The following is a 72089-nucleotide window of genomic DNA, read 5'->3' as shown; positions in this document are numbered from 1 at the left end:
GAAGTCTGCGTTAGAAATGTCCCCTTAGAAAAATTAAGAATGATAGTGCTGGAAAAACTCTTACGATATTTTATGCAGAAACAGCTGAGGAAAACTCAACGTACTCAGACAGTTTTCTCTTTACTTATTCTGATCATCACTAAACTGACACACAATATTTTTAGCGCAATGCAATCTGACTTTCAGTAATCCCTACAAAATAATGGTCCTGACTAACAATAACCTATACCTTTCATGAATTACTCACTTCACAAAAATCTTCGTTCCTCGAACTTCTGCAATACAGCGAGCGCCAATACTGCCAGCTAAATAAAGGAGTCTAACTACTGAAGGCACTAACTACTGATAGCCATAGTTAGCAAATGAAAGATTTTGATAGAGAACAAACAATGTATTTACCTTAATAGCGTTCAAACGTCATAATATATGTATATAATTTTGTTACATCGAATTAAACAAATTTCCTTTTTCTGACGGATATACGCCCAGATCGTCCGCTCTCAAAACTCTGGCCTCTCTCTCCCCACATGCACCGCTGCTGGCGGCTCACCTCCAACTGCACAACACTACGCGCTGTTCACATCCAACTGACCAACACTAAATAAGCGAATATTCCATCAATGAGTCCAACCAGACACAGACTGCACACAGCGCAGTCAGCGATTTTCATACAGAGCACTACGTGGCGTTACCAACATAAAACCCTTAACAGTCTATTTACACGTTAAAAGAAGCAAGATTTCAGTCTGCGGAAGCAGTGAGAGAAAAAGTGTCACCCCCCATCGAGGACCTCACAGCAGGAGATTGCAGCACTGTTTCCATCAATGGAAAATTCACATGGAGAGCTGTAGAGATAGGAGAGGGGAGTATATTTAGAGTGACAGTAACTGAATAGGCACGTTTTTGAAATAAAATGTCTTACACAATTATTAGTGCCGTTATTTTATGGCCACGTTTCGTACATCGTTCCGTGGTAATCATGTTTCCATTCGCCGGCGATGAGAAAGTAGTCAATGTGATGAGTCGTGTTTCCGGTTGTTCCGCCGCTTATGGGGCTGGGGCGCAGTGAAGCGGTCTGAGCCGTGCCTGGACCCCAAAGCTGGAGTTAGGAGAGGGCCGGGCGCCGCCGCTTCCTCGAGGACGCGCCCTCCCGTCTCCGGAGGAAGCGAGGCGAGGCGGGGAGCCAGCAGGATCCTGTTTCCTCCTTCCGTCTCCTTCCCCTGGGAACTTTGTTGTTTACGGCCACTTTGCGTTTCGCTACTTTATCTCCTGCTCCAAATGCGACATTCCCACGCCTGTAACACTTCCTTCTCGTCCTGTGTTTGCCTGATTGTTTATCTTCATGTGCAGTCTCCGGGAAGAATGGGAATCATATTTACTTCCATACAGAACGATCTTTCACTCTGTAGCTGGGTGTACGCTGAGTTGAAATTTACTGGCAGAATAAATCTGTATTCTGGAGTGGGTTCCGTACTTGCTTTTAATCTGCCAGTAAGTTTCATATTCATTTGGTAGCTTGCACCCATTAAACGTACGGTTTTCCTCGACCAAAATTGAACAATGTCGCGCTGTGCTGTACATTCAAGTGTTTCCTTCGAATCGTACCGCTTTAACTGAGTTCTTAGGCGTCATCACTCGTCGCCTATATACCAGTTAGAAACTAAACTGTTACAGATAGATCTGCCGAAAGATTCTAAGAAGCTGTGCTCTTTGAAGTCAGTAAACGGATGACAGTCAACCAAAATCGCACAGTGGTAATACTGGAAGATGGCAGAAAGAATCTTGAAGTATTGAGTCCGGTCTTCTGGCATATTTCACTAAGGTACATCGTAATACGGTTCCTCCTGCTAATCATCGCACAGCTCCGAAATGAAACACGCTGAAATCTCTCAACAGAGCCAAGGCAAATGAACCCCCTGATGATATACATGAACGACTGTGCACACATTATGCGAAAGAACTTCCTCCCCTTCTAGCACCAGTTTATCGTAGGCTGCTAGAGCAACGAAGCGTTCCAAGCGATTGGAGACGGGGGTACATCATTTCCGTTTTCCCGTTTTCAATGAGGGTCGTCGCGCTGATGCACTACGTACAGCCTTATATAGCCGACGTCAGTTTACTAGAGAGATTATGGATCGGGTTTTATGAGTGCGTATTACAGTTTGTTTTGTTTGAGAACAAAAAGCTCTACTGTAAGAATCAATACAGATTCCTCAAACATTAGTCTTGTGAAGTGTCTCTTTCCGTTCGTCCCTGAGACCGGCGACCAAGAAGATGCATCGTTCCTTGACTTGGGAAGGAATTCGATACAGTTCTGTGCTGTCGCGTACTAAAAAGAAAATGTAAGTTTATCACATATCGTAATAGCTTAGTGATTGGAGCCAGGACTTGTTAGCAGGCAGAACTAATCAAGTCGTCTTAATGTGTAGATATTCTCATGTATAAAAGTTACTTTGTGTGCTTCCCATTGATTTTATAAGGCCATTACAGTTTTCAGTATGTATAAATGAGTTGGTGGAGCTCTTCATGGGTAGCTCTATGGGAAAAAGGAAAGTCGCAAAGTTAAGAGAGAAAAAAAAGGTGTGACATGCAGGAAGTCCTGAAGAGAATCCACGCTAGGTCCAGGGACTAGAAACTAACGCTCAAGATAATTAAGATAATAGACTCTGAGGAAATAGGTAGTAAGACCTATTACTGTCTAATTACGCAACTGACTATTAACCATTGGAATCAGAACAAATCGTAAAATATGCCACACTGCGTTTAATTCAGAGAATCATAAGGAAATGTTATTCACCCATCAAAGACACACAGTGTGTACCAAAAAGAATCATCAGATTTTAAAAAATCATAACCATTATGTTATTTGAGATATGTGCGTGAGCAACGTATTGTTGGAAAGAGCAAACCTTAGAGTTTTACATGGTTCCCGATAGGTAGCAGCAGTGAGCGCCCACTTCAGTTCTAGTAAAAATGGTGTCGGGACAACAGAAAGCGTTTTGTGTTCTACGTTTAGCAATAACTGTTTAGTGTGACTTTCGTACTGGGTGTGGTGTCGATCCTCCTACAGGACAGAGCATTAGACGATGGCACTAACTATTCCGAGAAACAGGTTGTTTGTGTAAAGGCAAATCGCCGGACCGTCTTAGAGTGTGTGACACAGACGTTCAACGCATCCCCCGCAGTTCCACAAGGAGTACGTAGAAGTCCGTTCGCTCGACAGCTCAACGTAGTAGTAGTAGTTGTAGTAGTAGTAGTAGTAGTAGTAGTATCTTTATTCATCCGAGATCTCTTTTTACGAGGATATAGGACATGTCAAATTATTTACAAGTTTACACCAACTTAAAATAAGCTAATTCGTACACACATACATTTACAGACTTCTAGTTAGACGCAATCAAAAGATTTACTCCTGGTATACAATCCTTTTTTGACAAATAACTTATTAAATGTGTGTAATGCCACACTGTTCACTCATATCTCACTATCAGTCACTGCACACACTATACACACAGTGTTTCATAACACTTCACTCACTACACACACACACACACACACACACACACACACACTGGTGATCTCTGGGCCATTATCTGTACCGCAACTTCCCATTTGCTATCGTGAAAAACTGAGTCACCATCCCTCTATGATGAGAGATGTTGAGCTCAGAAAGAGGAAGAGGTCTTAGTATTGTGGTATGCATAGTTTGGGAGTAAGTATTTCTAGAAAGTCAAAAAAGAAGGAAAAAACGTAATGTGAATATGTTATGTGGAATGTTGGATTTTTTATAATCATTATTGTTATTTGTTTGTATAACATTTTTTATCAAACTCCCACTCTGTTTTATCTAAGTAATCCTTCACTGTATAAAATGTATTGCATAACAGGTACTTTTTAGCTGCCTTTTTAATAAGAGTATTTTTGCAGTTTCTTTAATCTCTTTTGGCAATTTATTGTGCAGTTTTATTCCTTGGTAGAAAATGCTGTTTTGAGTCTTACGTTTATTTTTTCTTGGTAAATGTAAGTTGAGTCTATCTCTTGTCGCATGGTCATGGACAGAGCTGTTTGTGCAGAAATTACCAACGTTATTTCTGATGTGCACAACTGACTGGTAAATGTATTCATGGAGCAGTTAAAATCCCCAGTGTTTTGAACAGATCTTTACGATGAGCTCGACTAGTATTTTTGGTTATTATTCTTATGGCTCTTTTCTGGAGCTTGACAATCGTGTTCATTTTTCGTGCACTTGTTCCCCAAAAAAGAATGCCATAGCTAAAAATTGAGTGTACACACGAATAATATGTAACTAAAAGACACTGCATGTTACACACTGGTGACGGGATTCTAAGGGCATAACATGCTGATGACATTCTGTTTGCAAGTACTTTTGTGTGTTCACACCAGTTCTACTGAGAATCAGTATTCATTCCTAGAAATTTTGCATTTGTTACACATCTATAAATGTGTCATCTACATTTAATTTAACTTTGTCATTTTTCCTTTTCAAACCGAAATTCATGTCATTAGTCTTTTTTATATTCAGTGTCACTTTATTGCTTATTGACCAGTCGTAAACTTCCTTGAGAGTTTCATTTGCTTTCTCAGCAAGGAGTTCTCTTGTTTTCTCAGTGACTATAGTATTGCTGTCATTAGTGAAGAGAATTTTTTCACCATGAGTAACATTACTGGGAAAGTCATTGATTTACAGCAAGAATAGTATTGGTCCTAATATGCTACCTTGAACAGCTATATTAATGTATTTTTGTTCTGGTAAGTGTTTTACTAATTGTTGAGAACTATTTGAAGTATATGTTATCTCCACTCTTTGTACGCTGTCTGCTAGGTATGATCGAAACCAGTCATTAGCTACCCCTCTTATTCCTAATGCTTCTTATTTATTTAACGGAATCTTGTAGTCGACTGTATCAAAGACCTTGGAAAGATCTAAAATTATACCTGTGACATACTCATCTTTATCGAGAGCATCAAGTACAACTTTTGTGAATTCTACTGTGGCTGACTCTGTATTTTTGCCACTTCGGAAACCAAACTGTGATTCGCCTAAAAGATTGTATTTATTCAAGCAATTCGTTAATCTGTCTTTCAAAATTGCTTCTATTATTTTTGAGAATGCTGACAGCAGGGAAATGGGCTGGTAATTTTCTATGTCTTCTGCATTAGCTTTTTGAGCAAAGGTACAACTCTTGCCTGTTTTAATTGCTCTGGAAATGTCCCTGATGCGAAGGATTCATTTATTATATTTGTTAAGGGGCCTTGTATAATCCCTCTGCATTGTTTCTCTACACACATTGGTACCTCATATAAACCTAGTGACTTTTTATATTTTAGTGGTTGAACAGTTTCATTGATTTAATTCTCTGTGGTTGGAAAAAACATCATTGTATTTGGTGCAACATTATTTACAGGTGTTATATTTGTTTTGGGGAATTTGTGTTGTAACTTCTCTGCAATACTTGAGAAATGCTCGTTTACATAGTTTTCTAAGTGTTGTAGTTCATTTATTACCTTATCTCCCTCGCTTAGCAGTATGTTATTCTGAGTTTGTTTGCCTCTTCCCGTTTCCTTTTTTAAAACATCACAGACTGCTTTGCTTTTATTCTCTGCATTCTATATTATTTTGTCATTAAGTGACTTTTTTGCAGTAATCAGCACCTTCCTATAGATCTTTTTGTTTTTATGATAGAAATTCAAGAATTCTGGATCATTGCGAATCTTTTTCATGGAACTGAGGTGTTTAAGTGTTGGGATTACTTCTTAATACCTGCTGTTATCCATCTGTTTTTCTGAGATGTTGATACAGACATGCAAACTTTTTGAAATGCCTTTTCAAAGTTCAATTTGAACAATGTGGAGAATTTAGAGAATTTCATATTAACATTTGTTTCCTTATACACTTCATCCCAGCTTTGTTTTGCTAGTTCTTTTGAAAAAATATTTGATTTCTGATAGATTCGTTGCCAGATTTTACTGTTGTTATTTGACAGAGATGGTCTGATAGTACGAGATCTTTTATAGCTACCTCACTTTTTCCCTGTACATATTTGTGGCCACATGATCAATTACTAATGCAGTCATTGTAGTAACCCTTGTTGCACTATTGACCAATAGGGACATGCCAAAACTTTGAAGGACATTTGTGAAAGTGCTGCTGGATTCATTCATGATATTAGTGTTGATGTTCATGTCCACACACAGAATTATGTTGACCTTTGTACTTGAGACTTTATCTAGAACTTCTGTTAATTTATTGAAAAAAGTATCCGCACTACCACTAGGAGATCTGTACACACACAAAATGATTAATTTCTTGGTGATATCCAGCCCCCAATGTCAGTCTGGCTTGTGTAACGTCGACGTTTACAGCTACTACAAGCTCTTCGTGAAGGTAACAAACAACAACGAGTGGAATTCTGTAATTTATTTCATGGCAAGATTTTCCAAAATCTTATAAATCGTGATGGCGGTTTTCAACTGGACAAGGCTTGGGACCCGGTGATCTCTCTAATTTCCTCTGAGAGAAGACATTTTATTCATAATGACACGTCTGGTGACATCTGACGCCTGTTTTTAGCTACGCGGGCGCGCATTCCGACAGAGGGCGGACATGTAGTTTTCACCTTTGCGCATGCGCCTGCTCGCCACAGACAGAACAGTAGCACCAGAGGGCGCGGATTTCGATAGAGGACGTTCCTGTAACGGGGGCCAATGCGCATGCGTTTTCACGCCAATTTTTTTGCTATAAAGTTGACTCCGGGAACTTCCAGTCTCCAGTTACGGACATTCACCTGAAGATGGCTGGACGATTGCCAGCCGAAATATCGTGGCAATAATTCAACATGATCCAGCTGCAATCCCGAAATCTCATCGAACATTCAATACGCCGGGAAAACTTCAAGAATCACAACAATGGGGAAGTTAATCACACGTTCATTTCTTCATGTACGACGAGTCCACAGTCTTAATGGTTGCCTGAACTGCAACGGCGGCGGCCGAGTCGAGACGACGCGCAGTAGAGCAGCAGCAGCTCTTGCCTGATAAACTGTAAATTAATTTAGTCTTTGTTTTGTTGACGTGCTTCTGCAAAGAAGTGAACTATACGTGCATGTTTTACTGTGTAGACTAGTGGTTAGAAAATTAATCGTAGTTTTTGTTTTTGGGTGAGTCTTGTGAATATCCTTGTGTACGGCGGCTTCCTAGTGTAAATTTTCCCGTCGCCAGAAACTCCGTCGTGCCAGTAAGTTTTAATTTTGATGTAGTAGACAGCATACGGGTTTACATCAGTGCATTCTAGTTTGAATATGTATCTCACGCAGTAACTTTTCGGTAAGCAAGGTTTCTAATAATGGGTATCTGTAGATGCATCAACTTCAGTAGAGAAATTTTTTTCCGTTTAATAGGTTGCGCTCTCAGAGTACAGTGAGAAATCTGCACACCAAAACACTTTTTTCTCCTCTGACATGTTTTCAAACTCAGCAGTGCGATTTGAGACGTTGTTGTTGTTGTTGCTGTGGTCTTCAGTCCTGAGACTGGTTTGATGCAGCTTTCCATGCTACTCTATCTGTGCAAGCTTCTTCATCTCCCAGTACCTAAGGCAACCTACATCCTTCTGAATCTGCTTAGTGTATTAATCTCTTAGTCTCCCCCTACGATTTTTACCCTCCACGCTGCCCTCCAATACTAAATTGGTGATCCCTTGATGCCTCAGAACATGTCCTACCAACCGATCCCTTCTTCTGGTCAAGTTGTGCCACAAACTTCTCCCCAATCCTATTAAATATTTCCTCATTAGTTATGTGATCTACCCATCTAATCTTCAGCATTCTTCTGTAGCACCACATTTCGAAAGCTTCTATTCTCTTCTTGTCCAAACTAGTTATCGTTCATGTTTCACTTCCATACATGGCTACACTCCATACAAATACTTTCAGAAACGACTTCCTGACACTTAAATCTATACTCAATGTTAACAAATTCCTCTTCTTGAGAAACGCTTTCCTTGCCATTGCCAGTCTACATTTTATATCCTCTCTACTTCGACCATCATCAGTTATTTTGCTCCCCAAATAGCAAAACTCCTTTACTACTTTAAGTGTCTCATTTCCTAATCTAATACCTTCTTCATCACCCGACTTAATTCGACTACATTCCATTATCCTCGTTTTGCTTTTGTTGATGTTCATCTTATATCCTCCCTTCAAGACACCATCCATTCCGTTCAACTGCTCTTCCAAGTCCTTTGCTGTCTCTGACAGAATTACAATGTCATCGGCGAACCTCAGTTGAGACCTTATAATTATATATTTTATACACAGTACGATATGGCTAGGGACTGTGCTTGTTGTGAGTGGACACAAGGAGAGTTGGCTGCTGTCCGTAAACAGCTGGAAGCTGTGTTGGATACCGTCGACAAGCTTCTAGCTAATGCCCGAAGTTGCGGTGACGTCGCGGCGCCAGTGACGAGACCCTCGACACCTTTGGTGCCGCTGGAATCCCCTGGTGTCCCGAACGTCACTGCGGCTTCTGATCGCGACATCTAACCGGTCCGTCCTCACTCCAGAGTGGGTGGCAGACAGTGGTGGGTTCACGTGTCACTGGGTGGAAGGCGACAGAGGGAGCATGCGGTGCAGCTGGCTCCCTACTTCTTAGCAACAGGTACGAGGTGCTTCCCAGCGTTGATGATAACTCTGAGCCAGCACGGGATGGCTCTCCAATTGGGACAGCGGTCGATTTTTGTGCCCAGGCCGGACAAGTACAGAGGGTGGGTATGCTAGTCATTGGGAGCTCCAATGTTAGGCGGGTGATGGAGCCCCTCAGGGCGATTGAAAGCAAGGTGGGAAAGAATTCCTGTGTGCATTCGGTACGTTTGTCGGGAGGTCTCATCCGTGGCGTGGAGGCGGCCCTGCCGGCGGCTATCTAGCGCACTGTGTGCAACCGGCTGCATGCAGTGGCACATGTCGGCACGAATGACGCCTGCCGCCTGGGTTCTGAGGCCATCCTCGGCTCCTTTCGGCGGCTGGCTGATTTGGTGGAGGCAAGCAGCAACGCACGCGGGGTGCGGGTTAAGCTGTCTGTTTGTAGCATCGTACCAAGGGTTGATCGCGATCCTCTGGTTTGGAGCAGAGTGGAAGGTCTCAACCAGAGACTCAGACGGCTATGTGACGGTATAGGATGCGAATTTCTTTACCTCCGCTATCGGATGCAGAATTGTAGGTTTCCCCTTAATAAGCTGGGCGTGCACTACACGCAGGAAGTGGATACTAGGGTAGCGGAGTACGTGTAGCGTGCACACGGGGCTTTTTTAGGCTAGAGGACCCCTCCCTTGGGAGGGAGTCCTCTCAGAGAATCATAGTCCCCGCAGATAGAGATAGAAAAGATTAATTTGATTTTAGTAAACTGCAGGAGCATCCAAGGAAAGGTCCCAGAATTAGTATCGCTTACTGAAGGTTATAATGCACAGATAGTATCAGTAACAGAAAGCTGGTTGAAGTCAGACGTCAATAACAATGAAAGTTCTGACAGGAATGTTTCTCGTAAGGATAGGTTAGTCGTCAATGGTGGCGGCGTGTTTATTGCAGTAAAAAATTCAATAAAATCTAGCGAGGTTATCACAGATTCCGAATGTGAATTAATATGGGTGAAATTGAATATCAAAGGACGGTCAAAAATAGTGATCGGATGCTTTTATAGACAATCTGAGTCAGGATCTGTAGTTGTAGAGCTCTTCAGACAAAACTTGCAGAATATCATTAGTAATTTTCCTGATCACGCCATTGTAATAGGGGGTGACTTCAACTTGCCATGTATAGATTGAGAGTGTTATGCCATCAAAACTGGTACCGGAGACAGGGACTCGTGTGGCAACTTGTCCGAAAATTGCATTGAGCAAATAGTTAGGGAAACAACTCGTAAGGGTAACGTTTTAGACCTCCTGGCAACAAACAGACCTGAACTTAACGAATCAGTTAACGTAGAGGAAGGTATCAGTGATCATAAGGCTGTGACAGCATCTACGACGACGAGTCCTACAAGGAATGTTAAGAAAGATAGGAAGATAAATTTGCTCAGCGAGGGTGAGAGGGTACAAATTTCAGAATATCTCAGAAGTCAGCATCAGATATTCGATGACAAGGACGAAGATGTGGAGAACAAATGGAAAAAAATTCAAAGGCATCGTTCAATATGACCTAGACAAGTGTGTTCCGAGTAAAGTTTTAAGGGATGGGAAAGATCCACCATGGTTAAATAGCAGTACTAGAAAAACGCAACGTAAACAAAGAGCACGTTATCTCAGATTCAAGAGATGTAAAAACCTAGCTGACAAACAAAAGCTGAACGAAGCGGAAATGAACGTAAGGACAACAATGAGAGAAGCGTTCAATGATTTTGAAAGTAAGACGTCGTTAACCGACATGAGTAAAAACCCTAAGTGATTTTGGTCGCATGGAAAATCAATAAGTGGGTCAAAATAATCTATTCATTCTCTCAGCGACCACACCGGCACCGAAACTGAAGACAACAGAGAGGAGGCCGAATTTGCTCTTCCGAAGTTGTTTCTCCGCGGAAAATCCTAACACTGTCCCTCCTTTCAGTCGTCGTACGAACATCGAAATTGCAGATATTGACATAACGGATAGCGGAATTGAAAAGCAGCTACAATCTCTTAGCAGTGGAAAGGTGTCAGGACGAGATAAGATACCTATAAGATCCTATAAAGATTATGCGAATGAACTTGCTTCCCTTCAAGCAGTTATTTATCGTAGATCGTTTGAGGAACGAAAAGTACCTAACGATTAGAAAAAAGCGCAGGTCATTCCCGTTTTTAACAAAGGCCGTAAGACAGATCCACACAATTGTAGACCTATATCGTTGACGTCAATCTGTTGTAAAATTATGGAACATGCTTTATGCTCAAGAATTATGACGTTTGTGGAAAATGAACATCTCTTCAAACATCAACATGGATTCCTCAAACAGAGATCCTGCGAAACTCAGCTCGCTCTGTTCCTCCAGAAGATCCACAGCGCAGTGGACAATGGCGCTCAGGCTGATGCCGCGTTCCTTGGTTTCAGTATGGCATTTGACACCCTCCCGCATTGCTGTTTAATAATAATAATAAAAAAATACGAACTTACGGAGTATCGGAGCAGATCTGAGATTGGATCCAAGACTTTCTTGCAGATAGAACTCAACACGTCGCTCTTAACATATCAATATCTACAGATGTAAAGGTAATATACAGAGTACCACAGGGAACTGTGATGGACCGTTGCTGTTTACAATACACATAAATGATCTAGTAGAAAGCGTCGGATGCTCTTTAAGGCTATTCGCAGATGATGCAGTTGTCTATACCAAAGTAGCAACGCCAGAAGATAATAATTTGTAGAACGACCTGCATGGAAATGATGAATGGTGTACGCTGTGGCAGCTGACCCTGAACGTAAATAAATGTGACATATTGCGCATACGTAGGAAAATAAATCAATTATTGTACAGCTACACTATTGATGACAAACAGATGGAGACAGCGTCTGCCGTAAAATATCCAGGCGTAACTATCCAGAGCGACCTAAAGTGGAATGACCACATAAAACAGAGAGTGGGGAAAGCAGATGCCAGACTCAGATTCATCGGAATAATCTTAAGAAAATGTAACTCATCCACGAAGAAGTGGCTTATAAGGCGCTCGTTCGGCCAATTGTTGAGTATTGTTCAACTATCTGGGATCTCTATCAGGTAAGACTGATGGAGGAGATAGAGAAGATCCAACCAAGAGCGGCGCGTTTCGCCACGTGATCATTTAACTGGCGAGAGAGCGTTACGGAGATGCTAAACGAACTCCACTGGAAGACGTTACAAGAGAGACGTTGTACATCACGGAGAGATTTACTATTGAAATTTCGGGACAGCACTTTTCAAAAGGAGTCAGACAACATATTACTTCCCCCCACATACATCTCGCGCATTGACCACGAGAAGAAAATTCGAGAAATTAAGAGCCAATACGGAGGCTTACCGACAATCTTTCTTCCCACGCACTATTCGCGAGTGGAACAAGGTTGGAGGGATCCGACAGTGGTACCGACAGTACTCTCCGCCTCACACCATTAGGTGGCTTGTATAGTATGATGTAGATGTAAATGATCGAAACATTTTAAATGCCGTAGGCGTCATTCGAGAGTAGAACGGTAGAGATGTAGCTTAAAGGTCAGTCACTTAATTGTGAATTACAAAGTAATCATGTAAATGTAGGCTATTTAGACGATAAATCAGACATGTGCTACTCAAAGGAACGACCCCCAAATTTGCCTTTTACTGTTTAGGGAACGGTGGATCATCCAAGTCTGCATGGTTAGACGGAGATCCGAACCATCCACCTCCCAAATGCGAATCTATTATTTCACCAACTGCGCCACCTTGCTCTGTGAATCATTGACATCGGAACAACGGGTCTGCTGAAGAGGAATTTTGGTGCAATTGAATTGGTAGGCGAGAACGTCTGGAGAACCTCATACGTCGACCGAAAATTGTCTCGAGAAGTGTATCAAATTTTATAATGATGTAAGGTCGTAGTGGCTTGAAAAGTTGTATTTAAGCTAGAGACTTTTAACATACTAAACAAGAACACATTTAATGTTGTTTTATTCAGAACTGTTACTTTTCAGCAACTGTAGGATATATTTCAGAATGAAATTCAGTTGTCAGCTGCAAATATACTCGTATTTTTATTTCGCTTTACCGGTATCGCGGTTTTAGGGCGCACGACTTCAACGGTCATTAGCGATTTACCGGTATCGTCAGATTAACTTGTTATTTTCAAAAGCCTACATAATTAGGGGAGTTAAAAATCTTTAGGCCTGGGCTATACATTTAAATAAAATGTAAGAAGTGTGTTACAGGAACTTACTTAGCATTGGTTTAGAAGACTTGAACATCTTTCTCATAGATGTATAATGCCATGATATGTTCATAAATGCTCATTTTGTATTTTATTGTTGTAAACACAGATAGATGGATTGATAATTTACAGTAACTGAAATACTTCTATGTACATCTTAAGCTGTTGTGCCAGCAGCAACGAACATATATAAAAGTAAATAAAAAGTGTAACTAAGGTATGTAAGGAAGTTATATACAATGCGTTCGAAAAAACATGATACTTAGTTCTAATATATAAAAAGAATGGGCTAATTCCCACTTTTTATAAGAGACGCTAGCAGCGCGGAGTAGCCGCATGGTCTGAGGCGCTATGTCACGGATTGCGCGGCCCCTCACGCCGGTGGTTCGAGTCCTCCCTCGGGCATAGATGTGTGTGTTGTTCTTAGCATATGTTAGTTTAAGTAGTGTGTAAGTCTAGGGACCGATGACCTCAGCAGTTTGGTCCGTTAGGAATTTACACACACACACATTTGAACAAAAGAAAAGCTAAGCAAACAAAATAGTGTATCTTTAATGCAAACAGATCATTCAACAAATATTTTGAATTTAGGTGGGAATGTTTAATATTTCAAATTCTAAATGATTCATTTTGTAGCCCTGGCGAACTACAAGCAAAATTTTAGAAACTACGTTCAGTAGACGGTAAAATTAACTTTGACAGTTGCAGAAAACCCACCACAACAGATAACATTATTCATGTCTCTTCTCGTCACTCCTTCAGTCACAAATTGGCGTTCTTTCACGTTATGATCGACCGCACTATCGAGGTGCCCCTAACGCCTCCTCCCCACTGCTATTGCCACTGACACTGACTGAGCTTAATGACTTAAAGTGTATAGCGGTCAAAAATGGATGTTAAGCGAGCCTTGTTCAAAAGCTTTATAAAAATATAACCAACAAAAACATAAATTTCTCTTCATGCAACAAAAATGGCCTTATTGTGAAAGAAATTAGTAAATTCCTATTTCTAGGAGATATTTCATATCAAACAGATAATATGTTTAAAAAAAATTGCATCACTGTGTCCTTTACGAGCAATAACGTCACCAAGTTGCTCTTTATTCTTAATTAGAAACCTTCAACTGACAAATTTAGCGAGTCTGGGATATATACAGGTAAAATACCTACCTACATGCCCGAAGGAAGAGACATTGCGGCGACTACAGCAATCAAATTCATGAACTGTATTCGTAGTTGCGAATAAGGACAACATCAGCTGTGTAATCGAATGATGACAATGAAAATCTGTACCGGATCGGGAGTCGAACCCGGATTCCCCGTTTTACGCGAGTGGTCGCTTAACGGCTTTGGCTACCATTGCACGACTCAAGCCCACGCCCAAACTTCCATATGTATGTCGTTCATACGTCACAACCTGCATCTGTAATTGCCGTCGGTTGAGAAGAAATTGTAATCGAAAGCTTCTGCGTGGTATAAGCGGATAAATATGTTATGCAGTGCCCATGTTGTTAAATACTATAATACAGTGTTCCTTGGCTCAAACTGACCAATGCTGAATGTTTTAATTACGGAGAATCGACTCGCGGCAGAGCGTCAACCCCTGTCTCTACTGCCTAACTCTAGAAATTAGCATCGTTATGACTTTGAATTGCCCTTCGCGTAGTTTTGTTAGCTTTCACGGGTGATCGGCTTGCAGTACGATCCCCACTTACGACTATAAAATGTTTCCGTAAGAGCGTGCGAAAATTTAACAGGACGTAGAGGATGCTCCACTGAACAATTTGAGGATGGAACTTGGGGACGGAGAACCCAGCTTAAGGAACTAATAGGTGACACACACACACACACACACACACACACACACACACACTGGTTACGGTTACTACAAGCCACACAACAAGTTGGGAAACAGGGCCAAATTTCTAGTAGTTTACTGTCGAGTTGAGATTTTCACAAATGTTTTATTCGTATCTTACAGAAACTAGCAGTACGGCAATAAACAGCCTTTTAACACGCCGCTAACGGCAATCAAGTAATTTATAGCAATACAACAATCAAAAAAATTTTTTTTAAAAAAACACAGAAGCTAGCAGTACGGCAATAAACAACCTTTTAAAACACGCCGCTAACGGCAATCAAGTAATTTATAGCAATACAACAATTTTAAAAAATTTAAAGAACATTAGTAAACAGGCTACTAAAGTAAATACAGAACTTTGTTAATAAGGTTCGGTGAGGTAGTGAAGCTACCAACACCGCCATTAAAAAAATTAAACAGGTCTCAGCAAACACACGATTAATGGCAATAAAAGGAATTTACAAACTTGGAAGAATTTTAAAAAATGTTAAACAAAAGTGGCCTGGAATATCATTAGAACATAACAGATATGACGGACCCGTGTAAGGCGGTCACAAATCACCCACTCAGGGATGCTCAGGCTAGACAGAATACTGACCAATTTAAATATGCCCGTAAACACAATTGCCACTCTAAGGCTGGTCACTGCATCGATTTTTAGCCAGCGAAAACTTGTTATAAGATGGCTTAACTTGCTGAAAGAATTAGAGCTAACCTCGTGCAAGGAAACAACACACATCACAGTCCTGAATGAGCGACCACATGATCAACCAACAAGAAGCATGAATTTACCCATAACCCATGACAGAATAGCGAAACAATTAAACTGCCAAAACTACACCTCCCATCGGACAGTAACGAGAGGAGGAGGAGGAAAGATCACTGTCTTCAATTACACCGGTGCCAGGGACAGGAAACCCGGTCGCCGGAGGCCACAACGCAGAAGAGACGCTGGTTACACAAAACTTGAAAGGTCTCTGTTGGATTCCTTTCATGTTTAAATTCTTAAATCTGTTGCCATTTATGGAATAAATTCCTCTTCTAAATGTACTGTGGCGTTTCTGACTATCTGGGAGGAGACTGAGCAGTGGAACGTGTTACTTTTACACATAAACAAGAACGATCTGTAACACTACTACACTTTAAAGCACAGTTTATATGTAATTCATGTCACACAGTCTCATACGGAACCTACATCCGCTTTCTTTTATATACTGTATATGATAAGATACTGTCATCCCCCTTCCCTTTTGTGTGAGAGGATGAATGAGTATAAGTATTTCTAGTTGCATGCTTGAGGGTAGCAGACAAGCCTGTCTGCTAGAGAACAGTAGGACCAACGTCGGAACAGGTAGCTACGCTTCCTAAAAGCAAGGAGGTTTCTATCCTTAGTATGGTCCTGTCCGTCCGTTGTCATGTTGGTATAGGAAGCTGCCCCTCTGGCCACTTCCGTTGGTCTTTGTGAGCCTCCCTCAGGAAGCACGCTCGGCAGTAGGGCGGTTGCTGTGTGGCCGTGGCGAGCGTCTGAAGTGGTAAGATCTCCGGCTAAGCGCGTGTCTGTTAAGTCCGTAGGACAATGGATTTCTTAAGTTCAGCCTAACTGAAAATTTAATCACCTTGATTTCAGGTTTAGCTCTAAAATATCTAATGCTATCTTAAAGTGCAGCGGAGTGTAATTCTCGTGTTAAATTCAGATTATTTTGCGGTAGTTGCTTTGTTACTACTTTGTGAGTAAAGTGGAACCACGTGTTGATCAGTAACTCTAACTAAGTTCATCAATCTTAAATGCGAATGTTGGTGTGATTATAACGTCTCGTCTTGACTATATTTTCAATATAGCAACTTTTCTTTATGTTCAGCTCACGTGGGGTGTACTTTGCGAGACCACTACCACGTGCTTATATAACTGTTTGACCCATCAGGTTAATAGTAAGACGTTAGTAACCAGTTCAAGGTTTTTCTTTTGTCAATTGCTTTTCGATCTAATTTATTTTAATTATCAAAATTATTGTGGAGTTGTACGCTTTGTGTAAACCAAGTTGACCACGTGAAGCAATCATCAAAGTAGCCCTCAGCTATTCTTTTTGCGAAGACTTCACACAAAGAGTTAATATGAATTTAGTATACCAGTGTGTGGTAATTACATGACGGACAGGATTGTGGTATGAACGTAATTTCTTTGGGTAAAAACTGAATCTGTTGGTTGTGGTTAATTTCTTCTTGCTTATGTTTCAATGTTCTTCGTGTGTTATTTTATGAATGGAGTGTTGTATGCAGTTTTCCAAATCTTGGCTCCATATTTTATGTGTTCCGTAAGATTACAATCTCACATTCTTTTCAATCGTAAATAAGGCACCAGCTCAGTTATAACTCACGTATAATATGCTGAAATTTCAATGAACAATCTTAAAATAAATTTCCAAATATAAACTGATTTCTTTCTTTTTATTTAAATTCTCCTTTTTATATATATATATTTTACCGGTTTTGTATGACTATTAAAAGATTATCATTAATGTTAGTCTACTTGGTAAACCTAGACTAAATATCTGATGAAACAGTTGCCCAGTAATCCACGGTTAACCTCCCCAGACAGATCACGGCTTTTAACTCACTTTCATTGTCTATTAGCTACGATTTCAGTATACCAAAATTAGAGTAACAACATTACACTTCAGCTAAGAAAATTAAAGTTACAATATTACACATGGCGACCCTGTTCTGTGATTCCGCTAGACTCTGGAATCTCTGAAATGTTAGATTGCGAGCGTGTTATAATCTTAATTTTTTTTCCCTACAGCGCTCAAACAACTTCTGCGTTGTTTCCGAGCAGACTTTCAAAAGATTCACGGCGTTGTTGATCGGCGTTGCGTTGTTTGTCTTGTTTTGTTTTTTATATTTGTGTGTTTTATATGTCTGTGTGTTTTTTTTTCTTCTCGCTTGTAAATTCTACTGTTTCGATCAAAGATAAAAATTTGTTTTGCGTGTGAAAAAGTGTGTACTAGGTTGGGTATCTTTCGTGTGACTGTCGTAATTTTTGGGGGACACATTTATTGTGATTAGTGTGTTGCGTACTGAGTATAAATTGCACTAATGCAAACACGTAACCAAGCTAAAAGTAAGCGGTCCAACAACTTAAGCAACATGGACCAAGGGGATAATTTGATTTCGAATATTAATGCGTCGGACAGTTCCGAAAATACAATGGGAAATACTTCAGACGAAATGCAAAACAGCACGAACGGGCTCACATCAGAGCCAGAAATTAATTTGCCTCTAACTAACCAAATTGATGTAGCAGAACTTATGAAAGCCTTATTGCAACAAACTAAAGAAAACGGAGAGAAATCAGAAAAATCGTTCCGAGAACAAAAAGAATCATCCGAAAAATCGATCCGCGAGCTAGGAGAACAAATGACGCAGAAATCTGAAAAATCGATCCGGGAGCTAGGGGAACAAATAGACGAAAAACTAATCCAGCAGACCAATAAAGTCGACAAGTCGATGCAGAGAGTGTCCGATGATATCTTACAAAGAATAAACAATCTGGCAAGTGAGATAAAAAGTGATATTATGAAAGAATTAGGCCGTACATTTGAGCAAATCGATGATCGTCTGCAAGCCTTAGAACAGAGCAAGCGAAGGGGCGATGCCGAATCTAAAGAAAGCGAAGAACGGCTGCTTAGGAATTTCCAAGAGCTGAGGGAAGAATGCCAAAGGGAACACCAGCAGGTAATCTCGATGGTCCAAGAGGCGGAAACGCATTGTCCCACGTCCGTTAGCAACACAATAGCGGACAACAGTTTAGCGATCCACGCGTTGGAACAGCAAATTGAACAATTGAAGCAGACTGGGGCGGAGGACAAGAGACAAATTGATGATAAGATTGCAGCATTAGCGGACACTGTAGGCACGATGAAGCTGACGGAAAGCGAGAACAATACTACACCGGTAGCGGCCGCAGAGACCGAAGAAGTGCGTTCGCTTCTTAGATTTCAGAAGGGACAGTTTGAAGTGAACAGACAACACAAAGCTGTAACAGGCGAATTACAAAAACGCGTGGCGCATCTGGAAAACCGCATGGCGTGTGATTCCGAACTCGCCAATAGCACTAAAAATAGCCGTACGAACAGTGCAGAGAGGGACTCCGGCCACCAGGGAGATTTTGACGACAGGGAAGAATGTAATTTGAGGGGCAGACTTGAGAATAATAGAAACATTCAAGGGCCTCGCCAGGAGGAAATGCGGGGATTTGATTTCAAACATTTCCTTACTGTGAGAAAGTTTGAGATATTCCGAAATTCGCAAAAAGGAATACATCCACGAGCATGGCTCGAGCAATTTGAGTTCTGTCTTCCTCCCGACTGGGCAAGTTCACATAAGATAGAATATATGTGTGGCTATTTGGAAGGCGAACCGGCGATTCGCATGAGGTCGGCAGCGCGTCACTGCAACTCCACTCGGGAATTTCGACAAGCCTTTCTGTCCGCCTATTGGTCGGAAGCGGCACAAGATAGAGTCAAACATGGCATAATTATGCTGCCAAATTTGAACCAGTCTGGTTTCGGCAGCCCTGCACGTCTATTCGACCACATGCTGCAGGCAAATCAATTTTTATACGACCCATACGGGCCTGCGGAACTAATTAGGATATGCATCACCAAATTGCCGATGCACTTGCGGCACGTCATTCTTGCGGGACGATGCAAAGAGGACGTGGAAACGTTTAAAACACTTCTCCAAGATTTGGAATATAATACAGCAGAATGCCCGCCTAATCAGGCACAAAGTTATTACGGGGCACAGCAGCGCGATCGCAGTCGTGGCCGTAGTACTAATCAACGGCGTGACTGGTCGTCGCGACGCGAACGGAACAATAATCGGGACCGGCCGTATAGAAACTGGGGTGACAGTCGCGAACACAGGTGGAACAACAGAAATGATCGAGGACGTAGACAGGATCGTGAACGCTACAGGTACGGCAACCAGAATCGACACTATGATGAATACGGTGGGAATAGGACTGTAGGCGGAGCACCTCATGATGTTGAAATTCGGCCGGCTAACCCTAGACATAATCCAGCAAATGGAAATGAACGAAACCGGCAATGACAAACGATCAGCGTAGAAGGCGCCCAATCGGAACAAATGAGCGACATGGCAAATGAGTAGAAAGGACAGTGAGAAGTAGAGAGGACGGTGAGGAGAAAGAATTGATTAGTTTAAATTTGTGACGTATGCATTTTGAATAATATGTTGATAAAAATTAATGATAAAGATGTTTCTATGTGATGGATTGAAGTGATGTTTTAATTTTTTTCTCTCCTTGTGCAATTAGGATTTAGTTTGATTCAAACGTGAAGATAAAAGGTTTCTTTGTGAACGAGTAAAATGCTGTTTATGTTTTTTTGTGTGTAAATTGAAAAGAGTCGCTCCTGAGAGAAGCAAGATCGTTGCTGAATTAGTGCATAAACTCAGGGGAATATCCGATCGGTGGGTATTATGGGTCTGGCAAACCCAGGTCCCCAGCTGTTAGTAGCCTTGTTTCCGATTTTCTGCTTTCAGTGCTACTATCTATCTATTACTATTCTATATCTGTCAGTATAAATGAGGATCTCTTACTATAGTATGCGTGCTGTATGAATATTTTAAGATAGGAAAACTCAGGGGAATATCCGATCTGTGGGTATTATGGGTCTGGCAAACCCAGGTCCCCAGCTGTTAGTAGCCTTGTTTCCGATTTTCTGCTTTCAGTGCTAATATCTATCTATTACTATTCTATATCTGTCAGTATAAATGAGGATCTCTTACTATAGTATGCGTGCTGTATGAATATTTTAAGGTAGGAGAACTCTGAGAAAGGAATGAGTAAGTTTGGAATCTTGAAAACAGGATGCGATAATACGATTGTTGAACCATTGGCTTCCAATATGCGATGATATGTTAATATTGATGATATATGTCTTTTTTGTTCTTTATAGCTGAGTACGTAAAGTGCTGTCTGTGGATTTCGTAAGTATATTGATTCCCTTCAAGGTGAAAGAAGAATTGTGGTTTGTGTAATTTACGTGGCTCTGAAATATTATTGTGGTAGTCAAATACGAGCAGCTTTTCAGCAAATGGAGAATGGAACGGAAATATGGATCCTTTTTGTAGTCTTGATTGATGTTGAGCCAAAGCCTAAAAAAAATTATTCTGCGTTAATACTTGTCCTAGAAAAGCGACGTTTATGTGTTTTGCTGATGCTGTGAGCATTACAGCTTACTGTTTTCGCTGGTGCGGGATGCACTGCAGCCTATATGATTTGTACTGAGGAAATTTCCCTCTTGAAGGTAGAGGATGATTAAATAATTTTGATTATGTGAACGAAGGAAAGCTTGGTTTAAGGTAATAAGGATAAAGCAAAACATTTGTCATTTAAAATACAGGAGGATTCGGATCTTTTGTGTCTGTTGTAAGTTCAATATGTTAAGATGATACTGTTTTACAGAATAGAGGTGACCACAATTTTGCCATTCATGAGAAATGAATCCAGAATAACCACCACAGGCGAAATAACTGATTTGGAAGCGAAAGGTAACGTAAAGAAGGAACAAAATCGCAGCAAAATGGGTAAGAAAATGTAAGATAACCTGTATAATGCAAATATTTTTAACCTTCTCAGAGTCATCTGCGTGATTAATTGTTGTGATAACGTAATTTTAGGTGAAATTTTCTTACTGTTTTATGTGTGAATATATGAGTATGATAAATGTATAATTGCGAGTCTCTTTTCAGGTGTGCGAACTGGTGTAAATGTTTTGGCGTGTAAATAACCATTGTTCTTTTTAATGTGTATGTTTAAGGAAAGTTCTCCATATTTATCATGTGACAAGACGTATGACGCTAGCGTCAAGAAGAGGACGAATTAGAACAATGTTGTAGTGGTATATACACGGTGTTGAAATAGCATTGAAGTAGCTTATTGGCTTAACTAGTAGTGGATAGAAGTAGAATATTGAGTAATGCATGTTTATGGGTAGTTAGTTTGTAGAATAGACAACAGGTGTGCATGTATGTGTGTGTAAATAACATGTGAACCCTATGCTGTCCTGACCTATACTTGCGCAAGGCATAATCCTATTCATTTTAGTGAATTAATAAATAGCATTTGATTTATTAAAACGTAAGTGAACCACATTAGTGATGTGGATTTAAATATTATATTGTCAGTTCATTTAAATTTTTATTTTTACACTGTCAAGTCATTTCACTTTTATTTTTTTTACATTGTCAAGTCATTTAAATTTTATTTTAAGTTGTCGATTCATCTAATTTTTTTATTTAAAAAAAAATATTAAGTCTCACTTTGTTCTTAAAAATTGTGAAAGACAATACTAAGTGGTATTATGTATGACATTGTGTAATCACATAAGGATGATGAAAAATTTCTGTGAATGCAGTTGAGAACGTGAAAGCGAACCGGCAAAACTCTTAAGAGACAGCGGGAGCAGCTGGACTAGTTGTAAACTGGCGGGTTTCCCAGCAGGACACGCTGTCAGCCAGGCCAGTTTGGGAGCGCGGCCGACAACAAAAGAAGGTACGCGGCAAACACTTTCTCTTGTACCTGGAGCTAATGGGCGGCCGCCCCGGGCGACCTTTCCTCGAGGCGATGACCTGAGATGGGCGAGCGGTCCACCGCGCGGAAATCCATCTGCTGGCAACGCACCACACGCACGCGACCATGACGAGACGGCCGCGGTGAAACAACACAAGGGGCGTGGAGCCTTTTGACAGGTACTGCCCAGAGAAACTTGCAGACGTCAACGACGCCTATCAACATCTCCTGACGGATGCCCACTGTCAAGCGACAGTAAATCATGGTTCGATGTTCTCTGGTCGCTAAGGGTGGCACAATAGAAGAGCCATTAAGTGTCATCCTTGCCCAGGAATATCAACCTGGCGTGTCAAACGAGGATACCGCACGAATTTGACAATACAAACATGGAACCAAATCGAGATGTACGTGACACGAGAGAAACTTCATGAGAGGGCAGAGACGGCGGGATCGCACGCAACAGATGGACAAAAATCCCAACTGACAGCTGCGGCGACGAACCCCCCCCCCCCCCCCTTTCCCTTATATTGTGCCACGGAACAGTGGAACTACTGAGTGTGTCAGTGAACAGTGATTATACGGTTCTTAGTCTAGTGCATATACGTGTGTTTCTGTCAGAGAAACTCTGACTCGTGTGTTTTGCAGGAGTTCGATTTATTGGTGTTTATTAGACTGACTCTTGTATTTTGCAGGTGTTCTATTTATCTTTTTTTAGTCTTTGACTCTTGTTTTTTGCAGGTGTTTTATTTATAGGTGTTTTTTTGTTTTAGACGTGACTATTGAACTTTGAGAGCTGTTTTATTGATCAATGTTTGTTTCTGTGTGATGTATTAGATTTGTGATATTTTGTTTCGTAAATTCATTGCTGTGGCATTGCTTCGTTTATCAGTCAGATAGCTTTTTATTCTCATTGAACTGTGATCGATTAGCCTTTGCATGGGGCATATTTACTGTGAGGAACCCCTTAAGGGTAACAATCACATAATTATTGTAGTTTCAGTATAATGACACAGTGCTCATTGTTTGCTAGCTAATTGAAATATAGTAGAGTGATTAAATGAGTGCCACATAGTTATTTTAATTCTACAAATTATTAGTTTTATACGATATAGAATTTTTTTGCGTTAACCACTCTGTAAAACATGTTTTTTCTCTTATCATTTTGTTGCTTTTGCAGATTGTGCATTGTTATGTGCTGCTTTTTAATACCGATGTTATTTGATGTTCTTTTTTTTTAATTGCTGTGGCACCTTTGCTATTTTCGTAAATTTTGCTTGTTAATAAACAGTCATAAATTTTCCTGTGATCAGTTGGCTCTTGCAATGAGCAAATATTGGTGAACTCCATAAGGGTAACAACCAGAAATTGTTTTCATATTAATGACACAGGAACCATTGTTTTTACTTGCTGACCGAATTAGGTCTACACTACCTTTTAAATAGGTGTCACAGATTGTGTTCTTTTTTTCTGTTTGAAATTGGTAGATTCTAAAGATGTGTTGAAATTATTGTGTTTTAGCAAGTAGCTGGTGTCCTTTTGCCTTTTCTTTTACACTTTTGGTTTAAGTAGGGTGTGAGAAGCCTGCTTGGGAATGTCCTAGCATGGCCAGAAAATTCCCTGCACAGTCTTTTCCCGGAGCGTTGGGGTTATGAAAGGTCTCTGTTGGATTCCTTTCATGTTTAAATTCTTAAATCTGTTGCCATTTATGGAATAAATTCCTCTTCTAAATGTACTGTGGCGTTTCTGACTATCTGGGAGGAGACTGAGCAGTGGAACGTGTTACTTTTACACATAAACAAGAACGATCTGTAACACTACTACACTTTAAAGCACAGTTTATATGTAATTCATGTCACACAGTCTCATACGGAACCTACATCCGCTTTCTTTTATATACTGTATATGATAAGATACTGTCATCCCCCTTCCCTTTTGTGTGAGAGGATGAATGAGTATAAGTATTTCTAGTTGCATGCTTGAGGGTAGCAGACAAGCCTGTCTGCTAGAGAACAGTAGGACCAACGTCGGAACAGGTAGCTACGCTTCCTAAAAGCAAGAAGGTTTCTATCCTTAGTATGGTCCTGTCCGTCCGTTGTCATGTTGGTATAGGAAGCTGCCCCTCTGGCCACTTCCGTTGGTCTTTGTGAGCCTCCCTCAGGAAGCACGCTCGGCAGTAGGGCGGTTGCTGTGTGGCCGTGGCGAGCGTCTGAAGTGGTAAGATCTCCGGCTAAGCGTGTGTCTGTTAAGTCCGTAGGACAATGGATTTCTTAAGTTCAGCCTAACTGAAAATTTAATCACCTTGATTTCAGGTTTAGCTCTAAAATATCTAATGCTATCTTAAAGTGCAGCGGAGTGTAATTCTCGTGTTAAATTCAGATTATTTTGCGGTAGTTGCTTTGTTACTACTTTGTGAGTAAAGTGGAACCACGTGTTGATCAGTAACTCTAACTAAGTTCATCAATCTTAAATGCGAATGTTGGTGTGATTATAACGTCTCGTCTTGACTATATTTTCAATATAGCAACTTTTCTTTATGTTCAGCTCACGTGGGGTGTACTTTGCGAGACCACTACCACGTGCTTATATAACTGTTTGACCCATCAGGTTAATAGTAAGACGTTAGTAACCAGTTCAAGGTTTTTCTTTTGTCAATTGCTTTTCGATCTAATTTATTTTAATTATCAAAATTATTGTGGAGTTGTACGCTTTGTGTAAACCAAGTTGACCACGTGAAGCAATCATCAAAGTAGCCCTCAGCTATTCTTTTTGCGAAGACTTCACAAAGAGTTAATATGAATTTAGTATACCAGTGTGTGGTAATTACATGACGGACAGGATTGTGGTATGAACGTAATTTCTTTGGGTAAAAACTGAATCTGTTGGTTGTGGTTAATTTCTTCTTGCTTATGTTTCAATGTTCTTCGTGTGTTATTTTATGAATGGAGTGTTGTATGCAGTTTTCCAAATCTTGGCTCCATATTTTATGTGTTCCGTAAGATTACAATCTCACATTCTTTTCAATCGCAAATAAGGCACCAGCTCAGTTATAACTCACGTATAATATGCTGAAATTTCAATGAACAATCTTAAAATAAATTTCCAAATATAAACTGATTTCTTTCTTTTTATTTAAATTCTCCTTTATATATATATATATATATATATATATATATATATATATATATATATATATATATATATATATATTACCGGTTTTGTATGACTATTAAAAGATTATCATTAATGTTAGTCTACTTGGTAAACCTAGACTAAATATCTGATGAAACAGTTGCCCAGTAATCCACGGTTAACGTCCCCAGACAGATCACGGCTTTTAACTCACTTTCATTGTCTATTAGCTACGATTTCAGTATACCAAAATTAGAGTAACAACATTACACATCAGCATACCAAATTAAAGCTGCAATATTACAAACTGTTACTTAATGATTAGACCTTCCACGAAACTTAACTTGCAATTATGCTTGAACAGGCAGTACACGACCTCCGATGGCAAGGATCCACACATCCGACCGCGCACGCGTCGCCAGCGTACCCAACACGCTACTGTCACGCGACAACACGCTCTGTCGCCAGAGTTCACGTCTTCACTGCAACGTTGACGGGTAGTGACCGCTCCTTCATGTTAGTTGTCTCCGTTTAAACTCCAGTGTTGGGACGGAGGATTTAAAGAAGCTTGTTAACGACCCACCAAGGCGAAATGAACAGCAACTACTCGTGGGGCGATTCTGTATACAACCAACACGCGGGGAGCTCTTCCGTAAACTCGACCCGCTCGTTACACACAACAGACATACATCAGGTGGTCACTCGGTACAACCGACCACGCCTGCTTCGCGCTGGAGAGCCACACTGCCCTCCCGTGTCCACACACTCTCTGCGCGCAACGCCCCTACTTCCGCGCCACCACACGAGGTTACAACCGATCAAAGATCTCAGTTCCTCCATAGCAGTTTCCCGGAAGCAAAAACGCAGATACCGATAGCAGAGCGAAAAGGCACCCAAGCAGCCACTTAATGACAGACAACATATCAAACAAACATGTCAGGGGAAGAAAAGGAAAACCAATGCAATCTAAACACAAGGTGTAGCACGAGTCGATACACGGCTCAATAGGAATAAAATCACGTTACTGTGTACTTTTTTTATTTACATTAGTTACAGTTAACTGCAAATACCATCACTGACAAATGAACGTACCATGTACTGTATCTTACAAAATTTACTGAAACTGACAGCCATCAACCACAATGAAAGCATGACATCGGCGAACAAGATTCTGACGGACCTTGCCAAATATCCGTGGTGCGTTTTGATTCATATCACAAGTAGCTACAAATCGGGCAACTAATTCCATCTCTGTACCCACTGGGGCCTCATACACAAATGACTTCATATATTCCCGTAAGAAATAATCAAAGGGATTCAGGTCAGGTGACCTCGAAAACCATGGAATAGGACCTCCCCTTCCAATCCAGCGACCAGAAAATACAGCACTGAGATGGCTGCGGACATCCATACTGAAGTGAGGCGATGCACTGTAATGTTGTATGCACATCCTCTCTCGACCAGCCAAGGGTACGTTGTCCAACAACTCAGGTAGACCTCTTTGCAGGAACTACTACATCTACATCTACATATATACCCCGCTAGCCACCAAGCGGTGTGTGGCGGAGGGCACAATTCGCGCCAGTCATCTCCCCCCCCCCCCCCCCGCCCACTATTACACTCGCGGATCGCGCGAGGGAAAAACGGCTGTCTGAACGCCTCAGTACGAGCCAATTTCCCTTACCTTTGAATGGTGATCATTGTGCGATTTGAAAGTTGGTGGTAATATTATATGCTCTGCATCCACGGCGAAGATCGGATTTCGGAATTATTTAGTGAGCAGCCCCTTCCGTTTACCACGTCGTCTATCTGCAAGTGTGTCCCACTTCAAACTTTCTATGAGATTTGTGACAATCTCGCGATGGCTAAATGTACCAGTCACGAATCTTGCCGCTCCTCTTTGGACAAGTACAGGTGGCCGTTCAGACGGCCAGGTAGAAGATATGACCCAATGAGATTGTCGCCTACACAGCAAAACGTTCTTCATGGTGTCACTGTACTACAGCGTGATGGTTTTCCTCATCCCACATATGGCTCTTCCTGCTGTTCGAAATTAACCGTGACCAGACGAGGCCTCGTCAGTAAAGAGCACGATTTGGAGGAAATATGGTCGATCAGTTCACTGTCGGAGCAACCACTGACACAATGTGAACTTTGGTGTAACGTCAGTCACAAGCTTTGCATGGACTCGTTGTGGATGATATGGGTGTAGCTGTTGTTCGTGGAGTACTCTCCACATGCTAGTATGTGCAGCGCCCATTTCACGTGCCATACGACAAGTACTTGCAGTGGGGTCCGCTGCAACACGTTCCAGCACCACTTCTTCACAACCGGGTGTGCGAGTGGTCCTCGTATTGCTGAGACCCTTGTTTCTTTTTTCCGGTGAACCAGTCTCCCGCATTCGCCCATCGAGAGAAATAAACACTCGTCGCGATGGATGACGCCCGTTAGGAAATCTTTCCCTCTAGGGCCTTCACAGCGAAAGCATTGCAACGTACTTCCCCACACACAAGGTGCAAGTCAATGAGTTCTGCGAAACAGTACCGGTACTGCTCCGTAGTACTGCACTCTACGTCTCTGAATAGCACTGAGTAATGAGTGGGTCTGTCGTTGATTCATAGCATGTTCTGTCATGGGACAATGTAAATACGATACAACAAAATCACCTCATGGACAAGTAAACTTAACAAAAACTGCATAATGATTTCCTGGGGATCAGGCTCGTCCTCCATGTTTGCTTGTAGCAAATAAAGAATGTATATGTAAATAAACAGCACAGTACTTGTAAACATGTACGTATGTTGGTTGTAAATAAACTGGAAAACAGTAATGATAGACAAGGGAGCAGGCAAGTACACTTCGACATCTCCTTAACCTGCCTTCTCCGACCTCAAGTCCCCTATCCCAAGTTGTTCAGTGGAGCATTCTCTATGCCCTGTTACATTTTTGCATTCTATTACGTAAAACACCCTGTATTTATTATTGATTTCTGTTACACTGTGCCATCTTTTTATCGGTACTGACACTTTCGTTGAGTCTTGGTTCCTTAACTTGGAACTGCTTTTACAATCATATTCCTTTAATTATCTGTTGGAGGGTTACGGTGACTGCACCATTATGAGGATCGCGTGCTTCACACGCCGCGCCGGTCACCTGTGGCTATAGCAGTTACTGTGTCGACCCCTCTGCAGCTTACTAAAGCACCGACGCCTACAGCTTGTCCTGTAAGCGGCTTTTAACCTACTCGTTCTCGTACTCTGAAGGCAACTTGGCAACTTGACCCGATGCAAGTGTTTTTACAATAATTGTCATAGGGAATTGTTTGCTCTGATGGAAAAGTCACAACCCCCTGGATAACGTTTCGTGATGTATAGAATGAAGATGGCTTCACTCCTTCCGACTTTGCGTGGTTCGAATGAAATGATAAGTGTTTGCACATCCAAGCATCCAAGCACGCTTCATGAGAATTTTACGTTCGTTGCATGCTGTCTCCGTGGTGTTATAATTTTAACGGCCAGTACTGCAAATGGGAAGAAACCTAGATTATTCTTACAAACTTTACAATGATTTCGTGTACATACGTAGTTTACAAAACAACGTTTGATGTATGTCCTTGATTTCAAGATAGGTGCCACGTTATGGTGAATGGCACTATAGCATTAGTGCCTGACATTACTTGAAATTTGCTTTATATTCTGCATTTGATATTATTGTGGCGTAAAATTTTTCTGAAAACTTTATCTTTGGCGGTAACGTTGTAAAAAAAAAAGGCTGGAGCCTGATACTCTTTTGTTTAATCTCAGTTATTGTTGTGTTGTGGTCTCCAGTCCAGAGACTGGTTTGATGCAGCTCTCCATGCTACTCAATCCTGTGCATCTACGATTTTTACCAAAAAATCGCTCTGAGCACTATGGGACTTAACTTCTGAGGTCATCAGTCCCCTAGAACTTAGAACTACTTAAACCTAACTAACCTAAGGACATCACACACATCCATGCCCGAGTCAGGATTCGAACCTGCGACCGTAGCAGTCGCGCGGTTCCAGACTGTAGCGCCTAGAACCGCTCGGCCACTCCGGCCGGCTACGATTTTTACCCTCCACGCTTCCCTCCAATGGTAAATTGGTGATCCCTTGATGTCTCACAACGTGTCCTACCAACCTATCCCTTCTTCTAGCCAAGCTGTGCCACAAATTCCTCTTCTCCCCAATTCTGTTCAGTACTTCCTCATTAGTTACGTGAGCTACCCATCTAATCTTCAGCATTCTTCTGTAGCACCACATTTCGAAAGCTTCCATTCTCTTCTTGTCTACACTATTTGTCATCCACGTTTCACTTTCATAGATGGCTACACTCCATACTAATACTTTCAGAAACGACTTCCTGACACTTAAATCTATACCCGATGTTAACAAATTCATCTTCTTTAGAAATGCTTTCCTTGCCATAGCCAGTCTATATTGTATATCCTCTCTACTTCGACCATCATCAGTTATTTTGCTCCCCAAATAGCAAAACTCATTTACTACTTTAAGCACCTCATTTCCTAATCTAATTCCCTCAGCATAACCTGATTATGGATCTCAGTTACTTTAGTAAAAGTCAAGAATGCTAATAATGCTGTTAACTTTCATTTACTTTTGAACTGGAAAATAGCTACGACTCACAATTAGCTCTGAAACAGTTCGTTTGGTATTTAATTCACAGCAGAAAGAAATTAAGTTTACTTTCATAATAATCGCACACAGAAGTATGATTGGAGTTCGAAAACGATAAAGTACTGCAGTTTCTAACAACTGCAATATGCAAATAGTAATTAACACACAAAATGGCTTTTGAGATAATTACGAACCAAAGTAGTAGATTCCGTATTTAATTTCCTCACTCTTAATGGATGACATCTATTTCTTCGTTATATCTAAAATGAAGGAGGAGCATCAAATAACATTGTCATAATACGAAGTTTATTTTTTATGCTTTAATGAAGATTCAGTGTACACACGTAAATAAAACTCACTTCTATTAGTACAGCTCAGCGACAAACACCTAATTCCAGCCAAAACATAATAACAAGACAGTAAGAGCATGCAATAACAAGATAAGAGAACAAGAGCACAAGAGATTATTTCAAACTTGCATATTTTCTTTTACAATATTCTACTAGTTACAACTGCACTTGGGCTCGTTCACTACCTATTTTACACGTGGCTCATCTGCAGATGGGGTTGGTAGTGAACGGTTGCATTTGCGACCCTAATACTGAGTCATATATTGGCTAGCCTTAGAAAAGCGTGCCTGTGTTTGTGTTATCTGTGTACTTCTTAGCCGTGTGTGTTGTCTTTTATATGGTATTCCTTTTGCGTGTAAATGGTGCGTCTTTGCAGATTTTAGTGTATCTGTTTTCTGTTTTTCATATGTGTGTGTGTGTGTGTGTGTGTGTGTGTGTGTGTGTGTGTGTGTGTGTGTGTATGTGTAGACTTTATCTGTTTGTGCTTTACAAATGTGTGTGTGTGTGTGTGTGTGTGTGTGTGTGTGTGTCTAGACTTTATCTGTTTGTGCTGTACAAATAAAAACAGCACAAACAGATAAAGTCTACACACACGCGCGCACACACACACACACACACGCACACACACACACACACACACACACACACACACACACACACACACACACACAGACAGACACAGATAAAATGCAAACAAAATTCAAATTTGGCGCCGAACTCTCTGGTGAACAAATGAGCACTGACTGGGCTGGTACACACAACAAACCACAATCACACTGTGTTCTGGTGTAGTGAAAAGTGTTTTACTGCGTTATTTGTGGAAAATACTAGTTACAGTTACATAAGCATCACAATATCTCAGCATGATGCGGAGAATGGAAGTGCTAGACACACGAAAAAGTAAGTAAATACGAAAACAGGAGCGAAAACATCGCGAAAAATTAAATTACATTCTAGAAGATAGGTTAACTCCCACAAAATTTTCTCATCATCATCATCGTTTGGTTGCAGATGACAAGCTACCTGTAGTAATTAACGCAAAAGTGAGCCAGAACATTCATGCACGCCAAATGTAAAGGTATTTAAAAGAAGAAACGATATGTTGTTTGAACTAAAAATGCTCATAATTTTATATTCATTTAAGAAAAATGTTCACATTGCAGAATAAATAAAAACGAAAGCCCACTGATGATGGCACAGTGGTGCCGAAACATGTTTGGGTAGTTAGAAAAACGGTGTTTTGCATAACTGGCGGACCTCACATCCAAAAAATTTTTACTGCAAACACGGCCAATTCAAGGAGCTGCAAATCAAAAAGATGGAAAATAAGTTAGGGTGAGCGCAAGTGACTGCTTTGTAAAGGCATAGCAATTTTACTCTAGTTTTGGACTGCACCATTTCACAAGACTGTGGAGAAACCTGCGGCTGACGCCCGGACTTTGGCCAGGCGCCCACGCCCTCCGGCTGCTGCAGCTTCGCGGTCGGCATTCCGCGGCGTGCGGCGGCCCCCAGGAGTCGCCGCAGTGAAGCGCCCGCCGCTTCGTCCTCCGGCGCTCCTGGCCTAAATACCGGCGGTCCGGCGAGGCTCCGGAGGCGGCGCGGCGATTACACGTCCTGCGAGGTCAGGCAGTTGCGGCGGGATGTCATTAGCAGCGGGCGAAAGTGAAGCGTTAGTGTGAGAGCAGGAGGAGCCGTAAGAGGTAGCCTCGCGCTGTTGTCGTTGTAGTCTGCAGTCCAAAAACTGGTTTGATGCACTTATCCATGCTAATCTGTTCTGTGCAGGTCTCTTGAACTCGGCATAATTTAAAACTGCTTACTACAAGCCTTGGTCATCCTTCACAATTTTTGCCCCACACTCCGCACACTTCACTCAGTGCCTCTTATCAATGCTTTAATCAAGTTGAGCTCTTTTCTCCCCAATTCTCCTTAGTATCTTCACATTATTTAATCGTTTTACCAATATAATCTTCAGTATTCTTCTGCGCACTACGTTTCAAAATCTGTTCTCTTGAAGTGCGTGTTGTTTCACTTCCAAATAACTCTATTCCGAAACAAATGTCTCGAGAAAAGTCTTCCTAATACTTTTTTTCTTAAAGATTTTCTTGCTATTTCCAGTTTGCATTATCTGCCCTGTTTACTTCTGCCTTCATAAGTTGTATAGCTGCGCTGTGGCCGAGTCGTTCTAGGCGCTTCAGTCCGGAACCGCGCTGTTCCTACGGTCGCAGATTCGAATCCTGCCTCGGGCATGGATGTGTGTGATGTCCTTAGGTTAGTTAGGTTTAAGTAGTTCTAAGTCTAGGGACTGATGACCTCAGAAGTTAAGTCCCATAGTGCTTAGAGCCATTTGAAGCATTTGAACCAGAATTCTTCCTGGTATCAGCGTCTCGTTTAATCTAAATCCTCTGCATAACCTGACTTGATTTGGCTACATGCCATTAGCCTTTTTCTCTGTAGCTAATATTCATAACTTCTTTTCAAGCCACTGCCGATTACTTTGAAGCGTGGCATAATTACCATGAATTATACAGCCACCCATTTGTAATTCAACGCTTTGATCTCAATTTTTTTTTTTTATTTGACTGCTTTCGTTGAGTAAGATCACTATCAGATCCATCTAAAAAATACACTAGCTTTTTGAGATGTAGTGAAAGGATTTTACTCCTTTGAAAATGCACATAAATTACTTCTTAGTACCTACAGAGGTGATTGTAGTGTCAATTTGTAGGGAAATACATCAAGTTTTGTTTCGCATAGTTCTCTAGTGCCGAATCGCAGCGTAAGGAGCGCTAGCGGCAGTTGCGTTAAATATGGCTGCGTTCACTGGACCCGAGCGCGCTAGCTATGTGTTTTGGTTTGAAGAATCGAAGTCGGCGACAACAGTTCAGCGTAATGTCCATACCAAGTACGCTAGAGATCCTCCTAGTAGGGCTACAATACATGAATGGCATAAATGTTTTTTATAAACAGGGTGCTCGGTAAGACAAGGGAAATCATTAGGTCGTCCAAACACATCTGACGACGTCGTTAACCGAGTGAGACAACGTTTTGTCAACAGCCCTACGAAATGTACCCGGCGTCCATCTAGCTAAGTGCAAATACTACATACGACTATTTGACATGTGTTGAGAAACCGTTTGCATTTGAAACCGTACAGGTTGACGATCGTACAAGCAATAACAGGCATTGATAAAATTGCTAACAAGAACTTCTGTGCAGATCTGTTAAATCAATTACATAAGGATGAACACTTCTTGGACAAAATCGTCTTTTCTGACGAGTCGACTTTTCACACACGTAACTGTAAGGTTAACACAACTGTAGGATTTGGGGCAGTGAAAATCCACATCAAACATTGCAACATGTTCGTGATACGCCAACACTATTCTTGTTCAATGCACAAAAATGTTCGAAGTGTACGGCCCCTTTTTGTCCGTGAGAGAACCATCAACGGCATGGTGTACCTGGATATGTTGCAACAATTTTTGATACCACAGTTCGATGAGGATGACCAAGAACGAAATGTTTACTTCATGTAAGATGGTGCACCGCTCCACTACCTGGCTGACGTCAGGGGTTTTCTCAGTGACCGCTTTCCAGGTCAATGTACTGGCCGTGATGCGCCAGTTCCATGGTCCCCACGTTCCCCACACCTGACACCGCACGATTTTTGATCGGGTTCATCAACGATATCGTGTTTCTACCTCCTGAGCCGGCTTCTTTTCCTGAAATTAGAGCACGAATTTAGGCGGCCACTGAGCAAGTTCCACCTGGAAGAAATTGACAGGATAACCAACGGAAGTTACGTACAACATCTTTAGTTTAAGGTAAAAAACGTGATGTGTTTCCGTACAAAATAACACTAAATCCAGCCTTATATCTTAGTTCAATAAATTTATATGAATTTTTAAAGTTGTAAAGTACTTTTTGTAACACCCTACAGTAAGGACGGCTCTAGGTACTTTCAGTGATCTTCCGAATCGCTGACGGACTTAGCGAAAGCTGAGAGCAGAGGGGCTAATGGATGGGAGGGGGGGGGGGAGGGTTGGGAGGTGAGGGGGGGCCCTTACTCGCGCGTAACAGGTGGAGAATTTGGATTATTTCCTAGACGCATATCTGCCGGAGTGGCCGAGCGGTTCTAGGCGCTACGGTCTGGAACCGCACGACCGCTACGATCGCAGGGTCGAATCCTGCCTCGGGGATGGATGTGTGTGATGTCCTTAGGTTAGTTAGGTTTAAGTAGTTCTAAGTTCTAGGGTACTGATGATCACTGCAGTTAAGTCCCATAGTGCTCAGAGCCATTTGAACCGTTTTGAACCTAGATGCATCTTGTGATAATCTCATGTACGAAACCAGGCATAAATAAAATAAAATAAAAATAGTGTGATCAAAGACTGTTTTGAATTCCATAAACCATTCGGTCCCTTCAACCGATGTTACAACTCCATTACAGTCTCCAACTAAATACAAATGTCGTCAGCTAACTTTAAACTTTCCATTTCTTTGTACTTTTATTGCTTTTCCAAACTTTTAATAAGTTTCCTTTGCTGCTTGTGAAGGAGAGAATAACACGGAATCCTCTCTCACTTCTTTCTCAAATTCTGTCACTTTTCCGTGGAGGAGAACGCTGCAGGGCCTTGAGGTGTAAAAGAAAGAAGACAGGGAAGTCTGTGGCTGGTAGGAATGATACATTTGTGTGTGTGATCCAGGATCAGGAAGCGATGGGACAGGATGTGGAGTGTGTAGAGTTGAACAGAAGGATATGTTGCGCTAGCAGAGAGATGTCAGCGGTCAACGTAAGGCGACAGATGGGCAGATGAAGCGATTACCGTATGTATAGGATTTATTGCGGCTGTTCTAGCAATTTGAAGCAGAGCCGGGTGATTTGGTATTATCTTATTGACACTTAATAAGTTACGTCTGTGACTATCGGTCATGAGCGCTTGTAAGGGACCGTTTCATTCTTTTTTCTTCTTTTTGTTTCATATCTACAGTCTGAGGATGCCTTGAAACAGAAAAATGAAGTGATCTGTGCGCACATCTTTTACATGCCACGAGTACGTTGCTCTTGTTAGCGAGCCTTAAAGTCCACATGTTTTCGCCTGCCGGCGCGACTACGCCACACCGTCCGTGCGTCGGTTAGGAGTCTCACCGCCACCGACCTAGCGGCCGATAACGCTAGCGCGTGCCAGGCTCTGACGCAGTCGGCACAGATTCCTGACATCTCGACCACATCTCCGTACAGCTGGTTTGCGTAAGCACTTAGAGCTGCCGGCAACAGACGTCAGCGGTTGATCGAGATCTTTCCCTTCCCCCGCCACTATCACATCGCACGATGCGATGCGATGAGACAAAGCAGAAGTACCATAAACTATAAATTTATAAAAATGGACGAGAAGATTCTCGTTTTTATTCCACATACACTGTGTGATCAAAAGTATCCGGACACTTGGCTGAAAATGACTTAAGAGTTCGTGGCGCGTGTCCATCGACAGTGCTGGAATTCAGTATGGTGTTGGCCCTCCCTTAGCCTTGATGAGAGATTGCACTCTCGCAGGCATACGTTCAATCAGGTGCTGGAAGGTTTCTTGGGGAACGACAGCCCATTCTTCACGGAGTGCTGCACTGAGGAGAGGTACCGATGTCGGTCGGTGAGGTCTGGAAGAAGTCGGCGTTCCGAAACATTCTAAAGGTCTTCTATAGGGTCCAGGTCAGGACTCTGTACACGTCAGTCCATTACAGGCACGCTATTGTCGTGTAACCACTCCACCACAGGCCGTACATTATGAACATGTACTCGATCGTGTTGAAAGATGCAATCGCCATCCCCGAATTGCTCTTCAAGCAAGAAGATGCTTAAAACATCAATGTAGGCCTGTGCTGTGATAGTGCCACGCAAAACAACAAGGGGTGCAAGCCTCCTCCACAAAAACACGACCACACCATAACACCATCGCCTCCTGATTTTACTGTTGGCTCTACACACGCTGGCAGAAGACGTTCACCGGGCATTCGCCATACCCACATCCTGCCATCGGATCGCCGCATTGTGTACCGTGATTCGTCATTCTACACAACGTTTTTCCACTATTCAATCGTCAAACGTTTACGCTCCTTACACGAAGCGAGGAGTCGTTTGGCATTTACCGGCGTGATGTGTGGCTTACGAGCAGCCGCTCGACGATGAAATCCAAGTTTTCTCACCTCTCGCCTAACTGACTTAATACTTGCAGTGGATCCTGATGCAGTTTGGAACTCCTGTTTGATGGTCTGGCTAGATGTCTGCCTATTACACATTACGACTCTCTTCAATTGTAGGTGGTCTCTGTCAGTTAACAGACGAGGTCGGCCTGTACGCTTTTGTGCTGTGCGTGTCCCTTCACGCTTCTACTTCACTGTCACGTCGGAGACAGTGGAACTAGGGGTGTTTAGGAGTGTGGAAATCTCCGGTACAGACGTATGACACAAGTGACACCCAATCACCTGACTACGCTCGAAGTCCGTGAGTTCTCTCTCTCGCGATGTCTAATGACTACTGAGATCGCTGATATGGAGTACCTGGCAGTAGGTGGCAGTACAATGCATCTACTATGAAAAACGTGATTTGGGTACGTCCGGATACTTTTGATCACGTTATGATATGTTATGTTAACCGGGGACCTAGAAACGACGGAGAGGCTCCGTCCCCGCCGCGGCTGCAGTGGTCCACAACCCCACGACAACTGCCGCAGTCCACTTCACCCCTCCGCTGCCCCACACCGAACCCAGGGTTATTGTGCGGTTCGACCGCCGGTGGACCCCCCCCCCCCCCCCAGGGAACGTCTCACACCAGACGAGTGTAAGCCCTATGTTTGCGTGGTAGAGTAATGGAGGTGTACACGTACGTTGAGAACTTGTTTGCACAGCAATCGCCGACATAGTGTAGCTGAGGCGGAATAGGGGGAACTAGCCCGCATTTGCCGAGGCAGATGGAAAACTGCCTAAAAACCATCCACAGACTGGCCGGCTCACCAGACCTCGACACAAATCCGCCGGGCGGATTCGAGCCGGGGACCGGCGCTCCTTCCCGCCCGGAAAGCCGTGCGTTTAACCGCTCGGCCAATCGAGCGGGCCTTTGATCACGTAGTGTAAATAACAATAAAGCACGAGAAAATGTTGATTGAAAGATGGATAGAGTCCGTGGTACAACGAAGTACTCTCTGAGAAGAAATGCTGCATAAATCTTCAGTCTATTATGATAAGTTTCAAAGTGATGCAAAGATCGGTAAATTTGCTTTGAATGTTCAGATACGTAAAACTGTGCGTTTCACAAAACGTGGAAAGGCAGTAAATTTAGTAACACCATCCTGTCACAACTGAAATCAATGTACTCATTCAAATAACTGGGGTAACAGTTTGCTGGGATATGCAATTTTATGTTCACGTGTGCTCAGTCATAGGTAAACCAACCGGCAGCCTTCGGGTTCAAGAGATAATATACTGGAAAGTCTATAAAGGGGATTACTTACATTCGTTGGATCCATCCTGGAAGAGTGATCTAATCTATGGAGCCAATGTTAGACCGGTGTAGCGGGTGGCACTGAACGTATACAAAGAAACAAGTGTGACCCATAGTAGTGCTAACGGAAAGGTTCCTACGTACCGCTTCCTTTGAGACCGCGAAGACAAGATTAGACTCGTCACAGCTCGCACAGAGGACAAAGATGTTGTGACCTGTCCCAATAGGACGAACACATTTCATCCAAAAATTGAGCACAATTTGCATAATCAGGTTGCACACAACTCAAAGTAAGGGTGAAGTCAGTGCAAGTAATAGACATCGCACAAAGTGCACGTTATTTACATGCCTAGAGACACATGTTAAGTATGAACACACAAATAGAAAAAAAATAAAGAGTAGCATAGACAAAACTATGAGACTAATCCCAGTTGACACTACACTCAATCTCCGAAATCAAGGGTCGAGATACAACGCATAACACTAACGCGAAAGTAACCACGTGCGAAAACCCACTTTAGTGGAGCCCACTGTAAAAACTGTAGATAGTTACTTAGCATCCCTTTATCTTTACGTTAATTTCGCTCATTGAGATGACTGTCTGGATGTTGCAACATGCATTTCACAATTTCCAATTCCTTCGGAATGTTCAGGAACTATCTTTTTGGTTGTATATGCAAAATTTTTAGATCTGTTCAGGGCTTTGCAAGCTCTCGTTGTTGTGTGCCAAATGCACCACTAAAGTTGATTTAGAATTACAAGTGACACCATACACTCTGAGTATAGTTTGGATACTTCTTCCTGGCCGTCAATTTATCTACGCTCGCTCTCTGGGCATTTAATACCATAAATACCAGCGTAACCGTAAGGACAAACAATGCGATTATCCTGGGGGACGCATTGTTGCCCATTGTTTTTAGGTATAAAAAACCGGATTAATATCAACAGAGCTCACCCATATATCTAATTTATGGGATAGAAGACCGAACTATGGGTGTCTATAACAATTCTTCTTCACTTCAACCTATCGAGAGTAACTACTCTGTTTCCCCTTGATCGTCTCTTTTTGCGTCATTTTTTAAACAAATCCTTGACTACATTAACTGAATGAGCAATCTGCTGTGCCACATGCTTAATGATATCCAATTGTTTTCTAGCAGCATTAGGACTTAACGGGATTTCTAACATCCTGCACATCCATGGCCTAAAAACTGCATGTTTATATAACTTTGGGTGCTCTGGAGAATTATGAATTAGTGTTCGGTTGTTGATGGTTAACTGTACACTTCAAACCCTAGATTATCGCCCTTCAAAGTAATACAAAAAGATGCAAACGACTCCATGCTCCACTGTAAACTCAAAAGTTCGGAGCCTCCCATACATATCACTCACCTGTTCGATGTTACCATCAAAGATTATAACCACACCATTAATGTTCCGTTTGTACACTACCACACTTTCTTTAAACTGAGGGTGCTCATTTAAAAATTTACTTTCCACATAGGATACATAAATGTTTGCAACTGTGGCAGCTATCAGGGTACCCATTGCTAATCCTGTATGTTGTTGGTACATGTTTCCTCCAAATCGGAAGTAACTATACTTGTGGGGAAGCGATAGTATTTTCGTAAATTTGCCAACATCATCTCCAAGATTGCTAATGGCGCGTACGTTCTCTTCCATAACAGAGAATACGTTAGATATTGGGGTTTAGTATTATATGTTTTCTTTTCCATCAATGGATGCTATGTTAGCGCCCACAGGTACCTTCAGATCTTGTAGGCATTTAATAACTTATCGTCTATTTTTAAGCGAGTATGATTCTGAGAGAAAATAAAGCTGATCGAGTGCGTCAGTAACAAATCTGGCTTGTTGATACCCTTGGCTGTCGATAGCATTAATAAGAGGCCTGATCGAAGCATTCTGTTTATGAAGCTTTAGGGTGCTACGGAGGGTAGATATTCTAAGATTCATAGAGAGAGTATACTTTTTCTTGCTTAATGTTGTACGTTTTGTTCTACGCAATTTAAGTATGTCCTCCGATTAGTTTATAGCCAAAACAGTCCTTTTATGTCCCCCGATTTTGTTTAGCGTTGTAGTTAGTCTTTATTAGTTGCTACAGTAGCACCTGAAGATGGGTTTAGTGTCCTGAAATTCAGTTAGTGTGCATGCCTCAGTCCAAATAAAGGGATTTTGAAAATACAACTGCGGTAGATTTTATTCTTCTTGAACATTCCCTTGAAAATCCTACAGAACCTATCTTTATCCGTTCCAAGGCGACTCGAAGCTGTTGTGAATACCAACGGTTTTCCTATACCGTATTAACCATGGTAATGTGTTGTGTCCACTCCATCATACATACAAAGAGCAACTGAATTACATGACGGGTTCAAGAGGGAGCGTTCCTGTTGCCACGTCCGGAATATTCTGATGTAAATCTTAAAAATGGTTCAAATGGCTCTGAGCACTATGGGACTTAACATCTATGGTCATCAGTCCCCTAGAACTTAGAACTACTTAAACCTAACTAACCTAAGGACATCACACAACACCCAGCCATCACGAGGCAGAGAAAATCCCTGACCCCGCCGGGAATCGAACCCGGGAACCCGGGCGTGGGAAGCGAGAACGCTACCGCACGACCACGAGATGCGGGCTGTAAATCTTAGTACGGTTATACTGCGGACGCCAGGAACAGTGCACTGGCAAGCTCCGTATGCAAGGTCGCGTAGGGCCTTGCCTTGCCACGTGTCACCTTCTCAAGGGTAAGCCGCGAGCAGCTCGATTCAGGGAAAACCTCCACCGCCAGTCACCTGGTGTGGGCAGTAGCATGTCACTCCGTCAGCTATCTCGGACGTTAACAGTGCGGCAAATCACCCATCAAGCAAGATTTGATCGTCTTGGCCTTGCCTCTTAACAGTTGTGGACCGAGGTTCAGCGATCATGGAAGTGGATTCCTTCCCTGCATGTATTATGTACACACTACAACGGATGCATCACTAATTCAGTTGACTTTGTATTGTATTGTATGTTAACCGGGGACCTAGAAACAACGGAGAGGCTCCGTCCCCGCCGCAGCCGCAGTGGTCCACAACCCCACGACTACTACTGCAGTCCCCTTCACCCCTCCGCCGACCCACACCGAACCCAGGGTTATTGCGCGGTTCGGCTCCCAGCGGACCCCCCCCCCCCCCAGGGAACAGTCTCACCTCACACCAGACGAGTTTTTTTTTTTTTTTTTTGTCATCAGTCTACTGACTGGTTTGATGCGGCCCGCCACGAATTCCTTTCCTGTGCTAACCTCTTCATCTCAGAGTAGCACTTGCAACCTACGTCCTCAATTATTTGCTTGACGTATTCCAATCTCTGTCTTCCTCTACAGTATTTGCCCTCTACAGCTCCCTCTAGTACCATGGAAGTCATTCCCTCATGTCTTAGCAGATGTCCTATCATCCTGTCCCTTCTCCTTATCAGTGTTTTCCACATATTCCTTTCCTCTCCGATTCTGCGTAGAACCTCCTCATTCCTTACCTTAGCAGTCCACCTAATTTTCAACATTCGTCTATAGCACCACATCTCAAATGCTTCGATTCTCTTCTGTTCCGGTTTTCCCACAGTCCATGTTTCACTACCATACAATGCTGTACTCCAGACGTACATCCTCAGAAATTTCTTCCTCAAATTAAGGCCGGTATTTGATATTAGTAGACTTCTCTTGGCCAGAAATGCCTTTTTTGCCATAGCGAGTCTGCTTTTGATGTCCTCCTTGCTCCGTCCGTCATTCGTTATTTTACTGCCTAGGTAGAAGAATTCCTTAACTTCATTGACTTCGTGACCATCAATCCTGATGTTAAGTTTCTCGCTGTTCTCATTTCTACTACTTCTCATTACCTTCGTCTTTCTCCGATTTACTCTCTAACCATACTGTGTACTCATTAGACTCTTCATTCCGTTCAGCAGATCATTTAATTCTTCTTCACTTTCACTCAGGATAGCAATGTCATCAGCGAATCGTATCATTGATATCCTTTCACCTTGTATTTTAATTCCACTCGTGAACCTTTCTTTTATTTCCATCATTGCTTCCTCGATGTACAGATTGAATAGTAGGGGCGAAAGGCTACAGCCTTGTGTTACACCCTTCTTAATACGAGCACTTCGTTCTTGATCGTCCACTCTTATTATTCCCTCTTGGTTGTTGTACATATTGTATATGACCCGTCTCTCCCTGTAGCTTACCCCTACTTTTTCAGAATCTCGAACAGCTTGCACCATTTTATATTGTCGAACGCTTTTTCCAGGTCGACAAATCCTATGAAAGTGTCTTGATTTTTCTTTAGCCTTGCTTCCATTATTAGCCGTAATGTCAGAATTGCCTCTGTCGTCCCTTTACTTTTCGTAAAGCCAAACTGATCGTCACCTAGCGCATTCTCAATTTTGTTTTCCATTCTTCTGTGTATTATTCTTGTAAGCAGCTTCGATGCATGAGCTGTTAAGCTGATTGTGCGATAATTCTCGCACTTGTCAGCTCTTGCCGTCTTCGGAATTGTGTGGGTGATGCTTTTCCGAAAGTCAGATGGTATATCGCCAGACTCATATATTCTACACACCAACGTGAATAGTCGTTTTGTTGCCACTTCCCCCAATGATTTTAGAAATTCTGATGGAATGTTATCTATCCCTTCTGCCTTATTTGACCGTAAGTCCTCCAAATCTCTTTTATATTCCGATTCTAATACTGGATCCCCTATCTCTTCTAAATCGACTCCTGTTTTTTTTTTTTTCAATCACATCAGACAAATCTTCACCCTCATAGAGGCTTCCAATGTATTCTTTCCACCTATCTGCTCTCTCCTCTGCATTTAGCAGTGGAATTCCTGTTGCACTCTTAATGTTACCACAGTTGCTTTTAATGTCACCAAAGGTTGTTTTGACTTTCCTGTATGCTGAGTCTGTCCTTCCGACAATCATATCTTTTTCGATGTCTTCACATTTTTCCTGCAGCCATTTCGTCTTAGCTTCCCTGCACTTCCTATTTATTTCATTCCTCAGCGACTTGTATTTCTGTATTCCTGGTTTTCCCGGAACATGTTTGTACTTCCTCATTTCATCAATCAACTGAAGTATTTCTTCTGTTACCCATGGTTTCTTCGCAGCTACCTTCTTTGTACCTATGTTTTGCTTCCCAGCTTCTGTGATGGCCCTTTTTAGAGATGTCCGTTCCTCTTCAACTGTACTGCCTACTGCGCTATTCCTTATTGCTGTATCTATAGCGTTAGAGAACTTCAAACGTATCTCGTCATTCCTTAGTACTTCCGTATCACACTTCTTTGCGTATTGATTCTTCCTGACTAATGTCTTGAACTTCAGCCTACTCTTCATCACTACTATAATGTGATCTGAGTCTATATCTGCTCCTGGGTACGCCTTACAATCCAGTATCTGATTTCGGAAACTCTGTCTGACCATGATGTAATCTAATTGAAATCTTGCCGTATCTCCCGGCCTTTTCCAAGTATACCTCCTCCTCTTGTGATTCTTGAACAGGGTATTCGCTATTACTAGCTGAAACTTGTTACAGAACTCAATTAGCCTTTCTCCTCTTTCATTCCTTGTCCCAAGCCCATATTCTCCTGTAACCTTTTCTTCTACTCCTTCCCCTACAACTGCATTCCAGTCGCCCATGACTATTAGATTTTCGCCCCCCTTTACATACTGCATTACCCTTTCAATATCCTTATACACTTTCTCTATCTGTTCATCTTCAGCTTCCGACGTCGGCATGTATACCTGAACTATCGTTGTCGGTGTTGGTCTGCTGTCTGCTGTCGATTCTGATTAGAACAACCCGGTCACTGAACTGTTCACAGTAACACACCCTCTGCCCTACCTTCCTACACCTGGTATACCATTTTCTGCTGCTGTTGATATTACCCGATACTCATCTGACCAGAAATCCTTGTCTTCCTTCCACTTCACTTCACTGACCCCTACTATATCTAGATCGAGCCTTTGCATTTCCCTTTTCAGATTTTCTAGTTTCCCTACCACGTTCAAGCTTCTGACATTCCACGCCCCGACTCGTAGAACGTTATCCTTTCGTTGATTATTCAATCTTTTTCTCATAGTAACCTCCCCCTTGGCAGTCCGCTCCCGGAGATCCGAATAGGGGACTATTCCGGAATCTTTTGCCAAATGACACTTCTTCAAGTACAGGCCACATGTCCTGTGGATACACGTTACGTGTCTTTAATGCAGTGGTTTCCATTGCCTTCTGCATCCTCATGTCGTTGATCACTGCTGATTCTTCCGCCTTTAGGGGCAATTTCCCACCCCTAAGACAAGAGAGTGCCCTGAACCTCTATCCGCTCCTCCGCCCTCTTTGACAAGGCCGTTGGCAGAATGAGGCTGACTTCTTATGCCGGAAGTCTCCGGCCGCCAATGCTGATTATTTATCAAAATTTAGGCAGATCGAAAACAGCCTAAAAACCATCAACAGTCTGGCCGGCTCACCGGACCTCTACACAAGTCCGCCGGGCGGGTTCGTGCCAGGTGAAACATCCCCTTAGAAAAATTAATGCCGGCCGAAGTGGCCGTGCGGTTAAAGGCGCTGCATTCTGGAACCGCAAGACCGCTACGGTTGCAGGTTCGAATCCTGCCTCGGGCATGGATGTTTGTGATGTCCTTAGGTTAGTTAAGTTTAACTAGTTCTAAGTTCTAGGGGACTAATGACCTCAACAGTTGAGTCCCATAGTGCTCAGAGCCATTTGAACCAAAATTAATGAATTACTGTGGTGATAAACCTCTACGTTATTTGATTTTCAAACAGATGAGCAAAACTGAACGTACTCAGACATTTCTCTCTTTACTTATTCTGATCATCACTAAACTGACACACAACATTTTTAGCGCAACGCAATCTGACTTTCAATAATCCCTACAAAAATGGCCCTGACTAACAATAACCTATACCTTTCATGAATCAATTACCTCACAAAAATCTTCGTTACTCGAACTACTGCAATACAGCGAGCGCCAATACTGCCAGCTAAATAAAAGATTGTAACTACTGAAGTCACTAACTACTGATAGGCATAGTTAGTAAATGAAAGATTTTGATAGAGATCAAACAATATATTTACCTTAATAGTGTTCAAAAGTCATATATCAGTTCATGGCATCCAGTCTTACAAATTTACTCTTTCTGATGGACACACGTCCAGATCATCCGCTCTCAAAACTCCGCCATCTCACTCTCCACATCCACCACTGCTGGCGGTTCACCTCCAACTGCGCAACGCTATGCGCTGTTCACATCCAACTGCCCAACAGTACAATAGCGAATATTTCCACAATGCCAGCCAGCGACAGACTGCACACAGCACAGTCAGTGATTTTCATACAGAGTGCTACGTGGTGTTACCAACATAAAAACCTAAACAGCCTACTTACACGGGGACGAGGCGCTCCTTCCCACTCCGGAAAGCCGTGCGTTAGACCGCTCGGCTAACCAGGCGGGCCAGTAGATCCTTAGTGTGCTACGAATCGTTAGCGTTATTTATATTTTTCTGCGCGTCCTTAAATGTATAAGACAGGCCAAGTAATTCCCCCGATATAATCGGGGACTCGCCCAATATAGTCAGACGCTCCTCTCAACTACACTGCCGGAAAAAATTAGTTCACCTAGAAGAGCGACGTCGATTTTGGTCCGATGACGGCATGTGGCACCTAAGATATAGCAGATGTACTGATAATGGTTTCAATGTCGTATGCCATCAGATAACGTAGTGGCACAGCTACCAGAGCGCCATGTGAGTTCTCCCTTTAATAGGGAATGCCCACAGCCAGAAGGATCAATGTGGTGCAGTCGTATGAAAAAAGCAGGCAACTATGCCACAGAGACGCACTCGTGTTTCCTACAGCCAACTAAGCTAGTTTGAAAGGGGTCAAATTTTGGCCTTCCGAGTGTTGTGTCAGTTTTCCAACGATGCTAGTGTCGGTGGTCACGTGAACGTTCCCGCATCAGTTGACGAGGTTCTCGGAGTCCACACAGCACAGACGCCGCCAGCGTCGTTGTATTAGAAGGGCAGCAATGGCAGACTGTACAGCTACCACAGCGCAGATGAGGGGCTTGTGAGCCAGACGTTCAACACGAACTGTTGCGAATCGATTATTGGCAGTGGAACCACAGGCACGCACACCTCCAGCCCGTCTTTCACTAACACCACAGCATCGAAGTGGACGGCTCGACTGGTGCCGTCAGAGGATCGCTTGGAAGATGGAAAGGTGTGCCGTGGTCTTTAGAGATGAAAGCAGATTCTGCCCGCACTTGGTGTTTCTGGGGTGGTGGGGAGGGGGGGAGGGGGGGTTACTAGCCCTCGGTACGTGCAGAATGTTATTAGACCTGTTCTTTTGCTCTACGTGCAACAGGAAGCTGACATGCTGCTCCAAGAGGGTAATGCTCGCCCTCACGCTGCCCATGAAACTCAACGTGCCCTACAAGATGTGCACCAGCTTCCCCGGCCAGCATGATCTCCGGACTTGCGACTCGTCAGCCAACATCTCTTACAGAACTACGTGAACAGCTCGAGGAGATGTGGCATAACGTATCCAAGGACAGCATTCGCCATCTGTACGATCGACTGGATGCCAGTCAGCGCCTGCATTGCCGCCCGTGGAGGATACGCCACGTACTAACAAAGGAGTTTCAGCAGGGGTCAACAGCTATTTCCTGAGAGCCGCTTGTACTATCTCTAAACGTAATAGTTTCATGTACTGCATATGCACTGTTGCACCAGTAACTCTTGAGGGAACTGAAAGCCTCCAAAGCGGCGTACTAATTTTTTTCGGGTGGTATATTCGGGTAACAATTTTCGAAACGTTTCAAAATTAATTAGCTTTCCTTAAATAGTACAATAGTTGCTTAGTTTATTTGAAAAGAATTTGCTTCAAGAGAAGTTTCTGGGCGTCACATTGCACTGAATAGCTTTAAAAATAAATAGTATCCTCTTACATGTGCATGAAAGCGATTCGCAGGGTATAGATGTACATATACGAGGGTTGGAACTTTAATAGTGGCAACTATTTATTTACAGCTCGTACAAAATAGATACGTGTTTCAAAGTTTTACTGACCTTCAAAGTAGTCAACAGCATTGTGTATAGCCCGCAGCCAGCGATGTGGATGCCATAGGATACTCTTAGCAGTGGCAGTTGAGTTGACATTCGAGCGGCGCGGTCTGTTGCCCGACGAATTTATAGCAGTTCTGAAGCGAATGCCGTGAAGTGTTTCCTTCGGTCTACAAATCGAGTTGAACTCACGAGGGCTTAAGTCAGGGGAGTGCAGTAGCTGGTATAGCACTTAACAGCCCCATCAGTCAAACAAATCATTAACAGCTTGCACTCTACGTGGTTGAGCATTGTCCTGCAAAATGGTGGTCAGGTCCTTCAGAAAGTGTTATCACTTCTGTCTCTAAGCTGGTCGTAGGTTGTGTTCCAAAAATGAACGGCACAGAGACAGAAGCGATGACACTTTCTGCAGGACCTGCTCATCATTTTGCAGGACAATCCTCAAGCACATACTGTGCAAGCTGCTACTGATTGGTTTAACTGATGGGGTTCTAAGTGCTATACCACCTACTGCACTCCCCTGACTTAAGCCCTCTCGAGTTCAACTCGATTTGTAGACTGAAGGAAACACTTCACGGCATTCGCTTCAGAACTGCTATAAATTCGTCGGACAATAGACCGCGCCGCTCGAACTGTCATCACAACTGCCACTGCTAACAGTATCCTTCGACTTCATCACTGGCTGCGCGTTATACACAAAGCTGTTGACTACTTTGAAGGTCAATAAAACTGCGAAACACGTATCTATTTTCTCATCATCATCATCATCATTTAAGACTGATTATGCCTTTCAGCGTTCAGTCTGGAGCATAGCCCCCCTTATACAGTTCCTCCATGTGCTAACATTGGTGCCTCTTCTGATCTTAAACCTATTACTTCAAAATCATTCTTAACCGAATCCAGGTACCTTCTCCTCGGTCTGCCCCGACTCCTCCTACCCTCTACTGCTGAATCCATGAGTCTCTTGGGTAACCTTGCTTCTCCCATGCGTGTAACATGACCCCACCATCTAAGCCTGTTCGCCCTGACTGCTACATCTCTCCTGCCATTGTTCCCATCTACTAGTACCTGCGATCATCCTAGCTACTTTCATATCCGTAACCTCAACCTTGTTGATAAGGTAACCTGAATCCACCCAGCTTTCGCTCCCATACAACAAAGTTGGTCGAAAGATTGAACGGTGCACAGATAACTTAGTCTTGGTACTGACTTCCTTCTTGCAGAAGAGAGTAGATCGTAGCTGAGCGCTCACTGCATTAGCTTTGCTACACCTCGCTTCCAGTTCTTTCACTATGTTGCCATCCTGTGAGAATATGCATCCTAAGTACTTGAAACCGTCCACCTGCTCTAACTCTGTTCCTCCTATTTGGCACTCAATCCGTTTATATTTCTTTCCCACTGACATTACTTTCGTTTTGGAGATGCTAATCTTCATACCATAGTTCTTACATTTCTGATCTAGCTCTGAAATATTACTTTGCAAACTTTCAATCGAATCTGCCATCACAACTAAGTCATCCGCATATGCAAGACTGCTTATTTTGTGTTCACATATCTTAATCTCACCCAGCCAGTCTATTGTTTTCAATATGTGATCCATAAATAATATGAACAACAGTGGAGACAGGTTGCAGCCTTGTCTTACCCCTGAAACTACTCTGAACCATGAACTCAATTTACCGTCAACTCTAACTGCTGCCTGACTATCCATGTAAAGACCTTTAATTGCTTGCAAAAGTTTGCTTCCTATTCCATAATCTTGTAGAACAGGCAATAACTTCCTCCTAGGAACCCGGTCATATGCCTTTTCTAGATCTATAAAGCATAGATACAATTCCCTGTTCCACTCATAACACTTATCCATTATTTGCCGTAAGCTAAAGATCTGGTCCTGACAACCTCTAACAGGCCTAAACCCACACTGATTTTCATCCAATTGGTCCTCAACTAATACTCGCACTTTCCTTTCAACAATACCTGAGAAGATTTTACCCACAACGCTGATTAAAGAGATACCTCTGTAGTTGTTACAATCTTTTCTGTTTCCATGTTTAAAGATTGGTGTGATTACTGCTTTTGTCCAGTCTGATGGAACCTGTCCCAACTCCCAGGCCATTTCAATTATCCTGTGTAACCATTTAAGACCTGACATTCCACTGTATTTGATGAGTTCCGACTTAATTTCATCCACCCCAGCCGCTTTATTGCACTGTAATCTATTGACCATTTTTTCCACTTCCTCAAATGTGATCCCATTTCCATCATCATTCCTATCCCATTCTACCCCGAAATCTGAAACATTACTGATCGCATTTTCACCTACATTGAGCAACTCTTCAAAATATTCCCTCCATCTGCCCAAGGCATCCACAGGATTCACCAGCAGTTTTCCTGACCTGTCCAAAATACTTGTCATTTCCTTCTTACCTCCCTTTCGCTGGCTGGCTGGCAACAATCTATTTTCTACCAGCTGTAAATAAATAGTTGCCACTATTACAGTTTCAACCCTCGTAGAAACAGTATCATGTTCGTTACGGACAGAACGATGATAGTTCAAAGCTTGCAGTACCCAGATTCAGTCTTTGTAAGAAGACAGTTGTTAAGGTAGGGCATAGCATCAGTACAGCGTCAAACAAACAAAATTTCCTCTCTTGCAAAGCTGCCGCTAGCGTCATGGGTAAGCACGCCGTGCAGGAAGTGATAAGTGTGACACAAGTTTGCGTGTGACCGTCGGAAAAGCCACTCTCCTCAAGTTGCGTTGCCTTCTACTTCTTCCTTGACAACGAACTCGACTCCTTATTCTAATTACATAATTATCGAAAGATTTACTAGCTGACCAGTAGTGATCAGGAAAGTGGTATCATACTCTTGTATTTGTAATGAGTGGATAAGAACTCTAACAAAAAAAAAACCACAACGAAGCAAAGTGTGGTGTCACCGCCAGACACCACACTTGCTAGGTGGTAGCTTTTAAATCGGCCGCGGTCCGCTAGTATACGACGGACCCGTGTGTCGCCACTGTCAGTAATTGCAGACCGAGCGCCACCACACGGCATGTCTAGAGAGACGTACTAGCACTCGCCCCAGTTGTACAGCCGACTTTGCAAGGAACGATTCACTGACAACTACGCTCTCATTTGCCGAGACGATAGTTAGCATAGCCTTCAGCTACATTTGCTACGACCTAGCAAGGCGCCGTATTCAAGTGATATTGAGATTCTATTAATGTATCATCAAGAGCGATGTTCTACAAATGTGGATTAAAGTTAAGTATTCCAGAAGCTACGTACTTCTCTTTATAGCATTCATTACGTATCCTGTTTCAGACCTCACGCAAGCCTGCGTGAGTTTAAGCGCGTGCCTTTCGGCTTCCTCTCATTGTGTCTAGGCTGTCTTGTCTAGACACAACGAAGCAAAGAATATCCTAGAAGGCTCCTGCAACGGTGTTGGAACGTTCAGAAGATAATAAACAGTAATGTAAAAGTAAGAAGTTATAATCTACCTGAAGACTTCAGTAAAAATCTACACAGCTGCGAATGACTATTTGCTTTATCCACAATCAGAGTCCTGTTCTTCAGTAAATGCTGAATACAACCATCATTGGAATGCGACGTGACGTATCAGCGATTCAGGTTCCGAGCGAGATAGCTCAGCGTTATGACACTGGTGTCGCAGTTGAGAGAAAAGTGGATCAGATACACGTCCTGCTCCCTGATTTGGGTCTCCCGTAACTACACTCATCATACCAGGAGTACACCAAAATTGTTGCTTTGGTGTAGCCACTACCAGTCCTTTGCTCGATCAGCACAGTTAACGCTCTCTCTATTAGCATCCACGCAGTCGGTGAATTTGTATCTTCCGTGATATTCGGTTCAAAGCTGGGATTACAATTTTCGGTGACGTTTACGTAACTTATACCTCCAGGACGTTTAATAAATCATACCTTGATGTAGGTTGTATCTTATTATTTCACAAGTTTTGGCTGATTGCTTATTTTTTAATTTACATGAAAGGTCGGATAGTGCAACGTGTTCTCGGTAAATTACTCAGTACTGTGAAGGCATTTGCCTGCAATTGGTCCAAAGTTTCACTTTTTTCTTGGTACATCTCTCCCTTTGCTCACGCTCATAGAAAAAATCGCTCGTTTTCAGATCCCGTTTCTGGCAGGCCATTCATTTGCCAGCGGCTGTCAACATATCGCCAAACACTCTAAAATCTCATCTGAAAAATGAGCTGGTTGCTCTTAATTTGTATATACAGGACATGTCTAATATTCCAGGCGGATTTCATCGGCCGCACAAAATCTCGCACATTTTCAGTTACTTCTCGTCATTTATTGTTGAATGATCGGTAGTGCAGAATGTCTTGATGCCGCATCAAACGACATCCACGCGGGTATTTATGTTCAAATATGCAATTCCCAATTACCGAATAATGTCATTTATGTTTGTTTAAAGACCGTCAGATTTAAAAAGACCGCTTCGTCTACATCTACATCTACATCCATACTCCGCAAGCCACCTGACGGTGTGTGGCGGAGGGTACCCTGAGTACCTCTATCGGTTCTCCCTTCTATTCCAGTCTCGTATTGTTCGTGGAAAGAAGGATTGTCGGTATGCTTCTGTGTGGGCTCTAATGTCTCTGATTTTATCCTCATGGTCTCTTCGCGAGATATACGTAGGAGGGAGCAATATAACGCTTGACTTTTCGGTGAAGGTATGTTCTCGAAACTTTAACATAAGCCCGTGCCGAGCTACTGAGCGTCTCTCCTGCAGAGTCTTCCACTGGAGTTTATCTATCATCTCCGTAACGCTTTCGCGATTACTAAATGATCCTGTAACGAAGCGCGCTGCTCTCCGTTGGATCTTCTCTATCTCTTCTATCAACCCTATCTGGTACGGATCCCACACTGCTGAGCAGTATTCAAGCAGTGGGCGAACAAGCGTACTGTAACCTACTTCCTTTGTTTTCGGATTGCATTTCCTTAGGATTCTTCCAATGAATCTCAGTCTAGCATCTGCTTTACCGACGATCAACTTTATATGATCATTCCATTTTAAATCGCTTCTAATGCGTATTCTCAGATAATTTATGGAATTAACTGCTTCCAGTTGCTGACCTGCTATTTTGTAGCTAAATGATAAGGGATCTATCTTTCTGTGTATTCGCAGCACATTACACTTGTCTACATTGAGATTCAATTGCCATTCCCTGCACCATGCGCCAATTCACTGCAGATCCTCCTGCATTTCAGTACAATTTTCCATTGTTTCAACCTCTCAATACACCACAGCATCATCTGCAAAAAGCCTCAGTGAACTTCCGATGTCATCCACCAGGTCATTTATGTATATTGTGAATAGCAACGGTCCTAAGACACTACCCTGCGGCACACCTGAAATCACTCTTACTTCGGAAGACTTCTCTCCATTGCGTCCTGTTATCTAGGAACTCCTCAATCCAATCACACAATTGGTCTGATAGTCCTTATGCTCTTACTTTGTTCATTAAACGACTGTGGGGAACTGTATCGAACGCCTTTCGGAAGTCAAGATACACGGCATCTACCTGTGAACCCGTGTGAGTCTCGTGGACGAATAACGTGAGCTCGGTTTCACACTACCGTCTTTTTCGAAACCCATGCTGATTCCTACAGAGTAGATTTCTAGTCTCCAGAAAAGTCATTATACTCGAACATAATACGTGTTCCAAAATTCTACGACTGATCGACGTTAGAGATATAGGTCTATAGTTCTGCACACCTGTTCGACGTCCCTTCTTGAAAACGGGGATGACCTGTGCCCTTTTCCAATCCTTTGGAACGCTACGCTCTTCTATAGACCTACGTTACACCGCCGCAAGAAGGGGGGCAAGTTCCTTCGCGTACTCTGTGTAAAATCGACATGGTATCCCATCAGGTCGTCGCACCTGTTCACACGAAAGTACCTTTTACACCCAACATTCTCAACTATTTGTCCCTTGCATTCTGATGTCTGTGTCCTCCTCTACAATGTTTCCCTTCAGAATTCCGTCCAGTGCCATGGAAGCCGTGTACTAACACACATCCTATCATCCTCTCCCGTCTTGTAGTGAGTGTTTTCCGCATACCTTTCCTAGACGATTCTGCGAAGAAGCTCCTTGTCTGTTATCAGTCCACTCTGCAACACCACATAGCAGTAGCTGCGATTCTTCTCTTTTCCGTTTCACTTACTATCTACGGTCGCAGGTTCGAATCCTGCTTCGGGCATGGGTGTGTGTGATGTCCTTAGGTTAGTTAGGTTTAAGTAGTTCTAAGTTCTATGGGACTTATGACCTAAGATGTTAAGTCACATAGTGCTCAGAGCCATTTGAACCATTTTCACTTACTATCCATGACCTCCATACTGTGGAATCAACAATCAATATTTTAAACAGAGGTTTAACTTCAGAGTGGTTCAGGCTGCCAAATATGTCAGACCGCTTTCGAGATATTGTTGACGAACAGACATCTGTGTAAAAAATGGGGACCGAGCAGGGTGGCGCAGTGGTTAACACAGGAGACTCACATTCGGGAGGATGACGGATCAAACCCGCGTCCAGCCGTCCTGATTTAGGCTTAACGTCATTTCCTAAATCACTTAAACCAAATGCTGGGATTGTTCCTTCGAAATGGTACGAACGCTTTCCTTCTATATCCTTCCGTAATTCGAGCTTGTGCTCCGTCTCTAATGACCTCGTTGTCGACTGGATTTCATCCTCATTCTCCTCTAAAAAGGGCGGTCACAGAAGTTGGACAGACGAATATAGGTGGAAGGAAGGTAACTCCTTAGATAATAGGAGAAATACCTCAGCTGAGCAGCGAAAGAAGAATGTACACAAATGCTCAAGGAATAATGCAAAATAAATCACTTCGGAATGAAATGAATAGGAAGTGCAGGAAAGCTATGACGGAAAGGCTGCTGGGAAAATTTGAAGAAACGGCAGAGAAACGGTATTCGAAGGACAGATTCGGCGTACAGAAAAGTCAAAACAACATTCGATGGAATTAAAAGCAAAGGAGACAAGTTTAAGGGTGGGAAGAGTACAATGAAACTTCCATGACGAGCCGGACTTGTCTGATGGCGTCTTACAAAAAATGGGAGTCGATAAGAACGACACAGGTGATCCAGCAGCACAATCAGCTGTTAACAGAACTTGATCAGACTTGCTATCAAGTAAGGCAGAATGCATAGACGACATTCGGAACTTCTGAAGTCTTTTGGGGGATTTGGCAACCAAACGACTATTGAAGTTGCTGTGTAGAATCTATGGAGATACATCATCAAACTATTGGGAAAAATTGTACACAATCTCGAAGATAACAAGGACGTATAAATGTGAAAACTGCCGTAGAAACAGCTTAGATTATGCACGCCAGTTGCTGATTAGAATAACGCACAGAAGAATTGAAAAGAAAATTGAGGATCTCTTAGATGACGTGCAGTTTGTCTTTGCGGAAAGGTAAAGGAACCAGAGTGGTGGTTCTGACGTTGCGCTTGATGGTTGGTTGGTTGGTTGGTTGTTTCGGGGAAGGAGATAAGACAGCGAGGTTATCGGTCTCATCGGATTAGGGAAGGACGGGGAAGGAAGTCGGCCGTGCCCTTTGAAAGGAACCATCCCGGCATTTGCCTGGAGCGATTTAGGGAAATCACGTTGCGCTTGATAATCGAAGCGAGACTTGAAAAAAATCAAGACACTTTCATAGAATTTGTCGACCTATAAAAAGCGTTCGGCAATGTAAAATTGTGCATGATGTTCGAAACTCTCAGAAAAAAGTTGTATTCTTTAGGGAAATGTAGGTATTGTACAATAGGAATAAGAACCACAAAGGACTAACAAACACGGAAGACCAAGAACGAAGTCCTCAAATTAGAAATGGTGGAAGACAAGGACGCAGCGTTTCTCCCCTTCTATTCAGTCCACATATCGCAAAAGCAACGACACAAATAAAAGGTTGGTTAAGGAGTGAAATTAAAATTCGAGGTGAAACAATATGAATAGTAAGATTCGCTGATGAAATTGCTATCCTTAATGAAGGTGAAAAAAAAATACGGGACCTGTTGAATGGAATGGACAATCTAATGAAGACAGTAAATGGACTGAGAGTAAACTCAAGGAAGATGAAAGTGATGAGAAGTAGCAGAATTGAGAATAGAACGGAAATTAAAACAGGCGATCACGAAGTAGACGAAGTTCAGAAATTATTCTATCTGGAAGCAAAATAAGCCATAACGCACTTAAAAAGCGGAGTAGCATCGGAGAAAAGGGAATTTATGACCAAGGGAAGTCTACTAGTCTCAGACACAGCCATTAATTTGAGGAAGAAATAACTGAGAATGTGCATTTGAAGCACAGCATTACATGGCAGTGAATCGTGTACTGAGGGAAAACCGGAACAGAAGAGAATCGGAACATTTGAGATGTGGTGCGACAAAAGAATGTTGAACATTAGGAAGACTGATAAAGTAAGGAATGACGAAGTTCCCCAGCGAATCTGTTAGGAATGAAACATATGGGAAAAACTGACAAGAAGGGCAGGATGATAGACATCCATTAAGACATTAGGGAAAAACTCCCATGGTACTAGAGGGAGGTGTAGAGGGTAAAAACCGTAGTGGAAGACAGAGATGGGAATGCATCCAGCAAATAACTGAGGTGGTACGTTGGAGATGCTACAGTGAGTGAAAGAGTTGGCATAGGAGAGGAATTCGTTGCGGGCGGAATGAAACGAGTCGGCCGAGTGATGGCTTAAAAAACTTTGCCGGCTGTTTTCAGTTGCCGACTGATGTGGTTGTCGATGGGAGACTTCCCTTGTAGCTAGCTTAGTTGGTCATTTATTACACAACGTACGTAGAGATAGCGATACCACAGCATCGAAAGGCGTTTTACGTTCTCCGTTACAACAGTTGTAATTCAATTAGAACTATGTGCCATGATTCATGTTGAGAGTATGATGCTGCGCCTCCAACAGCTCAAAGCATTCGACGATGGTATCAGCAGTGAGAAGACACTCTTTTCTCGTGGAAGACGAAGTAATCCGCTGGTCATTCCCGCGTACTGGTACAAGGCTTAGAGTGCATTAAACAGTTTTGCACCTCATCTGCAGTACACTCACAGTGTTAACTGAGAGTTAGCCATTACTAGTTTGTCTGTTTGGCGTGCTTTGCGTAGGCTTTTGTGCTTCAAAGCAAACGCGATTCAGTTCCTACATTTTGTGTCGTCGTTGACACTGCAGAGTCTTCTACGAGGTGCATTCAAGTTCTAAGGCCTCCGAATTTTTCTCTGGACTGGAAAAAGATAGAAACATGCGCATTGTTTTAAAACGAGGCCGCGTTCATTGTCTATACGTCCCAGAGATGGCAGCACCGTACGGCAGATGGAATTTTACCGCCAGCGGCGAGAATGAGAACTGTTTTAAATACTTAAAATGGCGACGTTTTCCTTACTTGAACAGCATGCAATCATTCGTTTTCTGAATTTGCGTGGTGTGAAACGAATTGAAATTCATCGACAGTTGAAGGAGACATGTGGTGATGGAGTTATGGATGTGTCAAAAGTGCGTTCGTGGGTGTGACAGTTTAATGAAGGCAGAACATCATGATACAACAAACCAAAACAACCTCGGGCTCGCACAAGCCGGTCTGACGACATGATCGAGAAAGTGGAGAGAATTGTTTTGGGGGATCGCCGAATGACTGTTGAACAGATCGCCTCCAGAGTTGGCATTTCTGTGGGTTCTGTGCACACAATCCTGCATGACGACCTGAAAATGCGAAAAGTGTCATCCAGGTGGGTGCCACGAATGCTGACGGACGACCACATGGCTGCCCGTGTGGCATGTTGCCAAGCAATGTTGACGCGCAACGAGAGCATGAATGGGACTTCCTTTTCGTCGGTTGTGACAATGGATGAGACGTGGATGCCATTTTTCAATCCAGAAACAAAGCGCCAGTCAGCTCAATGGAAGCACACAGATTCACCGCCACCAAAAAAATTTCGGGTAACCGCCAGTGCTGAAAAAATGATGGTGTCCATGTTCTGGGACAGCGAGGGCGTAATCCTTACCCATTGCGTTCCAAAGGGCACTACGGTAACAGGTGCATCCTACGAAAATGTATTGAAGAACAAATTCCTTGCTGCACTGCATCAAAAACGTCCGGGAAGGGCTGCGCGTGTGCTGTTTCACCAAGACAACGCACCCGCACATCGAGCTAACGTTACGCAACAGTTTCTTCGTGATAACAACTTTGAAGTGATTCCTCATGCTCCCTACTCACCTGACCTGGCTCCTAGTGACTTTTGGCTTTTTCCAACAATGAAAGACACTCTCCGTGGCCGCACATTCACCGACCGTGCTACTATTGCCTCAGCGATTTTCCAGTGGTCAAAACAGACTCCTAAAGAAGCCTTCGCCGCTGCCATGGAATCATGGCGTCAGCGTTGTGAAAAATGTGTACGTCTGCAGGGCGATTACGTCGAGAAGTAACGCCAGTTGCATCGATTTCGAGTGAGTAGTTAATTAGAAGAAAAATCGGAGGCCTTAGAACTTGAATGCACCTCGTACAAGGGGAAGGAAGGGAGAGGATGTTGTTTGGTGACCAGTATCCTCTCTCTACAACACAACTGCACACATGTATTAACAGCGTTCTTTATTCATAATAACAAGAAGCTACTTATCTTAAGCTAGTTGATGTGGTACAAGCTCTTCCGGAATAGTCCACGTCAGCCTCACTGCAGGTGAAGTATAAGTCCAGCTGTAAACACCACACACTCTTAGCCGGTGGCGTGAACTGGCAGACGCCAACTAGAATAGTAACTGAGCTGACTGTGACTGCGACTGACTCTGTCAGCCCAGTCGCAGACTGCCTGGGACTGACTGGACCCTCCGGTCCGTGGTAGGGATCTAAATACTGGAGGTCGAGAGGGTGTTGGCGGGGCATTGCTTGTGAGTCTGTCTTTGGCCTCTCTCCTGATAGGCGGGCTTGATCCAGGGCCTGTTATTGATCTTCTGGCGACCTCTTTGCCGACCGGTGTGCTGGCGGCAGCTTACGCCAGCACACTACAAGCCTTTGATAATGCTAACAAACAAAAATGTGGAGAATTTTGTGAATTTATTCTGGGCGTGCAGATGGAAGGTAACAACTTGGAGTCCCTTTCAGGGTTCAGTGCTGAGACTATGTTCAACGTAAGTGTAAACATGAACCGCTACTACACTCCTGGAAATTGAAATAAGAACACCGTGAATTCATTGTCCCAGGAAGGGGAAACTTTATTGACACATTCCTGGGGTCAGATACATCACATGATCACACTGACAGAACCACAGGCACATAGACACAGGCAACAGAGCATGCACAATGTCGGCACTAGTACAGTGTATATCCACCTTTCCCAGCAATGCAGGCTGCTATTCTCCCATGGAGACGATCGTAGAGATGCTGGATGTAGTCCTGTGGAACGGCTTGCCATGCCATTTCCACCTGGCGCCTCAGTTGGACCAGCGTTCGTGCTGGACGTGCAGACCGCGTGAGACGACGCTTCATCCAGTCCCAAACATGCTCAATGGGGGACAGATCCGGAGATCTTGCTGGCCAGGGTAGTTGACTTACACCTTCTAGAGCACGTTGGGTGGCACGGGATACATGCGGACGTGCATTGTCCTGTTGGAACAGCAAGTTCCCTTGCCGGTCTAGGAATAGTAGAACGATGGGTTCGATGACGGTTTGGATGTACCGTGCACTATTCAGTGTCCCCTCGACGATCACCAGTGGTGTACGGCCAGTGTAGGAGATCGCTCCCCACACCATGATGCCGGGTGTTGGCCCTGTGTGCCTCGGTCGTATGCAGTCCTGATTATGGCGCTCACCTGCACGGCGCCAAACACGCATACGACCATCATTGGCACCAAGGCAGAAGCGACTCTCATCGCTGAAGACGACACTTCTCCATTCGTCCCTCCATTCACGCCTGTCGCGACACCACTGGAGGCGGGCTGCACGATGTTGGGGCGTGAGCGGAAGACGGCCTAACGGTGTGCGGGACCGTAGCCCAGCTTCATGGAGACGGTTGCGAATGGTCCTCGCCGATACCCCAGGAGCAACAGTGTCCCTAATTTGCTGGGAAGTGGCGGTGCGGTCCCCTACGGCACTGCGTAGGATCCTACGGTCTTGGCGTGCATCCGTGCGTCGCTGCGGTCCGGTCCCAGGTCGACGGGCACGTGCACCTTCCGCCGACCACTGGCGACAACATCGATGTACTGTGGAGACCTCACGCCTACGTCCAGCCGGCCTCCTGCATGCCCACTATACGCCCTCGCTCAAAGTCCGTCAACTGCACATACGGTTCACGTCCACGCTGTCGCGGCATGCTACCAGTGTTAAAGACTGCGATGGAGCTCCGTATGCCACGGAAAACTGGCTGACACTGACGGCGGCGGTGCACAAATGCTGGGCAGCTAGCGCCATTCGACGGCCAACATCGCGGTTCCTGGTGTGTCCGCTGTGCCGTGCGTATGATCATTGCTTGTACAGCCCTCTCGCAGTGTCCGGAGCAAGTATGGTGGGTCTGACACACCGGTGTCAATGTGTTCTTTTTTCCATTTCCAGGAGTGTACATAAAATGTAAGAAACGTGGCAGTCACAAATCTTAATCAGGCACGAGGGAGAGTCGCTAAAGCTTCACGTCTTTTCTGTCGTTTCGTGAAATACGATTTGTATCCCACTTTTTGCAAGAAACACGTTTACGCTAGTCACATTATGTTGGAGATCTGTCTTTTTCAACAGTTGCGACAATACGCCAATAATTTAATTTTCAGCAGGATGGAGCTCCACAGCAGTGGCCCCTGCACATAATAGCATTTATTATCAATGAACTGCCTCAGCGATGGGTCAGTCTTAAGAGGCTTACAGTTATCACTTGCAACTTTGGACCGCAAGATAGCCTGATCTCATGTGATGTTTTATCGTGGGCATTTGTAAAAGATCCTATGCATCTGTGTCATCCTCCAATCTAGGTGATCGACGCCACGTACCGGTGAAAGCAGTATCTCTAGGCATACTCGCAAAAGTGTGGGACTCGTTACGCTATCGTCTAGATCTTCTTTGTATGTCCAGTCGAAAGCTCATTGAATATTTGTGAGAGATAAATAAAAATTTGATCGTATCATAACTATAAAAGATACAAGGATTATTTGTATGTATGTATAAGATAAACTTTTGTAAAATCGGTTGGTTATTTCGAAAATAAGAATTGTTAGTCCTGCACGTAAGTTAAAATTCAGTATCTATCTTTATTCGTGTAGAAGATGTAGGCTTGTGAAATCGGTTGAATCTTTCTCGAAACTCTCGGCACCATAAGAGAATTTATTACACTGTCATCAGGTTTTAACTACGTGCTGTAATAACATTTCACTTTTACCTGCATGAAATGATAACTTGGTATTAGGAAGAAAGAGAACATGAACGATAACTGGAAGGTTGAAGTAGGTTTACTAATGATGTAACGTACTATTGCACTGAATCACGTAGTAACCCAGCATCGTAATAAATATGGTATCCGCTTACCCAACCACAGATGCAAAGTATTCTAACACTCATGAACTGAACAACTTTGATATTAATACAGATGAAACTGTGTAGCTAATAAATCTATTCGTTTACTGCAATGTCGGAAGAGTGAATTGTAAACTAACTACATACTTTAGTGCCAAACTTAACAACGAATATAACTTCATGATGATGAATTGTAAAATAGTCAATAAAAGAAGCAAGTTCTCTACTCCCTATTTGATTCTCAAATTGCAGAACATAAATGATAAGAGTCATTGAGAAACTACACATTACACAAAATGTAGCACACAGCAGGATTGTTGCTGTGGACATCGTGACTCAGTGGCACATAAACAATTTTCATATTTTGCATTATTCCTTGTGTCACAGTGTGACAATTATTTCATAGTGGCCAGCCATTCTTCTGAAATCTGAATTTATACGGCAGCCGTCTTACATGTACAATATTTTACAACTTTCGTTTGCTTGAACATCAACAACGCACACAGGTGTACTCAAAGCACACACGACGACGACCACCCATAGACCACAAAAATCACATATTGGCGACGAAAAATTTCAGAGCAAAGAAGCTCATGTGAACTAACATGGTATGTTCAGAAAAATCAGATATAATCCTGGTGCTGAGAAAAGCGCAAAAGTCTTCACATAAAATGTACATGGTTTTGAAAGACAATGAAATTGAGTGCATGTTTAAAAAATTTCAGTTATTCCCAAAATCTAATTTGCAACCTTTAACCTCCTCACAAAAAAATTACATTTCACCTAGATCTTCAGGGAAATTACTGGTAAAGAGTGAATGTTCAGCAAATGTGAAGTGGCGCACATTGAAACCCTTCTTACCAAGGAAATATTCTTTAAACGTTACTTTCATCGCCCTGTCAGTTTGATCTATTTTTTAATAAAAAGGTCAGTTACTATAAACCATTTTATAAACCCCTGCATTAGAACAGAGATTTCTGACATTGCTAATTGTATGCACAAAGTTTTTCTTTAAGTTGTTTTCAGTGGAAAAGACGTCACATTTGTATTTATTAGGTAATAAACGTGTCATCCTACAGGATACACTTCCTAGGAAAGGAATAGAAATTCGTTTACTATTTCCGCTTTGTTGACGCCAGGTGTATTTCTCTGTAACGTGGAACATTTTTACAGCGCCATCCGGTTTCCACCTTCAAGCTAGACGATTTTCGTTCTTTGTTGTTTTTTCGTTTGACGCTTATTTCGTGAGATATTTGGCCTGGTCAGTATTTATGGACCACCGTGTGTAACAACGGGCAACCAGGATACGGAGTCAAAATAGCCACCACGCGACAGCAAGTGACGTTACACTAATCGGATACTCGCCGTGATTTCTCGTAAAATCCAGTGCCCATCGACAAACGCTTGCTTAGAGAGCGCCGAGAGAAGGGTGTAACAAAGATTGCTCGTAGTCGGAAGCCCACGGGTATCATCCAGTAAACGCCACCGTGTCCAGTACTTGCGAAGGTCAGCCGGCCGGAGTGACCGTGCGGTTCTAGGCGCTACAGGCTGGAACCGGGCGACCGCTACGGTCGCAGGTTCGAATCCTGCATCGGGCATGGATGTGTGTGATGTTCTTAGGTTAGTTAGGTTTAATTAGTTCTAAGTTCTAGGCGACTGATGACCTCAGAAGTTAAGTCGCATAGTGCTCAGAGCCATTTGAACCATTTTTGAACTTGCGAAGGTCACACCGGACTGCAACCCGGCACCACAATGCACTGAAACTGCTTGCCACTTCAGTAGCAGCGGACACGTCGAATACTGTGCGTCCTGCGGAAGTAGCTTTTAGCGAGCCATTATCACGGCTGCGACCAACACTCGGCCCAGCCAAACCCGCAGCGATCAAAGGCACAGGCATTCCAAATCCACGGGAATTACGCGTAATTAAACGTGGGCGCACGGCACACTCTCCCATTGGCTTGACTGTTGTTTTTTCTGTGGGTCGAAACCGTAGCACCATGACTCATCACTAGTAACGACCTTTGACAGAAAATCTGAATCAGTTTCAAGCTGTTATTTCAAAGCACGACATGTTTCATCTCGACGTTGCCTTTGATTGTCAGCCGGCCGCTGTGGCCGAGCAGTTCTAGGCGCTTCAGTCCGGAACCCCGCTGCTGCTACGGTCGCACGTTGGAATCCTGCCTCGAGCATGGATGTGTGTGATATCCCTAGGTTAGTTACATTTAAGTAGTTCTAAGTCTAGGGGAATGATGACGTGAGATATTAAGTCCCATAGTGCTGGTTCAAATGGCTCTGAGCACTATGGGACTTAACATCTTAGGTCATCAGTCCCATAGAACTTAGAACTACTTAAACCTAACTAACCTAAGGACATCACACAACACCCAGCCATCACGAGGCAGAGAAAATCCCTGACCCCGTCGGGAATCGAACCGGGAACCCGGGCGTAGGAAGCGAGAACGCTACCGCACGACCACGAGATGCGGGCTCCCATAGTGCTTAGATCCATTTGTCTTCGACTGTCAGTCAGAACCTGACGAACAAACTTGGCAGCAGCCATTTCATTGCCAAATCTTCCGTCAAAATTCGCTGAACCGAGCTCCAAGATAACCCGCTAATCTCTGACAATTCGTCAATCGTCTGTCGACGGTCTGTGAGCGCATGTTATCGATTTCTTTCAATATTTTCGTTGATTCGGGCAGTTGACGGACGTCCAGAACGTTGTTTGTCATCAATTAACACGTAGCCATTTTTAAATCGAACAAACCAATCGTACACTTCAGTTTTTCCCATAGCGTCATCTAGGTAAACTGTTTCCAACATTTAAACAGTTTCAGCAGCATTTTAACTAAGTTGAAAATAAAAAGTCACAGCTGCAAATTGTTCACTTAAACTTGCCATCATAAAAAGAAACAAGAAAACAAACAGCGCTAGCAAAATCAATCACTGCAGATGAACAGAACAAGCCAGGTCGACAACACAAATGGCGATGAACTGGCAACGAGATGCGATGTACACGCCTAGCGGCAGAAATGCGTACTACACAACCTCCGCCCATGGCAATGCCATTCGGTTTTTTTGGTTTTGTTTGTTTTTTTGGGATACCCCCGTACGTTACTGTCTCGGCTTAGCGTTCTGATTACAAATTCCACCTGCCAGGTACCCCGGATGCTGAGAAGCGCTCTGCTAGACTTCACTAGCGGACAGCTACGGTTCCGACCGTTAGAGAGAACGCGGTTCTTCCCCGCGCTGCGGGGCATTAGCAGCCGGGATTCCTCGAGCCGCTCCACAAAAACAGGACACGCGCGCCTTAGTCAGCCGCGCGGCTCGCAGACAGACGGACGGGACCCACCATCGGAGCCGCGATAAAACGGCGGGAAGCCTCAGCCCACGACACTGGTGCTTATCTCGCCCTCTCACTCCGCCCTACCACAACAAAACAATGCGAGCTGTTACCGCAGAGAGCAGGGAAATCCCACAGCGAAAATAAAGCTCTGGGATCCACGACTGTACTTGACAATAGCGCGAAGATATTCGCCTCCTCCGCCGAGTGTTCTTTTCGGGAGATAACATTATCCCCATTCACCCTGGAGTCTCTCGGCTATCTGATCTCTCGAGTCAGATATGTTCTCCTGTATCTACGTACCTGTTGACTCCCACTGGTCGGACGAAAACTTTTAAGTTAATCCATGAATGAAGATATGTGTGTAACTATACAGAGGGGCCCAAAAAAATGTATCCACTGTTTAAAAGTCCATAACTTGCAAACTAATTGACGGAGTTGTCTCATTTTTGGTGAAAGTGTAGCTTAAAGTCCAACTTAAAGATATCACTGTAGGTGTTTGAAATGGTCACCATTAACATCCACACACAAACGATGCCGCCGAACTGCAGCACGAACTACTGACTGCAACGTGTTCAGTTGGATATTTGCACATGAATGTACGATGGATTCTCATCCAGCGTGCGTGGCTTTTGTCGATAAACGACGTTCTTTAGTGTTATGAAAACAGCAAAGTGGAAGTGCTACATCCCCGATTGCTACACGCAATGACCGAGGACGACCCAGATCGTAGAATGGAGTACTGCGAGTGGTTTACTAACATGGTGCGCAACGATGAAGAGTTTGCAGAGACGATTGTGTGGTCTGATGAGGCAGTTCAAACTCAATGGTACAGTAAATCACCACAATTGCATCTACTAGGCCGCCGAAAATCCGAACGTCCATGTAGGCAAAGCCGTGAATTTGCCAGGAGTAAATGTGTGGTGTGGTTTGTCTTAGGGGCTTGATTGGGCCATTCTTCCATGACGGCACAGTTACCGGAGAGGTGTACCTTCAGAAGCCTCAGAGATCCGTTTTACCTGCCATCCGAGACTTGTGTGGAGACGGAACAGATTACTTTCAACAAGATGGTGCTCCAGTCCACTACCAAAATCGTGTTAGGGCGTATCTCGACGAAAATCTACCAGGACGATGGATAGGTCGTAGAGGTGCTGTGGAGTATCCACCACGTTCTCCAGACCTAACTCCTCTGGAATTTTACCTGTGGGGATCACTAAAAGGACGTCGTTTATCGACAAAAGCCACGCACATTGGATGAACTTCGAGAATCCATCGTACATTCATGTGCAAATATCCAACACGTTGCAGTCAGTACATCGTGCTGCAGTTCGGCAGCATCGTTTGTGTGCGGATGTTAATGGTGACCATTCCGAACACCTACAGTGATATCTTTGTTGGACTTTAAGCTACGCTTTCACTAAAAATGAGACAACTCGTCAATTAGTTTGCAAATTATGGACTTTTAAACAGTGGATACATTTTTTTGGACACCTCTGTATTTCGGTATATGCACTGTCAGAGTACGTTCTATGTTGTTCTAAGGGAAACGTATGCTTTGTGTCTACTTATCATGAGGATAATTGATTACTTCTGTCATTGTGGACTCGTTCACGCCGATTCTAGAATACTCATACTCTATTATGAACACAGACTTTATTGTTTTCAGATTTTTGTGCCTATTATCGTAATAGTCATATGTCTGCCTTTCCAATAAACGAGAAATAGATATAAAGCTAATTGTCAACTCGTAAAATATATTTAAGTAATTGATTACGGTGCTGTTACTGCGAAAGACTGAACCCAAGGGGAAACTACAGCCTTAATTTTTCCCGACGGCATCCAGCTCTACTGTGTGGTTAAATGATGATGGCATCCTGTTGGTTAAAATATTCCGCAGGTAAAATAGTCACCCATCTGGATCTCTGGGCGGGACTACTCATGGGGATGTCGTCATAGGGAGAAACAAAACTGGCGTTCTACGAATCGGAGCGTGGAATCTTAAATGCCTTAATCGTGCAGTTAAGTAAGAAAACTAAAAAAGGGAATTAAAAGTTCTATTGCAGAAGGAACAGGACTTCTGGTCAGGTGAATACAGTCCCATAAATACAAAATCAGATAGAGGCAATACAGTGGTTGGTTTAATAATGTATAAGAAAGTAGGAATTCGAGTAAACCACTATACACAGCACAGTGAATACATTATGGTGGCGAAGATGGACACAAAGCCAAAACTCACCACAGTAGTGCAACTTTATATGCCAACTAGCTCCGCAGATGATGACGACATTGAAGAAATGTATGATGAGATAACATAAATTTTCAGTTAGTTAAGGGAGACAAAAATTTAATTGCGATGGGGGACTGGAATCCGATAGTAGGAAAAGAAAGATAAGGAAAAATTGTAGGTGAATGTGGCCTGGGGGAAAGGAATGGAAGAGGAAGCCATCTGTAGAATTTTGCAAAGAGCGAAATTTAATCATCGCCAACGCTTGATTACAGAATCAATACGTCGAGGAGTTGAAGAGACGCCACAAGGTGTCACATTGATTATACCATGGTAAGACAGATTTCAAAACTATATTTTAAATTGTAAAAAATTTCCAGGGACAGATGTGGACTTTGACCACAGTTTATTGGTTAGAATTGTAGATTAAAACAAAAGAAATTGCAATAAGGTATGAAAACATAGAGATGGGACCTGGATAAGCTGAAAGAACCAGAGGTTGTTGAGAGTTTCAGAGGTACCACTATGCAACGACTGACTAGATACCAGAGAAAGTGTATAGTAGGAATTAAAGTTGAATGAGAAGGAATAAAAACTTTGAGGTTTGTCGATGACATTGTAATTCTGCGGGTGACAGGAAAGAGTTGGAAGAGCAGTTGACGAATTGGATTGTGTCTTGAAAGGAGGATAAAAGATGAACGTCAACAAAAGTGAAAGAAGAATAATGGAATATAGTCGAATTAGGTAATGTTGAGGGAATTAAATGAGGAAACGAGACATTTAAAGTAGTAAATCAGTTTTGCTATTTAGGCAGCGAAATAAGTGATGACGGTCGAAGTAGAGAGGATATAAAATGTAAAACGGCAATGGCAAAAAAACCATTTCTGAAGAAAGGAAATTCCTTAACAGCGAATAGATTTAAGTGTTAGAAAATCTTTTCTGAAAGTGTACGAGGTGTGGTCACGTACGGAAGTGAAACATGGATGACAAACAATTTAGACGAGAGTAGGAAAGCAGCTTTTGAAATGTCGTGCTACTCGAGAATGCTGAAAATTAGATTGGTAGCTCACGTGACTAATCAGCAGGTACTGAATAGAATTGGGGAGAAGAGGAATTTATGGCGTAACCTGCCTAGAAGAAGGGATTGGTTGATAGGATACTCTCCGAGATACCAAGGGAGGGAAGTGTGGGCGGTAAAAATTGTAAAGAAAGACCAGGAGATGAATACAGCAAGCAGATTCAGAAGGATATAGGTTGCAGTAGTTATTCGGAGATGAAGAGGGTTCACGGGATAGAGTAGCATGGAGAGCTGCAGCAAGCCAGTTTTCGAACTGAAGACCACAATAACAACTAAATTTTTGTTTTTTCGCAGGTACATGTCTGCGGTCCTGGAGTACATTGAAAACTCCGCGACACGGTTCTGAAGCATGCCCTTCGCCGTTAGAGCAGAAAAAAAATCAATTTTTACCGATCAAAAGCTTCCAGTTGCCATTTCACTAAGGCTGTCTTTTTCAAGTCTCTGTCCCATCTGTCCGCTGGTCATTCTATTGGTCTTTTTTGGTGAATTGGGCTCCAGTCTGGCACTTGTGAACACCTGCCATCCTTCCTTAGAGCGACGAGACCAGCTCAGTGCCATTTTAAGTTTCCATTATGTCACTGACTTTACATGATATCAACTGCTTTGTGGAGTATCGTGCCGTAATTCGTTTTCAGCATTAGATGGGGAACAACACTGCAACAATTCATGCTGAGTTGTTTAAAGCGTACAACAATGCACCATCATACTTCACACTGAGTAGGTGGCACACGTGCTTTCTGTGAAGTCAAAGAAGTCTGAATGAGAGCAAAAACCGGGAACGGAAGAGTACTCTAACACGTGTCTCACAGCCAAGGCGATACAGTAAAAATTGTAATACAGTCCTTGATCAGTTTACAACATAATTTACGACATTTTGAACATGAAAAGGCTCCAGCCCTCAGGGTTCAGCAAGCGCTCACACTCATTCAACAAAACCGCCGAACTGACACAACAACTGAAAGGACACTGCCGTGTCAGGCCGATCCAGTTGACTTCCTTATCTGCTTCATCATCAAAGACGAGGGCTTGGTGCACCACTACTACACCTAGGGGAAGGACAAAGCAAGCAGTGGAAACCACCAAAAAAAGCCACAACGCGTCCATCGCCGGGCAAGGTGATGCTGATTGATTTTTTGTGACAGCCATGTGTGGAGCTAACAGGTAACACAGTGTCACACTAGCGAAATCTAGTGACGAAGTTACCTGCACAGAACACTGCCACACGTGCTTCTTCTTCTGCCTCATCCGCGAATTCTCCTGATACAGCACTCGGTACCTGCCTTCTACACTCCTGGAAATTGAAATAAGAACACCGTGAATTCATTGTCCCAGGAAGGGGAAACTTTATTGACACATTCCTGGGGTCAGATACATCACATGATCACACTGACAGAACCACAGGCACATAGACACAGGCAACAGAGCATGCACAATGTCGGCACTAGTACAGTGTATATCCACCTTTCGCAGCAATGCAGGCTGCTATTCTCCCATGGAGACGACCGTAGAGATGCTGGATGTAGTCCTGTGGAACGGCTTGCCATGCCATTTCCACCTGGCGCCTCAGTTGGACCAGCGTTCGTGCTGGACGTGCAGACCGCGTGAGACGACGCTTCATCCAGTCCCAAACATGCTCAATGGGGGACAGATCCGGAGATCTTGCTGGCCAGGGTAGTTGACTTACACCTTCTAGAGCACGTTGGGTGGCACGGGATACATGCGGACGTGCACTGTCCTGTTGGAACAGCAAGTTCCCTTGCCGGTCTAGGAATGGTAGAACGATGGGTTCGATGACGGTTTGGATGTACCGTGCACTATTCAGTGTCCCCTCGACGATCACCAGTGGTGTACGGCCAGTGTAGGAGATCGCTCCCCACACCATGATGCCGGGTGTTGGCCCTGTGTGCCTCGGTCGTATGCAGTCCTGATTGTGGCGCTCACCTGCACGGCGCCAAACATGCATACGACCATCATTGGCACCAAGGCAGAAGCGACTCTCATCGCTGAAGACGACACGTCTCCATTCGTCCCTCCATTCACGCCTGTCGCGACACCACTGGAGGCGGGCTGCACGATGTTGGGGCGTGAGCGGAAGACGGCCTAACGGTGTGCGGGACCGTAGCCCAGCTTCATGGAGACGGTTGCGAATGGTCCTCGCCGATACCCCAGGAGCAACAGTGTCCCTAATTTGCTGGGAAGTGGCGGTGCGGTCCCCTACGGCACTGCGTAGGATCCTACGGTCTTGGCGTGCATCCGTGCGTCGCTGCGGTCGGATCCCAGGTCGACGGGCACGTGCACCTTCCGCCGGCCACTGGCGACAACATCGATGTACTGTGGAGACCTCACGCCCCACGTGTTGAGCACTTCGGCGGTACGTCCACCCGGCCTCCCGCATGCCCACTATACGCCCTCGCTCAAAGTCCGTCAACTGCACATACGGTTCACGTCCACGCTGTCGCGGCATGCTACCAGTGTTAAAGACTGCGATGGAGCTCCGTATGCCACGGCAAACTGGCTGACACTGACGGCGGCGGTGCACAAATGCTGCGCAGCTAGCGCCATTCTACGGCCAACACCGCGGTTCCTGGTGTGTCCGCTGTGCCGTGCGTGTGATCATTGCTTGTACAGCCCTCTCGCATTGTCCGGAGCAAGTATGGTGGGTCTGACACACCGGTGCCAATGTGTTCTTTTTTCCATTTCCAGGAGTGTATTTTCACAGAGGAAGAAACCGTACGTGGTAGATATTTCCAAAATGATGAAGAGATGGTTCTCGAAGGGATACGTTTTCTAAAAAGCCAAAATGCAGACTTCCATAACCGAGCTCTCCACTACACAGAGTTGACAATACCAACTATATCGCGTAGGACCTCCTTTTGTGGGGCATACTGCAGAAACTCAACATGGCATGGACTCAAGTCGTTGGAAGTCTCCTGTAGAATTATTGAGCCGGCTGCCACTATAGCTGTCCATAAATGCGAAAGTGTTGCCGGTGCAGGAGTTTGAGCAATAACTGACCTCTGGATTACGCTCCGTAAGTGTTCGATGGGATTCACGTCCGGCAAACTGGTGGACAAATCATTCGCTCGAACATTCCAGAACATTCTTCATACCAGTCGCGAACAAGTGTGGCCCGATGACATAGCACACTCTCGTCCACAGAAATTCCATTGTTGTTTGGGAATATGAAAACCATGAACAGCTGCAGCTGTCTTGCAAGTAGCCAAACATAACCTTTTCCAATAATAAGCGTTTCAATTCAGGGTTAACACAGTCCACACTATTATGCAGCCATCATCAGGTCCATGACTCCGTGACGTCTGCGCCGCACTGGAACCCTACCGTTAACTCCTACCAACTGAAATCAGGACTCATCTGACCAGGCCACCGTTTTCTAGTCGTCTAGGTTCCAACCGATATGGACACCACTAGAAGTGCAGTAAGCGATGTCGCGCTGTTATCAAAAGCTGTATTCTTTGCTATGTCCAGGTTAGCTCTTAAAGACTTTTCAACTGACCTTGTATAGACCGAGAGAAGCGGCAGATTTATCGCAGTTCATGGCTGAAAATCGACAAGAATTTCTAGTCCCGACTTTTCTTAGAACTTGTAATTTAACAGGACATTACGCAGAGTGTGACAGAGTTGCCATATGAACGCTTGGTGTCTGTTCTTTCTGACATGTCCAAAAGAACTTTTATATAATCGATTCGTCTAGATGAGCAGTGGATCCATCTTCTTCGGAGCGGATGCACAAGTACGTCCGATCTCTTGCGGGAATCTCGGAGTAGCGAACGGGAGTACAAGGGACAGGGAATGCGGACAGGTGGCGCTCGGTGAGTATGCGGGTCGGCCGAGAGCCGTACCGAGACAAAAAAAATGGCTCTGATCACTATGGGACTTAACTGCTGAGGTCATCAGTCCCCTAGAACTGAGAACTACTTAAACCTAACTAACCTAAGGACGTCCCACACATCCATGCCCGAGGCAGGATTCGAACCCGCGACCGTAGCTGTCGCGCGGTTCCAGACTGTAGCGCCTAGAACCGCTCGGCCACCCCGGCCGGCGTACCGAGACAGTCTGCGCAACTGCGATAACTCTGTGTCCCGGATGGCGCAGTAGTAGGAGATCCGGGGTTCGAATGGCGGTCCAGTACAGATTTTCACTCGTCGCCGCTGATTCCCCGTATTGTCTCGATGAAGCTGACATAGTAAACCTTCTCTCCACCTTCAATTTACATATAATATGACACATTTGCGCCAGCAACATGTACTATGTGTAAAAAATACGATCACATGGCAGACGACTGTTGAGAGTGTCGCTGGATAATAAGTAGGCATAAGAATCGGGCGTAATGCGAATGAGTAGGAAGAACAAACATGGTTGGATACAGAATTAGTAATGTACTGCTTGACACAGTCACGCCATTTAAATATCTGGGCGTAACGTTGCAAAGCGATATGAAATGGAACGAGCATGCGAGAACAGTGGCAGGGAGGGCGAATGGCCGAGTCCGGTTGGTTGGGAGAATTTTACGAAGGTTTGGTTATCTGTAAAGGGAACCGCATATAGGACGCTAGTGCTACCTATTCTTGAATACTGCTCAAGTGTTTGGGATCCATATCAGGTAGAATTGAAGGAGGACATCGAAGCGGATCAGAGGCTAGATTTGTTACCGGTATGTTCGAAAAATACGGAAGTGTTTTGCAGACACTTAGGGAACTGAAATGAGAATCCCTGGAGGGAA

Source organism: Schistocerca cancellata, chromosome 6 (genome assembly GCF_023864275.1).
Source record: "Schistocerca cancellata isolate TAMUIC-IGC-003103 chromosome 6, iqSchCanc2.1, whole genome shotgun sequence".
Lineage (NCBI taxonomy): Eukaryota > Metazoa > Arthropoda > Insecta > Orthoptera > Acrididae > Schistocerca > Schistocerca cancellata.
The sequence above is the reverse complement of the archived record's forward strand: the minus strand, read 5'-3'. Positions refer to the sequence as shown.